Source organism: Melospiza georgiana, chromosome Z (assembly GCF_028018845.1).
Source record: "Melospiza georgiana isolate bMelGeo1 chromosome Z, bMelGeo1.pri, whole genome shotgun sequence".
NCBI classification, from domain to species: Eukaryota; Metazoa; Chordata; class Aves; order Passeriformes; family Passerellidae; genus Melospiza; species Melospiza georgiana.
The window spans coordinates 7,792,040-7,863,929 of NC_080465.1; the positions used below are offsets into that span (position 1 = coordinate 7,792,040).

The following is a 71,890-nucleotide window of genomic DNA, read 5'->3' on the forward strand; positions in this document are numbered from 1 at the left end:
AAAGAGGTGCTTTAGCATGTGGAACTTTACTTCTCCAACTGCTTTGGACTAGATGATCTGAAAGGTCTCTTCCAACCTAGAATTTCTGTGATTCTGTGATTCTGTGTGATTCTGTGGTTCAATATGTAAATTTTACAGTGCATAGATAGATAGGTAGATAGGTAGGTAGGTAGGTAGGTAGGTAGGTAGGTAGGTAGGTAGGTAGATAGATAGGTAGATAGATAGATAGATAGATAGATAGATAGATAGATAGATAGATAGATAGATAGATAGATAGATAAACAGATGCATCTAAATTTCTAAAATCTCTCTCTATTGTTGCTCTCTGTTGCTACACACATCAACACTCAGCAGCCAGTGCCCCGAACATGAGCAATCCTGAACTTGATCTCCTGTTGCTCAATAAACCACACTCTTGGGGAATCTGTAGGTCCTTATGGAAAGGGATCAGACTTAGAGCACTGCACTGGGAATTGCACTCTTTGTGCATCCATGCTCGGGCAACTTCTTCTCTTGGACTCGACCACACTGATGGTGCTAAAGCGGCTGGAATCAGAAATGCAGCCCAGCCCCTCCCAGCTCCTGTGACCTCGGAGGAGCAGCTGGAATGCAAGGGCATTGATTCCCTACTCAATTTCCAAACACAACACACACTGATTCCGTGGGCTACAAGAAGGCAGGGGCTGTGTTAGCCTGAAGGCTAAATCAAGGCCCTACTGGATGGGTGGAAACCAGAAGAGTTCCTTCTGCACCAAGGGCCCTATCACCAACCTATGTGTTCCCAGGCAAAAAAACTGCATCTTCTAGAAGTGACATCTTACAAAATACATGTAAAACAGAATTTCTGGGACACCTGGAAAAAGGCACAAACTATAAAGAAACCTTAATTCCAAACACAAGAGACAATGAAGAGATCAAGTCCTCAAAAAAAACCAACAAACCAGAAGACAGAAGTGTCACCCACAAATGTCTCTAAATCCCTTGGATAAAGTGCTAGAATATTTGGCACTGGAAAAGCCCTTAAGCTAAGCATTGTCATGCAGGGATTGATGGAAGCTTCGTGAAGGTGACTCAAGAGCCTCCCATAGTCCTGGCTAAAGCTCCCTCAGCACCGCTTCCATGGCCTTCTGCTGTACCCACTTACGCAGCTCCCCTGTCCTTCGGTGCACATGCTGAAGCCAGATGCTCTCCCAGAGGCACCAGCCCTTTGCTGCCCCAACATGACAGCTCAAGGGCCAAGTTCTGTGGTCGCTGGCTGGAGGAAATCCTTAGCTCCTGGCAGGACTCCAGCACCCAGCATCCTCAGTCTGCAACAGCAAAGTGCTGGCTGCTCCAAATCTTGCAGCTCTGCCTTGCACTAAAGACAGCACCACACACAACTGGCACTTACAGCTTCAGAATATCCAGGCCCTGGTGTGAGCACTGATGGAGGCTGGCGCTCATCCACCTCAATTTGCTCCACTTTGGCTTCTTCTTCAGGAGCAGCGGGAGCCAGCGGAGAGACGGCTCTTGGTTCTGTCATCTGTGAGAAGAGAGGAGCGTGAGGGAGAGGCCATTTCCTATCATGTAGAACCTCATTTCTTTCCACATCTACCACCACATCTTCGAAGGACAAATCAAAATATTTCATAGTGACATAGAGGGGTTCTAAGTCACAGCCACCAAATTAAAATGGGCCAATTGAACAGCACTCTAGATGGATATGAAGTTGATTTTCCTCCCTGGATGCTATCAGCAAGCAAGGTTGTTTTGGCAAAACCGAGCTTATAGTGCTTGAAAGCACTGAAATGGGAAAGAAGGAAAGCGACAGCAATGCCATTGCTACTGCAGACGTAGAAAACTCAGACTGGATCACAATCCCACCCAGTGCTGCAAAATGGCAGAAAACGTTGTACAGAAGCATCTTTGCTTGCTGGAAAAAGAGGAAAATGAACAGGCCTTCTCTTCCTAACAAAAAAACAAGCCAACAAGCCACAAGATGGAAGAAGCATCACCCACTCCACTGTGTAAAGGCTTTGGATGCAGTGAGGGCATGTTTGGTGGTGAAACAACCCTTGTGCTGCTGACCGCTGTCACGCAGGGATTGCTGAAAGTCTGTCGGAAGGTGCCTCAAGAGGCTCCCACTGTCCAGGCTAAAGCTCCCTCGGCACCTCCTCGCTGGCCTTGTGCTGCACCCCCTTGCCCAGCTCCCCTGTCCTTCTGTGCACACGCTGCAGCCCCTCCATGACTTTCTGCTCCCCAGGGCCCACAAGTGCACACAGCACTCCAGCTGTGGCCGCAGCGCTGCCCAGCACAGGGCCACGCTCACTGCCCTGCTCCTGCTGCCCCACTGCTGCTGGCACAGCCACCATGCCCTTGGCCTTCTTGGCCCCCTGGCCACACGCTGCCTCATCTTCAGCTGCTCAAAACCGCCAGCACCCCTGGCTCCTTTTGGGCCACGCAGCTCCTCAGCCACAAAGGCGCCCATTTCACTCCTGATAAAGCAGGCACCATTGCAAGATGGCCTTCCTCTTCCGAGCAACACAGCACAGCAGTCAAGCACTTGGAGATTCACCCCCACTCCAAGCTCCAAGGAACTTGCCAAAGCTGCAGACTGCACCAAAATATGCATCAAAAGAAACTGGCCGCTTCTGATTTTGCCCTGGCAAGAAGGCTTCGCAACTCCGCACTTTGTTTCTTTGGCCACATGGGACAGGAATGGCCCCCACAGCTGCATGGACCACATAATCCTCCCCTTGCACCTTATCAAAAGCCAAAAGACAGCAGGTCCAAAAGAGACTGTACAAGTGAAGAACCAGTCAAGGAAAGTGCAGACCGCTTTCACAAGCCAAACACACCTTTCCAAAAAGGGAAAACCAACAAAACAAGGCCTGGCACCTCCAGGATTACCGCCTTTGCCCTTGGCCATAGCACTGCAGAAGCCAAGAGATAGAGCTTCCCTGAGCCAAGCAGCCAGATGCTCTCCCAGAGGCACCAGCCCTTTGCTGCCCCAACATGACAGCTCAAGGGCCAAGTTCTGTGGTCGCTGGCTTGAGGGAATCCCGAGCTCCTGGCAGGACTCCAGCACCCAGCATCCTCAGCCTGCAACAGCAAAGTGCTGGCTGCTCCAAATCTTGCAGCTCTGCCTTGCACTAAAGACAGCACCACACACAACTGGCACTTACAGCTTCAGAATATCCAGGCCCTGGTGTGAGCACTGATGGAGGCTGGCGCTCATCCACCTCAATTTGCTCCACTTTGGCCGCTTCTCCAGGAGCAGGGGAGCCAGGGGAGAGATGGCTCTTGCTTCTGTCATCTGTGAGAAGAGAGGAGCGTGAGGGAGAGGCCATTTCCTATCATGTAGAACCTCATTTCTTTCCACATCTACCACCACATCTTCGAAGGACAAATCAAAATATTTCATAGTGACAGAGGGGTTCTAAGTCACAGCCACCAAATTAAAATGGGCCAATTGAACAGCACTCTAGATGGATATGAAGTTGATTTTCCTCCCTGGCTGCTATCACCAAGCAAGGTTGTTTTGGCAAAACCGAGCTTTTAGTGCTTGAAAGCACTGAAATGGAAAAGAAGGAAAGCGACAGCAATGCCATTGCTACTGCAGACGTAGAAAACTCAAACTGGATAACAATCCCATCCAGGGCTGCAAAATGGCAGAAAACGTTGCACAGAAGCATCTTTGCTTGCTGGAAAAAGAGGAAAATGAACAGGCCTTCTCTTCCTAACAAAACAACAAGCCAACAAGCCACAAGATGGAAGCATCACTCACTCCACTGTGTAAAGGCTTTGGATGCAGTGAGGGCATGTTTGGTGGTGAAACAACCCTTGTGCTGCTGACCGCTGTCACGCAGGGATTGCTGAAAGTCTGTCGGAAGGTGCCTCAAGAGCCTCCACTGTCGAGGCTAAAGCTCCCTCGGCACCTCCTCGCTGGCCTTGTGCTGCACCCCCTTGCCCAGCTCCCCTGTCCTTCTGTGCACACGCTGCAGCCCCTCCATGACTTTCTGCTCCCCAGGACCCACAAGTGCACACAGCACTCCAGCTGTGGCCGCAGCGCTGCCCAGCACAGGGCCACGCTCACTGCCCTGCTCCTGCTGCCCCACAGCTGCTGGCACAGCCACCATGCCCTTGGCCTTCTTGGCCCCCTGGCCACACGCTGCCGCATCTTCAGCTGCTCAAGGCCAGCAGTACCCCTGGCTCCTTTTGGGCCACGCAGCTCCACAGCCACAAAGGTGCCCATTTCACTTCAGATACAGCAGGCACCATTGCAAGATGGCCTTCCTCTTCCGAGCAACACAACACAGCAGTCAAGCACTTGCAGCTTCACCCCCACTCTGGGCTCCACTGCACTTGCCCGAGCTGCAGAACTTCGGCACAAAACTGATCAGCAGAAATTTGCCCCTACTGCTCCTTGCGCCTTCTGAAAAGCCAAAAGGCAGTTGGGCCAACAGTAACTCTACAAGTTAAAAATGACTCAAGTAAACTGCAGAACACTTCCACAAGTTAAGGCGTCTTTCCAAAAGGGAAAACAAACCAAGAAAACCTTTTGACCTCCAGAACTACCACTTGCGCCCTTGTAACTCCGCAGAAGCCCAGAGATGGAGCTTCCCTGAGCCAAGCAGCCAGAATCTCAGCCGCAGCCCCCAGCTCGGTGCTGCCTCAACAGGACAGGTCAAAGGCCAATTTCCAGCTGTCACTGCCTGCAGGAAAAGGCCACATCCTGCAGGACTCCAGCACTCAGCATCCTTGGCCAGACACAGCAAGTGCTGGCCGCTCGGAAACTTGCACCTCTGCCTTGCACTAAAGGCAGCACCCCCCACAATGGGAGCTTACTCTCTTGGAAAGATGAGCAGGCTTTGGTGTGACCATGACTGGACGCTTGCGGTGGTCATCTGGCTCATTTTCCTCCTCTCTGTCTTCTTCTGGAATAGGAGAAAGAGCCAGGGGAAAAATGGCTCTTGCTTTTGTCACCTGTGGCAAGACAGAAAGAAAGGGACAGGCCGTTGCCTAGCGCTTAGAACCTCATTTCTACTCGCATCCACAGACACATCTTCTAAGGAGAACTCATGATCTATGTGTAGCAATGGCATTCAAAGTCACTCCAACCAGACTGAAATGGGCACATTCAACAGAACAGTATAAGGCTATGAATTCGATATTCCTCTTTGTCTGCTATTTGCAGGCAAGGTTGTCTCTGCAAAAGGCAGCTTTTAGTTTTTGTAAACTCTGAAATGGAAAAGCAGGAAAGAGCCAGCAAGGCCTTTGTTACTGCTGCTGAAGACATGGAAAACCAGAAAGGGTTCAGAATCCCTTTCAGTGATTAAAGGAGCAGGGAAGTCTGTGCAGAAGCCTCCTTGCTTGCTGGAAAAAGAGAAAAGGAACAGGCCTTCTCCCCATTGGAAACCCATAAACCAAAGACAGAAGTGACAGTGACTGCAGTGTCTAAAGACCTTGGATGTAGTGAGGTGATGTTTCGGAGAGGAAAGGCCCTTGTGCTGAGCACTGTCATGCAGGGATTGATGGAAGCCTCGTGAAGGTCCCTCAAGAGCCTCCCATTGTCCAGGCTAAAGCTCCCTCGGCACCTCCTCGCTGGCCTTGTGCTGCACCCCCTTGCCCAGCTCCCCTGTCCTTCTGTGCACATGCTGCAGCCTCTCCATGACTTTCTGCTCCCCAGGGCCCACAAGTGCACACAGCACTCCAGCTGTGGCCGCAGCGCTGCCCAGCACAGGGCCACGCTCACTGCCCTGCTCCTGCTGCCCCACTGCTGCTGGCACAGCCACCATGCCCTTGGCCTTCTTGGCCACCTGGCCACACGCTGCCTCATATTCAGCTGCTCAAGGCCAGCAGTACCCCTGGCTCCTTTTGGTCCACGCAGCTCCTCAGCCACAAAGGTGCCCATTTCACTTCAGATACAGCAGGCACCATTGCAAGATGGCCTTCCTCTTCCAAGCAACACAACACAGCAGTCAAGCACTTGCAGCTTCACCCCACTCCAGGCTCCAATGCACTTGCCCAAGCTGCAGAACTTCTGCACAAAACTGATCAGCAGAAACTTGCCCCTACTGCTCTTTGCGCCTTCTGAAAAGCCAAAAGGCAGTTGGGCCAACAGTAACTCTACAAGTTAAAAATGACTCAAGTAAACTGCAGAACACTTCCACAAGTTAAGGCACCTTTCCAAAAGGGAAAACAAACCAAGAAAACCTTTTGACCTCCAGCACTACCACTTGTGCCCTTGTAACTCCGCAGAAGCCCAGAGATGGAGCTTCCCTGAGCTAAGCAGCAAGAATCTCAGCCGCAGCCCCCAGCTCGGTGCTGCCTCAACAGGACAGGTCAAAGGCCAATTTCCAGCTGTCACTGCCTGCTGGAAAAGGCCACATCCTGCAGGACTCCAGCACTCAGCATCCTTGGCCAGACACAGCAAGTGCTGGCCGCTCGGAAACTTGCACCTCTGCCTTGCACTAAAGGCAGCAGCCCCCACAATGAGAGCTTACTCTCTTGGAAAGATGAGCAGGCTTTGGTGTGACCATGACTGGACGCTTGCGGTGGTCATCTGGCTCATTTTCCTCCTCTCTGTCTTCTTCTGGAATAGGAGAAAGAGCCAGGGGAAAAATGGCTCTTGCTCTTGTCACCTGTGGCAAGACAGAAAGAAAGGGACAGGCCGTTACCTAGCGATTAGAACCTCATTTCTACTCACATCCACAGACACATCTTCTAAGGAGAACTCATGAACTTTGTGTAGCAATGGCATTCAAAGTCACTCCAACCAGACTGAAATGGGCACATTCAACAGAATAGTATAAGGCTATGAATTCGATATTGCTCCTTGTCTGCTATTTGCAGGCAAGGTTGTCTCTGCAAAAGGCAGCTTTTAGTTCTTGTAAACTCTGAAATGGAAAAGCAGGAAAGAGCCAGCAAGGCCTTTGTTACTGCTGCTGAAGACATGGAAAACCAGAAAGGGTTCAGAATCCCTTTCAGTGATTAAAGGAGCAGGGAAGGCTGAGCAGAAGCCTCCTTGCTTGCTGGAAAAAGAGAAAAGGAACAGGCCTTCTCCCCATTGGAAACCCATAAACCACAAGACAGAAGTGACAGTGACTGCAGTGTCTAAAGACCTTGGATGTAGTGAGGTGATGTTTCGGAGAGGAAAGGCCCTTGTGCTGAGCACTGTTATGCAGGGATTGATGGAAGCCTCGTGAAGGTCCCTCAAGAGCCTCCCATTGTCCAGGCTAAAGCTCCCTTGGCACCTCCTCCCTGGCCTTGTGCTGCACCCCCTTGCCCAGCTCCCCTGTCCTTCTGTGCACACGCTGCAGCCCCTCCATGACTTTCTGCTCCCCAGGGCCCACAAGTGCACACAGCACTCCAGCTGTGGCCGCAGCGCTGCCCAGCACAGGGCCACGCTCACTGCCCTGCTCCTGCTGCCCCACTGCTGCTGGCACAGCCACCATGCCCTTGGCCTTCTTGGCCCCCTGGCCACACGCTGCCTCATCTTCAGCTGCTCAAAACCGCCAGCACCCCTTGCTCCTTTTGGGCTACGCAGCTCCTCAGCCACAAAGGCGCCCATTTCACTCCTGATAAAGCAGGCACCATTGCAAGATGGCCTTCCTCTTCCGAGCAACACAGCACAGCAGTCAAGCACTTGGAGATTCACCCCCACTCCAAGCTCCAAGGAACTTGCCAAAGCTGCAGACTGCACCAAAATATGCATCAAAAGAAACTGGCCGCTTCCGATTTTGGCCTGGCAAGAAGGCTTCGCAACTCCGCACTTTGTTTCTTTGGCCACATGGGAGAGGAATGGCCCCCCACAGCTGCATGGACCACACAATCCTCCCCTTGCACCTTATCAAAAGCCAAAAGACAGCTGGTCCAAAAGAGACTGTACAAGTGAAGAACCAGTCAAGGAAAGTGCAGACCGCTTTCACAAGCCAAACATAGCTTTCCAAAAAGGGAAAACCAACAAAACAAGGCCTGGCACCTCCAGCATTACCGCCTTTGCCCTTGGCCATAACACTGCAGAAGCCAAAAGATAGAGCTTCCCTGAGCCAAGCAGCCAGATGCTCTCCCAGAGGCACCAGCCCTTTGCTGCCCCAACATGACAGCTCAAGGGCCAAGTTCTGTGGTCTCTGGCTTGAGGGAATCCCGAGCTCCTGGCAGGACTCCAGCACCCACCATCCTCAGCCTGCAACAGCAAAGTGCTGGCTGCTCCAAATCTTGCAGCTCTGCCTTGCACTAAAGACAGCACCACACACAACTGGCACTTACAGCTTCAGAATGTCCAGGCCCTGGTGTGAGCACTGATGGAGGCTGGCTCTCATCCACCTCAATTTCCTCCACTTTGGCTTCTTCTCCAGGAGCAGCGGGAGCCAGGGGAGAGACGGCTCTTGGTTGTGTTGTATGTGAGAAGAAAAGAGCGTGAGGGAGAGGCCATTTCCTATCATGTAGAACCTCATTTCTTTTCACATCTACCACCACATCTTTTGAGGATTAATCACAACATTTCATACTGATAGAGGGGTTCCAAGTCACAGCCACCAAATTAAAATGGGCCAATTCAACAGCACTCTAGATGGATATGAAGTTGATTTTCTTCCCTGGCTGCTGTCAGGAAGCAAGGTTGTTTTGGCCAAACCGAGCTTTTAGTGCTTGAAAGCAATGAAATGTAAAAGTAGGAAAGAGACAGCAACGCCTTTTCTACTGCTGCTGCAGACGTAGAAAACTCAAACTGGATCACAATCCCATCCAGGGCTGCAATAAAGCAGTGAAACGTTCTGCAGAAGCATCTTTGCTTGCAGGAAAAAAGGAAAATCAATAGGTATTGCCACTCTAGAAAAGCAACAACCCCACAAGTAACAAGAGGAAAATATAAACCAAATCAGTTTTAAAAGCCCAATGATGCAGTGAGGGGATGTATGACAGTGAAACAGCACTTGTGCTGAGCACTGTCATGCAGGGATTGATGAAAGTCTGTCGGAAGGTGCCTCAAGAGACTCCCACTGTCCAGGCTAAAGCTCCCTCGGCACCTCCTCGCTGGCCTTGTGCTGTACCCCCTTGCCCAGCTCCCCTGTCCTTCTGTGCACACGCTGCAGCCCCTCCATGACTTTCTGCTCCCCAGGGCCCACAAGTGCACACAGCACTCCAGCTGTGGCCGCAGCATTGCCCAGCACAGGGCCACGCTCACTGCCCTGCTCCTGCTGCCCCACTGCTGCTGGCACAGCCACCATGCCCTTGGCCTTCTTGGCCCCCTGGCCACACGCTGCCTCATCTTCAGCTGCTCAAAACCGCCAGCACCCCTGGCTCCTTTTGGGCCACGCAGCTCCCCAGCCACAAAGGTGCCCATTTCGCTTCAGATACTGCACCATTGCAAGATGGCCTTCGTGTTCTATAACGACATCTTCTAATTAGATATCATAAATTTTTATAAGAACAGTATTCTAAGGCACTCTGACTAAATTAAAATGGTCTAATTCAACTGTAATTGAAATTGCTCTTAAGTAAATATTACACCCTATCTGTTGTCAGCAAGCAAGATTCTCTCTGTAAAAGTAGGTTTCTAGTTCTTCAAAGCTCTGTGATGGAAATTTATATATATCCATCTCTGGCTTTGGTATTTTTGTTGCACACATGAAAATGGATTTTCGTTCAGCCTTCCTAGCTGGCTCTGTACACTCTGTTGCCACTGGGCAAGCTCTCAGCTTCCTCTACAATTCTTAAACACCAGGAACATGAAATGTCCTTTTCTCACTCACCTCACGATCAGCTCTGCTTAATACACGCCTCAGGTAACCTGTAGTGGGCAGGGAAAATGAATCAGATGCTGTGAGAAAACTGCCTGGGCTGCTGAATCCAACAGAACAAGTCAATCCAAGCAGAGATGATTTCTCATTTCATAACATCCCTCCCAGAGACACATTTCATTCACACAGCCAGCAAGAGATCAGGTCAATATTCTTGGTTGTGCCTACACTTTGGCCTCTTTTGCCAGTAAATGACTACAAACACGAGCAAGACAATGCAAATTGTTCTTTAAGACTCAATGCTCCTGTTCTAGAAAACACATAAAATGGCTTTTAAAATCCTCTTCTTCAGGTCTTTTCCTTTTTTTAATCAGTTGCATGCACTAATCCTCATTTACTTGCTGGAAACAGTTGCCCAGAAAAGCTTCCACAAAATCCCCCTGAGCTTTGGCAGACACTCACTGCTTTAGAGTTTGCATTTCCTTGCAAAGGGAATCACTATTTAAGCACTTGGTAACAGGTCAAGTTACACAGTCAAGTTCTTTCATGACTGTCCTGGGGTGACGTTATGATGCTTGTATCCCCATTCATATGTTCTGTGCCTTTAAGACTGTCCCTGAAGAGTGAAAGTTTTCTTTTGCTTTCTCTTATCAGAGATGGGCAGTACGTAGGGCTGTTTTGGCTTTTTGCTTTTGGCTTTCTGCTTTGCTCTCTCTCTCTCTCTCTCTCACTGCTCTCGCTTCTGCTTGCTTTTGCTTCTGCTCACTAGCTCGTTCTAGCTAAACAGTCCAAATTCCTTCCTGGACTGTTTCTCCTCTCCTTTTTTTTCGACCATCTCAAACCTGCTCTGGACTGGGGCCTGGGAACACCGAGGATTTGCACCGTTTGGCTGCAGCAGCTGCCCCAGCGCCGGAGGGACAAACAGAGCAACCACCCCTGAAAGAGACTTTCTGATTTTGTCATCTTTTTCATAGTAGTGTCATCCGGTATTTTCCACTTCTTTCCACATCAGGTTCTTTCCACTTCTCTCTGAGGAATTCTTCCCAAACCGGTTGGGGGGAGGGGTTGTGTGGGTTTGCTTTCTGGAGGGGCCCTCCTTTGGAGACTCTCTACCAAATTTGCCCTAAACTAGGACATTAAGGAAGGAGGTTGATATTCCAGGGTTGTGACTGCTGAAAGCAGGTGGTCTCTGGAGGTGTCCAGAACTGGGAGTGGCTTCTTTTTTCACTTCTCTGCAGAAAAGGAAGTTGCAAAGTGGGAATTTCATTTGTGGAGATGGCTGCCAGGGGTGTTTGCCAAGAGATGGGCTGGCAGAGAGGCAGGTCTCGTGCTAAACTGGCTGTGTGTTTGTTTTGATGGTGGGGAGGATCAGAGACGCAGACACAGACACCAGCTGAAGGAACAGTGTAATTTACTGTCATGCAAAAGTGTGAAAAAGAGTCAGGAAAGAATAGGCTAAGCAATGCACTCAGCATTATTACAAAAGGGTGCCTCTGGTTATTAAGGAAGATGCATCACCAGGTACCCCAGTGCTTTCCCCTCCATCCAGAGCTGCACATCAGCTGGGGGAAGCTGTCCCAGCCAAGCCCTGCAGAGCCACGGCCAGGAACTGGGAAATGCTGCAGTGCCTCCACCTTTGCTGGCCACGAGGCTCCCGAGTGCGCTGTGAGAGTAGCCTGGCTCTGACAGTGCTGGACGAGCAATGTGCCAGAGCTTCTGCTGGGGCACAGCTGGTTTCATTCTCCTCTTGGTTTTCTCCTTGAGCCTGCCCAGGGCTCAAGGAGGAACCAAGGCCAGGTGTGGCCGTGTCCATTTTCCTCATGCAGAAAGATGCAGACGTGTTTCACCAGTGAATGGAAGCAATAATATTTTTGAAACTAATACTTGGTTAAGGAGGAGATACGTGGAACATTGGGTTGGAAAGATCATCTAGAGGGCAGCTTTGGCTCAGGTCCTGTTGTGGAGGCTTCAGTCAGGGTCTGTTATTCAGACCTTAGTCCTTTGGTACTTTGCGGTGCAAATCAATGCTGTGAAGAGCTGGAAACAAACAAGTCTGTCTTTAGCACATTTGAGACAGGGAACAGGATTAGCCCTGCAAGGCCAGGCTAGGGCCAAGAGCAGAAGGCCAGCACCCTGCTTTTGCCCACAGGCAGCCCTGCAGAGCAAGCAGCCACTCCTGCCCGGGGCTGAGGTGCCCGAAGCTGCCTCCCCGCTGTGCAGCTCTGCAGAGCCCGCGGGGCGCAGGGTCCTGGGCAGCCAGGGCAGCCCGGCTGCCTTGGAGCACAAGGAGTGGCCCAGAGAGAAGCTGCTGCCCTTTGCTTTGGAACTGTTCCTCAGAGCCTTGTCATTAATCCACAGTGTCTGATGTGTTTTCTTTTCCTCTCCCAAATTTAACACAGCTTTTTGAGGAAATTGACTGAAGTAGCTTCTGCTGCTGCTGGTGGTGCTTTTGTCTGCAGGTGAGGGCAGGTGATTTGAACCAAGGACGGAGTCCATTGTTAACACCCCAGCTTTGCCAAGTTAGGAAAACCATTCACAATTGGGCTGCCAGTGCTGAGCAGTTTTCCTACTTTTTGGAAAGCTATGACCTTTAGAAACCCAAGAGATTTTCCTCCAGGAGGATACCAGCAGTACCATGATGCCAGTGTTTTCCACCCCGTTTTCTGTGTCTTTGGTGCTTTTAAGACTTCCTCAATGCCCAGCAGGAATGAAATGACCTGTGATCATGTGATTTGAGAGCTCTGTGTTGTTCGTTGCCACATGAGTGTTCATGACAAGCTGGACACCCCAGTCGTGGCTCTGTTGAGTTAAATTCATCCCAATTTTGTGCAAACAGCAGCCCTGAGATGCTGAGAAGAGCAAGCGCAGTGCGTGGGTGTGCATGGACATGCCTGGGGGCTGACTGCTGTGTGGGCAGAAGGTTTTGCACTTTTGTAATTCTTCACTCTCCCAAGCTGGAGGAAGAAACGAAATCCATATGAAATGAAAATATATAAATCTCTATGAAATTAAAAGATATGAAAATGTATGAAATAATACCTATTAATTTAGCATAGCTGTAATTTAACTTCTATACACTATTGCCAGCCGGGGGTCCCTGTATGAATCACGAACGGGACGGGACTGCTGAGGAAAGTGCCTCGAGCTGTTTGTTTTCCAGCATCAGTCTCATTACTTGGGTCTGACTATGGGAAGATGCCAGCAGCTCACATCTGTGGCAGCAGGCAAAGAACTTAATGGCACAACTTCCTTGAAAAGTTTTTTGACCAATCACACAAAGCAGAAGCATACTGACAGTAGTTCTATCCAACCACTATAAGCACACGTACCTTTTGTTAAAACAGTGCTTGCTTCTTTTGAATACAATACCTGCTTGTAAGCCTTAAACCACAATGCACTGAACTCCATTATTATAAGCTGAGAAGTTCTTAATATCTTCCTAGAGATACTTTTTTGAAGCTTAGGGAAGTTATTCTAGCCAAGCACTAATACACAGACCATTGTTCGTTTTGTCCTTAGTTTTCTACTTCTAAAACTTTTCTGCTGACAAATCTTATGGCTGCTGCTTAGCTCTAATGCAGTTCTGCTGTCTCTGATGCTTGCCTTTTGCAGCTTTCCCAAAACCCTCTGATTTGAAGGATTCCCACATTCCCCCTCTCTGTACCAGTGAAAAGAAACCTTTGTATCCGTGTCGTTTATTAACTACCTTGCATTTCATAGCTTTACTGTAGTATACCTGCTTATTACTTGCTTAAAGCATCCTTTTTGCTCACATTAAGCCTTGCTATATTCCAACATAGCAATTTTAATGCTGTGAAAGTCCAGCCAGTTCAAAGGGCTAAGTCAAGTCTGACAGCAATGACAAGTCATTGTTCCAAAAAAGTCTCGTCTGTTCCAAGGTCTTAGTTCAAAACCTTCCTCCATATCTATACCTTCATTCACCTTCTGTGTGAGATTTCAAGAACTCTCTGTGAATCCATTTCCTACCTCTCTCTCTTGTGTGATAAAAATTTCTTTGATAGTTTTACCCATCATTTGTCACACACACCAATGTATGCAAGGTATTACTACTACTATCACTGCCAAAACACCCAATGCATAGAGACCTATTCTGCAAAGATGTATTCTACAAAGTTGGGTATTGGGCATTCCTTGGCTGGCATTGGCACACTGATCAAACAGGTCACAAAGGGTTTGTCTGGGCTTGAATTGGGCAAACATATGGTGTCTGAACCTGCTGACTTGGCTAAAGCAAGGCAAACATTCATTTTTGGTTGATCTACAGGCATATATGCACAGCAAAACCAAGCAAGCAAAACCAACAAATGCCAGTATATCATTTGATCAAGCTTCATGTTCCTGTTCAGCTGCTTTTTGCCAAAAGCTTCCCTGTCTATTTCAGTTCTCATGGCAAAAGCTTCCCTGTCTATTTCAGTTCTCAAGCAAATCTTTTAGCACTTGTTCAGGGACTGGCCAACTATACGGAACTAAACTGTCCCTCTAACCTTCAATTTCTACAAATTTGGATACCTTAGAATTCTTTTGAACACAATGGACACCACACTTTTGCTGAAAGAGCTCTATGACCTAAATCATTTTCACAGTCCAAAAATCAACAATCAAACTCAAGATTTGTAGCTTTCAAAGGTTGAGCAGGGAACGTCTGGCATGAACTGTAGTTTCTCGGTGCGGCTCACGTCTGTGTGCTCATTTCCCTGCTGGTGGAATTGTCGGTGTGCTCTTGTGAATGAGACGGTTTCACATCCTTCACGGGGACCCACTTAGGTCTGGCACCTGTGCAAATAAATACAAGCATACCCTTTGCCCCAAGTGATTAGTGCAAATAGTCCTTCAATTTGTCCTAACTCAAGGTTTCTGATCAAAATGGCAGGATTTTCTTTCAATTTTGCCTGTGTGCTGTTTGAAAAGTGCCTAAGAATTGGAGGATTAGGTCCTGCAAATGAGCTATTGAAAACATAAAGACATCTAAAGCTTTGCTCAACCTTATCAGAGGTGTTGCTTGGGCCATTCCCCTTTTGTTTATCTAGAATGGGTTTTAGAGTGTGGTGCGTCCTTTCAAAAATTGCCTGACTCTGTGGGAATAGGGAATTCCAAAAGTGTGGCAAACACTCCAGTCCATCAGAAATGTGGCCAATTTTTGAGCTCTGCATGAGGGGCCATTTGTCGGTTTTTGCCTCGTGGGGGATCAGTTTGGTGAGCTCTGTGTTTTGTGGAGAAAAGAAGAAACCTCATAATTTCATAAAAGTTGTAAAGCTTGGCATGTTTTTATTATGGCACGCGTCGGACGCATGCAGAGGAAATCGTCCTCAAAAGGCATGCGTACCCCTGAAGACCTCAGGTCTCCTTTTATTCCCCCTTCCAAATGCATATGCATACAGTTTCACAATAGATTCATAAATATTCATTCAGCGTGACATTTATCGCCAGTTCTTCATTATCAAAGGAATTCCTAGGTCGGGGGCAAATTGACTTCGTGGTCTTTTCTGTTTTTCTTTCTCTGTCTCCTCACTGTCTCCGGCATGTGAGTTTTTCTTTCAGCTTTGGCCTCACAGACTTTTCATCTCTCCTAGAAAATTCACCTAATTCAGAATGGATCTCTACTCTGTCTCAATTTGGACCCCAGTGACACTGACAAGGACAAAGCAAAAGACGAGAGGCGCTCTTTCTTCTCAGGACCAAAGTCCCACAGCTTTAATGGAGAACAACTCCAGGAGAGAAAGGGAGCATCCAGGAGAGGAAAGAGGATGTCCAGGAGAGGAAGGAGAGCATCCACCTTATGGCAGGAGATTTGTAACCCTGGGGGAGGGGGATGGTAGAAAGGAACTACCATAGGTCAACATACCTAAATCACCACACTGTAGTTTTCTGCCTAAATTGCTGCACTTGTTGCAAACAAAATCCTAAAATCTCCCCAAACACAACCATTCAGGCCCAAATGACCACAATGTGGGGAAAAAACACTCAACCCCCCTATATACCCAGGCACCAGGAGTCACAGGGAGTACCAACCCCTGTAATTACAAAGTCCACACACACAAGCTCACCGGGAAAGGAGTATCTCTTTATGAGGGGACAGAGTGCTCGCTTTTCTCAACACAACGCACACCATAAATCACAACAGCATCCACCCACATCATCATCTCCCTCAAACATTCACACACTGAAAACACAACCACAATTACGACACACAGGAAAAATTGCACCAATAAAACAGCATTTGCTCAATTCACCCCCAGAATTGCTAGCAGGTCCTTACTGACACAGCAAATCCTTTCTGCCGGCAGCCAGACCCAAACCCAAACTGTACAGGCGTACGTTGTGCGCAGGACATCTCTGTGTGACTTAGGAACAGCCCTTCCCCTGCGTTCGCCTTACGGGTTACTTTATACAGGGTTAAACACTCCCTTTCTCCACAGTCCCAGCAGTCTTGTCTGTCCCCCACGAGGAACAGCCCAGAGCGGAGGTGCCTCCAGGAAAGGAATGTCCTGGCAGTGCCCAGAGACGTCCACAGCACGGTTGTTCTCACTGGAGCAGGGAAGCGTTCCTGCCGCAGTCACCAAATGAGGTGTGGAATAGAACTCACCACAGCTGAAGTTAGAAGGTGGTGTGTTTATTACAGCGCCAGGCACAGGAGGAGTTGTCTCCTAAAGACATGTGTGAAGAATCACTGGCTCTCTACTCATCTAAAATGAGTACACGTTCATATAATTCCCAAAAAACCTAACACGTATTCATTAGGTAACACTGCCTACCCCCCTCCGTACTAAAATGTATTATAATTGAGTCCAAAGTTCCTTCACATTTCTGCAGTCTTTCACTTCACATGGGTTGGTGGGTTTTAAAGTGGGGAATGGTGTCCTTCTGATGAAGGCCAAGACGTCTTCCTCAACTTGACCTCTTTACTTATGACCAGTTGGCAGGCTTTTGCACTTCTTGCCTATAGCTGAAGTTTCGGGGCCCAGGTGCAGGCTCTGGTCCTCTTCTTTGTCACAAAGAAATCTGCATCCCATCCTACTTCTTTAAACATAGTAAAGACAGGCAAGGGATATATTACCCTAGCCTTAACCACCTTACCTGCACAACATTAACTATTCTTATTATTTCTACTCTTCTTGTTATACTCTTTCCCCCTAACTAAATCTTGCTGAAATTTTAACTCTTCCAGTTCTTTCAAATCCTTGATTCATTGGCCTCATCTCACATGCCAACCATGTGTGAGCCAATGCCATAACTGGGAAATTCCACTCCTGAGCAGGAGATATAGGGCCTGGTTCTGAGCTGGAAGGGTGAGAAGGATGAAATGCACACCATTTTCATCCAGGGGATGTCCTGAAAGTGCACTGCCTACCTTCCTCTGCTGCCGAGCACCATGCTCCATCCCCTTCTCCTGCTCCGCAGATTTTTGGGAATCCAGGGGTTGCTGTGCATTATTTGCTATTGCAACTAATAGAATGACTTTGCTTTGCAAGCCCCGTTTTGTCCTGGGTTCTTTTGGGCATGGGGCTCCTCCTGAACTTGTGACAAAAGCCAGCAGGGACCTACAGGACACTCCTATACTCATGTCAGTAGATTCTGAGAAGTGATAAAGGTATCAATAAGTCAAAAGGTATCAATCAGTAAATCAAATAATTTGAGGTAATGTTTAGCCTGTGAGTTTCAGCAAAGTATTGAAAATGTCTTAGATCCATGGATCCAAACTAGTAAGTGAGATTGCTGGGTGTGCATGTATCAGGGAAGTGATTCCCCACACACCCCGTGCTGAGATCAAGTATTGCCTCTCTTCTTACCCTGAGCTGTCAGCAGGGATCAGGCCCTGTTTGGCAACATTTATTTTGAAGACTTCTATTGAGCAGATAAGAATGGTCCAAATGAAATCTTTTCCAGCTGTTTCCCTCTGGCTCACCTGTTTGAGGGTTAAGATTCTGTGCTGCAGGTGTCCTGGGTGTGTGCAGAGCAGAGCAGCCCCAGAAAGCCCTTGGCTTGCCCACCAGTTGTCATGCCTTGCTGCCAGGTGTGCCCAGCTCTGGCAGGAGAAAGAGCCCGCAGCGCAGTGGGCACCGTGCCCTGCCCAGCCGGGGCTCTCTGGCACAGAGCAGCAGCAGCGCCAGCACCGTTCAGCCCGCTCCTGCCTTGGCTTCCCCTGGCACACAGAAGCCTCTGGAAATCAGCACCGCCAGCGGGGTTCCCAGCTTGGAGCAGCTGCTGCTGGCGGGCAGATGCTGCCAGTTTGACTGCTTCCAGAGGGGAAGAAAGGCAGAGATGTACATGCACCTGAGCCCTGGGCATGTCCAAGAAAGGGGCAAATAGGTGGGGAGATTTGTTAGGAAAGATTTCAGCTCTGATGCCAACAGTGCCTTCTCTCCTGGTTCTGTGTGTTCTAGATGAGTAGTGCCATGGTTGGCACTGACAATTAAGAAGCAGATGTAATGTGGATGCTCAAATGTGTAGTGATGATATTGTAATATATCCTCCCACTCCCTTTCTCCTCCCCTTTGTAATTGCCTTGGTAGTCAGGGCATTTGGGGAGGGCTGGCTTGTGACCAGCAGGCAGGGGGAAACAAGACCTGACCTCCAGTCAAGGTGCAAGAAAGTAATCTCCACCAATGGACAGCAGAGAAAGAGTTGACTGACAAAACTTTCGGAGGAGCTAAGGGTATAAAAGGCAGAGTATCTCTTTTGTAAATGACCAGGTAGCTAATAGTCATGGAGACTCTCAATGCTGCAATTTTTCCTTATTCATTCCTTTGTTAAGGTTTAATATACCTTTAAAATGTTAAAAATGAGAGTCATTTCTCACATGTGCAGTACAGTGGGCCATTTTCTTGGTCTGGTTTCCTTTGCTTGCTTCCCATCTGAGTGCTCAGTTGGGGTACAGGCTGTAGGTGCTTGGGGCACTCCTGGAGTTCCTCTTGAATGCCCTGAACAACAGGGTTTGGTCCATGAGGGGAATTTCTGCTGCTCTGTGATAGATGAGAACTTCCCGGGCTCTTTTGTGTTTGCTGTAGGGAAGGTTGGTTAGTGCTTTGCATAAACTCACAGACCAACATGGAGCGTTTGCTTTGTCGTGTCCGGGCATGGTTATCACATTGTCGTAGTGGCATCAGAAGGTTGCCTTGGTGCACAGAAGGCCTGAGTGTCAGAGCAGCCCTAGCGCTTGCTCCGTTCAGGAGAACCTTCCTGGTCAATGCATCTGTCTGTAGGCAGCTGCCCACTGACAAGAGGCTTGTTTTGTAGCTTTTAGAAAAGTTGCAGAAATGCCAATAATGAACCATCTGGCCACTGCCGCTTTTGCTGCATATTGCATTACATATTCCATTTATTACTTTACGAATTTTGCCCATAAGTAGAACTTTCCCTTCTACTTAGGTTAGGGTGTATCCTAACCTGGCTTTTGTATGTCTTCCCACTCTTCATTTGTGACTGAGTGCCTGATTTTGAAACAGAAAGAGCATTAGGATGCCATTGCTTTGGTTAAGCTTCTGTCAAGTCGTTCATCTAAAAAGGGAGTGAACTGTAGCCACAGGGGCAGCATTTGCAAGGGAACCTGCAGGGGTTCTGTTCCCTCCACGGGAGAGTCTGTGGCAGCAGAGTCTGTCATTTCCTCAGTTTGCTGGGACAAGCAAGACACCTTTGAAAATGTGGACTGGCAGACCTTCTTGGAAGGCCTTCTTAAAACTCTGCAATTTGCCCCAGAATTCAGGGAAAGCTTCTTTCTTTCAACAGTTTCTCTTGAAAGGATCTGACTGTCTAACTTGACCCTTTACAGAGTGCCAAAATTGTGATCTTTCCTTTGCAATGAAATGCAAACCCCAAAGCAGTGAGTGTCTGCTATTGAACCCTGGAGCTGCTGCTCTGCTGTTTCACAAAGAAGTGCCAGAGCTCAGGGGGATTTTCGGGAAGCTTTTCTGGGCAAGAATTTCCAGCAAGTTAATGAGAATTGGTGCATGCAACTGATTTTTTTAAAAAAAGTACCTGAAGGAGACGATTTCAGAAGCTGTTAATGTGTTTAGTAGAACAGGAGCATTGAGTGTTAAAGAAAAATCTGCATTTTCTTGGTCATGTTTGTAGTCATTTACTGGCAAAACAGGCCAAAGTGTAAGCAAAACCAAGGATATTGACCTGATCTCTTGCTGGCTGTGTGAATGAAATGTGTCTCCTGGAGGGATGTTATGAAATGGGAAATCATCTCTGTTTGGGTTGACTTGTTCTGTGGGATTCAGCAGCCCAGGCAGTTTTCTCACAGCATGTGGTTCATTTTCCCTTCCCACTACAGGTCACCTGAGGCGTGTATTCAGCGGAACTGATCCTGAGCTGAGTGAGAAAAGAACATTTCATGCTCCTGGTGTTTAAGCATTGTAGAGGAAGCTGAGAGCTTGGCCAGTGGCAGTAGAATATAGAGGGCCAGCTAGGAAAGTTGAAAGAAAATCCATTTTCATGCAAGAAAAAAATCAAAGGCAGAAATGGTAATTTATTAATTTCCATCCCAGAGCTTGGAAGAACTACAAATCCAGTTTTGCAGAGAGAACGTTGTTTCCTACAGCAATATAGGGTGGAATATTTCCCTAAGGGCTTGGTTGCCACGTTGTCTTAACTTGCATTTAACTAAAAAAAAATTCCTGTATAGCTGAATTACACCGTTGAAGTTAAGTCAGAGTACCTTAGAATTCTATTCCTACCAAATCTTTTAATATCTTTTAATAAGATGTGGTTGCAGAAGAGGAAGAAGCTCTTGAAATGGTGGATGCTGCAATTGAAGCTGCAACCTTTGTGGCTGGGGAGCTGCGTGGGCCAAAAGGAGCCAGGGGTTCTGGCGGTTTTGAGCAGCTGAAGATGAGGCAGTGTATGGCCAGGGGCCAAGAAGGCCAAGTGCATGGTGGCTGTGCCAGCAGCAGTGGGGCAGCAGGAGCAGGGCAGTGAGCGTGGCCCTGTGCTGGGCAGCGCTGCGGCCACAGCTGGAGTGCTGTGTGCACTTGTGGGCCCTGGGGAGCAGAAAGTCATGGAGGGGCTGCAGCGTGTGCACAGAAGGACAGGGGAGCTGGGCAAGGGGGTGCAGCACAAGGCCAGGGAGGAGGTGCTGAGGGAGCTTTAGCCTGGACAGTGGGAGGCTCTTGAGGCACCTTCAGCATCTCTGCAATGCAGTGAAATATTTATCTACTTTTGGACTGGACTTCCCCTCCCTTTTTTGTTGTTATTTTTTGCTTTACTTGGAGGAGAAGACCCAATTCATTTTCTCTTTTTCCCAATGCAGGTTCTTTTTGCAATTATTTCCTGCCCTTACACAGCACTGGGAATGGTTCTGCTTGAAGTTTTTATTCCAAGGTGTCACTACTGGGGAACGCAGTATTTTTGCATGAGAACACATCATTCTGTGCAGGGACCTTGGTGCAGAAGGAGCTGTTGTGGTTCTAGGCCAGCCACTATGGCCTTACAGATCACCTTAAAATTAGCAGTGCCCGTGCCTTTCTGCAGCCCAGGCAATCAGTGTGTGTTGTGTTAGGGAATTGAGCAGGAGATCAATGCTTTGCATTCCAGCTGGTCCTCAGAAATCACGGGAGCTGGGAGGGGCTGGGCTGCACTTTGGATTCCAGGCACTTTAGCACCATCAGTGTGGTCGTGTCCAAGAGAAGAACTCGGCCGAGCACAGATGAACAAAGAGTGCAGTTCCCAGTGCAGTGCCCTGGGTCTGATTGCATTCCATAAGGATCTACACGCACCACATTCTCCAAGAGTGTGGTTTATTGAGCAACAGGAAAGCAATCTCAGGATTGCTGCTGATCATGGCAATGGCCACCAAGTGTTGATGTGGGGCAGCAACAGAGAGGACAATAAAGACAGATCATAGTAGTGACATCTATCTTTCTTCCTGTCTATCTATCAATCATCTATCTATCTATCTATCTATCTATCTATCTATCTATCTATCTATCTATCTATCTATCTATCTAACATTTACATAACTGAATCTTCCTGGCTCTGGTCCAAGGCAGTTGGAAGTGCAAAGGTCACCTAAAGCAGCATCCCTTACAGGAGAGGATTAGAGACATGTTCCCTCGACCGATTCTGAGCAGGAAGAGATGTTTCCCCCTCTGTGGTATTTCCCACAGAGTTGTTTTCATCCTCCAGCCTCTTGTGCCCTGAAGTCCCCAGTTAATTCTTTAAATTTCCGCCTCTCCTAGAGAGGTGGAACAATTCCATGTTTAGGTGGTGTTTGGTGACTCTGCTCATATGTGCCATGCATTACATGACGCATGGTTTCCTTCACTGGCATCCCCAGGGCTGTGTAAGCGCATTCGTTCATGGGGCCTTAGGGGAGTCTCTGTTTCTGCTGATCAGAATTCTCACTTGACAAAAGAGGGAGAAGAAACACCTTGGTCCTCCTCCATATATTGTGGTGGCCATAGAGACTCTGTGATCTCCATCAGAGATCTTTACATGCATCCTCATCTCCTGAATGACCAAGTTTTCTAACAAGAGTGTGGATTTCAGAAAGGCAGGAATGCTGGTGGAGGCCTGAGGAGAACTCCAGAAGTTTCACTCACAAGGAGTGAGCTCACCCAGGAAGCCACCTGAAGAGCCAGGATGGAGCTGTGGGACAGGGCAGGGTGTCACTCACTACTGAAAGACAAACAGGACATGGCAGAAGCAGAGGGAGGCCCTCACCAGACCCTTGAGAAATGCCACACCTTCCCTGTCAGCTGCCTGAGAGGCTCTTGCAGCTTCAGTCCCAGATGGCCCCTGATTGTAGGGCCAGGGTCACTTTGGAATCTGCCTCCCCTCAAACAGAGAATGACCTAGCAGAGCAGCAGCACAGTGCTTTGGGAACGTGTGAGCCCAGCAGTCTTGGAGTCTTGGCCCACAAAGGTCCTATGGGAAGCTGAAACCCATCTTCTCTTGCTTTCTATGCAGGTGCTTCTAGAGAGAGAGCAGGAGCAGACTGCTTCATCAGAGATGCCATGCCAGACTCAGGGAGAGCTGTTCCCAGCCCGAGAGCAGGAAGAGCAGCTCAGGCAGCAGGTGGAGAAAGGAGAAAGACCAGGTAAGCCTGACTGGCCAGGAGAAAGAGGGAAGGGCAGGAAGAAGGGCATAAACCACAGCCCTTGGGGCTGAGGAGGCCAGGAATCCCACAGGCACTGGAAGCACAGAGCCTTGGAATCTGCAGAGATCAGCCCTGGGACAGAAGGTTTGAAATGGAGGCAGAGGTGGGGAGGGAAGCAGAGAGAAGGAGCTGAATCAATGTGATTCTGAGGCTGCAAGAGGAAAAAAGCTGAGCCTGGTGGCAGCTCCCAGTCACTTGCTCTGCATTTGTGTGCACAGAACATCAAGGCAGAGCCACAAACAGAGCTGCTTGAAGCTCAGAGTGCCATCATGGCACTGAAGGGGAGGAACAAGGAAGACATGGGAAGAATTCAAGAGGAGAATCTCCATCAGCAGAGGGGCGAACAACACAACCAGGTGAGTGAAAGAATGGCAGCCACTCCACTCACAAGGCGTCCTCTTCCTCCCTGGTTACAGAACATCAAGGAATACCTGCAGGCAGAGCTGCAGAAAACTGATGCCAGGATCAAGGCATTGGAGAAGAGGCTTGAGGAAGACATGAAAATCATCAGAGAGGAAGCTATCTGCCTCCCTCAGGCTCCAGAAAAGCAAGTGAGTAAAAGAGGGATTCAGTCACTGCAGTCACCAAACTGGGGGTTTCTGCCCTCCTTGCCTTTCCAGTGCAAAGCAGCAGGGAGTGAGGCCATGCCTCTGAGTGCCATCCTGCTGTGGTGTGTATCACAGTCACTCTGAGGGACATTTCCTGGTGTGCTGAATCTCAACTGCTGCCCTGGACAGTGAAACTTGTCCTTTGGCCTTTGGGCCAGCAGTCATCCAAATTGATTCCTGTTGGCCTGTTCCTGCTCTCCTTGTTTCTGGAGGTGTTTCCACAGTGGAACGCGGTGATCCAGATGGAAGACTGAAACAAGCTGTCCGTATCCCCTGTCAATCTGTTCTTTCCCTTTCCTCACAGTTGGTGACTCCTGGCTGACAGGGACAAGCTGTAGTGTCTGACTGCTTTGTTCTGTTTGACTTGAGCTGCAAGTGCTGACATCTCACCGGGCAGCCTGTGAAGACTTCCAGCAAATGTCTGGCAGTGAAGGACCCCAAGGTTGGCATGAGGCACAGGAACAGTGCCCACCAGAAATGCTCCAGGTCCAGCACATCACGGGCTCTGAACCTGCTGCCGCAGCAGCATCACCTCAAGGAAGCTCTTCTGTGACACCGGGGAACTCGAGCTCGGGCAGTTTGTTCATCTCCCTGGAACAGCAGACTGAGGAGAAGTACCTGGAGATGCTGGGTACGTCCAGGCTGTTTCTTGTCTGAGGGACAGTGTGTTGTGTGCAGGTTTTAGCAGAGCTGTACCAAATGTTCCCCGAGTTTGGTGCCACAGGGCCATTTAGGACTCCCCAGAGGAAGCGCTGTGCTCCGAGGCAGCGAGAGAGCGCTCTGGGTGTTCCTGCTGCCTCTCAGGGTACCTCGGACTGGCTTGGGTTTGCCTGAGCTTCCCTCTCTGCTAAAGACTGAAGCAGGGATTGTTCTTGCATCAGCAGAAGGATGTGACCTTGCAAATGATCTAGGCGACTCCTGCATGCTCGTGGCCAAACTGAACAGAATTTTTAGCTTCCTAAATTCTCCTTAGACTCCTGACTTCCAAACAGTCATCAGAGAAAAATACCTTCACAGAAATGGACTGGCTTTGGACTTTTGTCTTTTTGGTTGGGGATTTTTTATTGGGTTTTTTTTGGGTTGTTTTTGTTTGGTTTTTTGGTTGGGGTTTTTTTTTTTTTTGAGGGGGGGTTGTGTTTGGTTTTCTTTCTGCATTTTTTTTTCTGTTGTTTTGTGGGGTATTTTTGGTGGAGTTTGTTTGTCTCCATCTTGAAGGGAGCCCTTCTGCCTCACATGTCTTGCTGCTGTCATTTTTATGACTGGTCCTGGTACCACTACTATATTTGCAGTTTATTTCCATGAGAATGCTATATTTTGTCAATAAGAGAATGCTATCTTTTTGCCAATAAGAACTCCTTTGAAAGTACATCAGGTTAAAGGACAAATAGAGAGCATGAGGTGTTTTCCATGTGCTCCCAAAGAAAAAAGCAGTATCTTTATAACAACTTTTATTTAATCTTCTAGTTTTGTGCATATCAAGATGTGTCCAAGAGACACATCCAAGTGGCACGATCAGATAAAACTGTACTGCAGGCGTTTCTCAGGAGAGAGCCTCCAGCCCAGCCATGGTATATTCCTCAGATCCATGGCGCTTTTCCATACCCGATTCCCACTCTTTCCCATGAATGTTAGAATCCTAGCCATTGGCCCAAGCCCTGCTCAGACCAGTCTCTAGGAAAACACATCAAGTCCTTTGTGATTCTGCAGCACAACCCAATGAATCTGCTTCTTGCCCATAACAGCTGCCAGTGCTGTGCTCTCAGATAAGACCTGGTGGGGCTGAGACCAGAGCTCAGGGGATTCTGTGTCTACCATCACCTGTTGGGACAAAAAGGGCACTGATCCACACCTCGGTGGGGCTGATCTCAAGGCCCATCCTGTTGTGTCCTGAATGGGGGCAAATACTTGTACGGGGCTCAGGCTCACTCTGGCTTCTTCCCATCAGTGCCTGTCAGTGCTCATGCTTGGCCTTTGCCAGCCTGGTTGTGGTCGCTGCCCTGTCCCTGAGGGCTGCAGAGACTGCAGAGGCTGGAGCCTTCCTTAGCTGGGAGAGGGGCATCTTGGAGCTCAGCCTGCTCATAAACAGGTCAGGGTCCTGCTGCTGAAAGTCCCTTTAGGGATTGGTTATAGGATTGAGCTTCTCTGGTTTACAAATGGGAAGGAATTCTTTTGTCAAACTGCTGAAAGGTGGGGAAGATGTCCTCTCCTGGAAATGCATCTCCCCGTGCTTTGTTTCCTGTCAAGAGAACTCTTCAAAGGATTGTACTAAATCATTCTCTGTGCCAGTCATCTGCCCAGCAAAGTAGCCATGCATGTTCATCTCCATGCCCTTGTTTCCTTCTTTCAGCTACTTTCGGGGGGAGGAACTCTGGCTGGTGCTGGAGTACATGGACGGAGGCGCCCTGAGCGATATCATCAGCAGGACCTCCCTGTGTGAAGATGAGGCAGCAGCCATCAGTCGGGAGGTCAGCAATCCCATCTGTGTTTCCAAGGGCTTGGGCAGGATTGTCTGGGAAACAGGGGCTCAGACCTGCAGTGATTTCCTGTGCCAAGCTTTGGTTCTGTGTGGCTGGTATGCTATGGGCAAGAAAAAGCATCTCAAGTGCAAGGCCTGCCAGTGCCCCTGCACTCCCTGTACTCAGTGCCAGTACTCTTCTCTCCTGCTGTTGTATTCTCACTCTGGCTCATGTATTTGTATTTGCTGTTCTCCACCTTGCCTCTCTAAATGTTTGCCTGGAGTCTGTCTTCACTGCATTCCTTGCCTGTGAAAGCAAAGGTGCTGGTGGCAGGATTTGAAATGATCAGCAAAGAAAAAAGACAGAGACTCGTTTCTCTCAGTCCTCGCATACAAGGACAGGAGTGTAGCCAAAAGGCTCTTTCCTTCTGAGCACATGCACTGCAGCAGCCGTCATCCTGGCTGGTTTGCAGGGGACAGTCTATAACAGCAGGTGCTGTTGCTCTTTCAGAAGCTGACATGCCTTTCCTCAGAAAGGTCCTGCTCTGCAACTGTTGGAGCAGCAAGCTCTTCCTCTCAGTGGCCATTACTGTTCTGCCATTACTGCCCATTCCCCTGGAGAGGGAATCTTTTAGATTCTTTGTTGTCTTTCTTGTGGGATGAAATCACATCACTCATTTTTGCCCTCCTCTTTCTGTTTTCTCTCTCAGTGTTGGCAAGGACTGCATTTTCTTCACTCAAACCATGTGATCCATCGAGATGTGAAGAATGACAACATCCTTCTCAGAACCGACGGTTCTGTCAAGCTGGGTCAGTGTATTCTTGGTCAGGAGCAGCATTCCAGGGATGTGGGTGTGGGGCTGCTTGGAGTGACAGCCAGCTCCCCTAAATGGTGCTGGTGGCAGTGCAGGGACACCCGCTGTGAGCTGCGGGCACAGTTGCAACGTGCACAGAGGTAGGACAAGGAACAAGCAGTCAAGAGTGGCCTTGCTCTGTGTGTGTCCCTTCCAGACAGAGGGAGCTACAATCTAAAGCTTCCAAAGAACAAAAGCCACCACGGAGAGAGTGTAAAAAACGGGGGGATTTTTTAAGTCGCCAATGCCAGGAAATTCAACAGCACATTTTCAAAATTGTACTGTGGAACTCTTTTGCTTGCTTTCCTAATTGCACAGAATTCAAATAGAAACAGAGTTTTGCTTTCTCCTCAGGTGATTTTGGCCTCTCTACTCAGCTCAGCCCTGAGCAGAGCAGACTCTACTCAGCTCAGCCCTGAGCTGCTCGGTAGTCGGGACTCCTTGGTGGCTGGCGCCAGAAGTGCTGACAGGTCAACCATATGGTCTCAAAGTGGACATATGGTCTTTTGGAATTGTGGGGATTGAAATGATCAAACAAGAACCTCCCTACTGGAACCAAAGTCCCATCATGGTAAGGAGCAAATACTCACTGATCCCACAGTGTTTCTCACCTGTCCCTTGTCCTGCATGCCATTGGACAAAAGCCCATTGCCATCTGCTGGAACTATTTCCACCAAGGTGTCCTCCTAAAAATATCCCTGCAGCACATCAGCATCTGCTGTAGTTTTGGTTGCCTCAGTACGGGAACTCAAGCCTTACCACATGCAAACAAACTTCAAACAAACTCTATTCTCAGGCAACACTTTCCTTTGGCTTTTAAGTGGTTCCAGTTCTTTTTTCTGTGGAGATGGCCTTAATAGCAGGAAACAAGAATCTGAGAACTGCTGTTATCTTTCCAGAAAAGAAGGAAGGAGACCCAAACCCAACAAAGTTTCTAAACTGTGGTCATTAGAGATGAGCCTAACTCCCTGTTCAGTTTCTTCTCACTGGGAAACATGCCTGAAACCTGGGCATGAGGGTGTAAAGGCCACTGAGTCTCTTCTGCTTCTTGCGCAGTGTTGCTGAAACACTCAGTCACCGTGTTTCCTTCATAGCCCAGGCCACATTGTCCATGTGACCAAGCCAGAGCCTGGTGATGTGGACAGCCTGCCAAAACCTCCCATTTGTTTCCTGGCTCTTTCTGGGATGCGCCTACCCTTCATGCATTGACTTGAGTAGCCAAATGAGCAGAGGGTGACCACAGGGATGGCACCTCTCCTTCTTCTGACCATGACAATTTTTTTTGCTGCAAAACAGGAAGTTGCAATTTTCAGACTGCTGAGAGACAAAGCTGCAGGTGGCTCCTGTGTGCCCAAGCAGGCATTTTCATCCCAATACATTTGCGCAGGCATCTTAATGTGTCTGTGTTGAAGCTGAGATTGTAAATGTTTATTTCCTTACCTGGGGATTAACTGATGGATTTCCTTCCCTTCCTTCCAATTCCCATTGTTTTCAAGAACAGCAAAAAAAGCTTGTTCAGTCTTGTGCTAGGGCACGTGCACTTAAAGGACCAACAAGCACTGCAGACACGCCTTTCATGCACTAACCCTTGAAATTAGTTTGTATAGCACAGTCCCTCTTCCAAAAAGCCTCTCAAGCTGGTGTGAACCCTCAGAGAAGCAAATGTGCTTTTCCTGACGTAGCTCCCACTAACTAGGTCAGTCAATGAAATCAGCTGCCAAGGCAAGATCTGCGGGATGGTGGAAAAGCTGTGGCTGCATCGGGGTTTGGGTTTTCTGGTTGGTAAAGGAAAATGATCTCTGGGTCTCTGCCAGGGCAGAAACTGCCACTGAAGAACAGAGGTTAAACAAAGGGAGGTGGGAGAGCACTTAAGAGATGTGAAAGCAGCAAGTGGAGCCTGGTGTCTCCTTTTTCTCCAGGCTACACAACTGATAGCCACAGTAGGGACCCCACGGCTGCAGCAGCCCAACCGATTCTCGCCTTGCCTGCGTGACTTCCTGAGCTGCTGCCTGCAGAGAGACAAGGAGCAGCGCTGGTCTGCCAGGGAGCTCCTGCAGGTAAAATGTGACGGGAACTGTGCCAGGGTTAGTGCCGGATTGTGTGGCAGAGAGGGAACTGCAGGGCCCAGTGCCACTGGGCTGGCCCGGCTGGGAAGGAAGGTGCCATCCAGCACACGAGGGGCAGGGCATGGAAAGGCAGACACTGCTCTGTCTCCCTGTGGAAATCAGCACAGTGCCTGTCTTGTAAAGGCAGGGACCTATGTGAGCTATTGGAGTTTCCTGAAAGGAAGAAACCCCAGGGACAGAAAGCACCATTTCTACAGCACTGGCAGGGCAAAAATCCCAGCAACATGAAGACATCACAATAAACAGATGAGCGGGACTCTGGGCCACATTTGCCTGGGATGGCAAGGTTCTGCACATGACAATTGAGGAACAGATGGCCCATTGTTCTAATTTCTGGGTCTTTCTAGGAACTAGAGGAATCCTCATCAAGCCTGTGAAGCATTGAGCTTGGAAAGTCATGGTTCACTGTTCTTTGTTGTTTTCTTTTTCTTTTTTTTCCTGTGGACAGCATCCATTTGTAACAACAGCCAGGTCAGCATCCATCCTGGCACCACTCATCAACTCAGTCCAGAAGAAGTAGGAGACAAGAACATATCATGTCAAGATGTTATCTCCATAGCCAATTTTGAGTAGAATTGTAGAACAGGATTCTAGAGTAGGATAGTTGAAGGGGTTTTTAGAATAGGATTATAGAGTAGGATTAATTAAATGAAGTAATTAAATAAAGCTTCTGAATCATCAATTCATTTGGAAGATGATTTGAAAGATCCACTTCTTACTCTTTCAGAAAACTCAACATTTCCTCCTGAATTAGCAGTTGTTTTCTACTGGTGCTAAGACATGCTTATGGCTTCTTTTGTATGGTTCAGAAGTAGGGAAGGTTCTTCTTCATTCATCCTCTCCAAAGCACACTACCTTTAGAATACCATCCACTGGCTGGTTTTGGCACAGCTGTGGTATTTCTAGCTGAGGCAGAAAAGGCAGTGGCATTTGCAAAAGAGGAGTGGGGCAGCCCAGACATTCTATGTGGATTCAGGCCTGCAGCTGTGACTCAAGAGCATTTGGGTTCCTGCCACTTGGATTTGGATCCCTAAATACAATCTCTTTGGCAGAAGGAGAGCCTTGCTCAAGTGAGAAAGCAGAAAGATCAGAGAGGGTGCTCGGGAAGGTCTCCTGTGGTGCAGAGCTGTCAGCGCCTGTGAGGTGAGAGTGGGCCCGGCCTTGGGCAGGGTGGAGCCCCAGCAGAACCCCGGCAGAGGCCGGAGCAGCCTGAGCTGGCTGGGAGAGAGGGAGTCGGGGATATGTCTGAGGGTTTTGCTTAAGGAGTGAACTGATTTGGAAGAGAGCAGAATAATCTCAGTAGGCAATCTGTGTTTTCTTCATTAGTTTTTGAAAGAAGGTCACAATGCATTGAACACAGGTAGGGGGATTAGGAAAGAAAGGACTTATAAAATCAGGCCTTGCTTTGCTAAATTCCCAGCTGGCTGTTACATCTTCCACATGCAGCCAGCTAACTTCCCATGGCAAAAGTCCTAAGAATACAGTTAGCACAACAAGCTGTTGTGCTAAGAAAATTGTTTGCATCTGGAATAAACAAGAAATATGTCCCATGAGCGTCCATGAAAGAAAAATGTAATCACCTGAGTAAGAGCGAGTCCTAGCATGTACACACCAAAACACCTTCTAAGCAATAAATTGTATGGCAAGGAAACTAGCAGCCAGCTGGAGTTGAACACGCGGTCTGTGAAAACAGTATAAAAATGAGGTATGTGAATAAAGAATGGGCTTTCCCTGCATGAAGAAACTGAGTCCCAGCTGCTTTATTGACACAGCAATGTGGCTTCACTCAGCAAGAGCACTTGCAGGGTGTATTGATGAAACCCATGTGTTTTGTTCCCAGAATAGGAAGGAGAGGCATTAAGTGTAACAAACAGGGCTTAGTCTTGTGAGTTCCTTTACCTTTAACAGGAGTGCTGAACCCTGTATTCCCCCACTGCAGTGCTTATTGTGTGCAAGTGGCTATGCTGCCCTAGAGAATAAGGAGAGTGGTCCTGCTAAGAAGGTAGCTGGAATGCATTCAAAGAGAAGAAAATGTTTTTAGGAGGCTCTTGATCACCAAAGGAGAGTTTGAGCAAGGGAATATTTCCCAAATGACTGTGTCAGGAACCACAGTCGTGTCCCAGGCACTGCCATACTTGATCCATGTTTGAGCAGGTTGACAGGACAATGAAGAAAAGTGTCTTGTTTAACAGGTGGGACCTTGACCCTTGAAAGAGAATCAATGTATTGCTCAATCAGTGGGCAGTCAAGCCCATTGAAAGGGGAACAGTGCATAATGAAGCCCTTGGTGGCAGGGAGTCATGGAGTCATCCTGAGCCATCATCTCACAGCCAGCCATGTGTGAGCTGATGCTGCAACTGGGAAAATTCCACTCCTGAGCAGGAGATACAAGGCCTGGTTCCAAGCTGGAAGGGTGAGAAGGATGAGATGCACACTGTTTTGATCCAGGGCATGTCCTGGGAGTGCACTGCCTACCTGCCCCTTCTGCCGAGTACCACGCTCCATCGCCTTCTTCTCAGCAGATTTTTGGGACTCCAGGGGTTGGTATGTATTACTTACTACTGAAACTAATGGAATAAATTTGCTTTGCAAGTCCAGTTGCATCTTAGGCTCGTTTGTGCATGGATATTCCCCCAAACCTCTGGCAATGACCACCAGGGACCTACAGGACACTCCTACTCTGATGTCAATAAATTCTGAGAAGTGACTGAAATATGTCAATAAATTTGGGGTAATGTTTAGCCTGTGAGTTTCAGCAAAGTATTGAATATGTCTTAGGTCCATGGATACAAACTGGTAGGTGAGATTGTTGGCTGTGCAGGGCTATAGGAAGTGATTCCCTATGCACCCAGCACTGAAATAAAGTAATGCCTCCTTTCTAACCCTCAGCTCTCAGCAGGGATCAGGCCCTGCTTGGTAACTTTCATTTTGGCAACTTCTGTTAGCAGGTAAGAAAGGTCAAAATGAAACCTTTTCTAGCTGGTTGATCTTTTTAGGCACCAAAGCACTGTGCCATGGGTGGCCTGGGTGTGTGCAGAGCAATGCAGCCCCCACAAAGCCCCTGGTTTCCCCACGAGTTGCCAGTTTGACTGCTTCCAAAGGGGAAGAAAGGCAGAGATGTACATCCACAGGAGTCCTGGCCATGTCCAAGAAAGGTGCAAATATGTGGGGACATTTGTTAGGAAGCATTTCAGCTGTGATGCCAACAGTGCCTTCTCTCCTGGTTCTGTGCACTATAGGTGAGTAATGTAATAGCTGGCTCTCACAATTAAGAGACAGTTATTATGTGGATAGGTATTATGTTAAAATGTAAAGTGCTGTTATTGTAGTATGGCCTCTCATAGTCCTCTTCCTTAAGCCCCTTGTAATCGCCTGTAGTCAGGGCATTTGGGGAGGGCTGGCTTGTGACCAGCAGGCAGGGTGTAACAACACCTGACCTCCAGTCAAGATGCAAGAAAGTAATCTCCACCAATGGACAGTAGAGAAAGAGTTGACTAACAAAACTTTCAGAGGGGCTAAGGGTATAAAATGCAGAGCATCCCTTTTGTAGATGAGCATGTGGCTGCTAATCATGGAAACTCCCAGTGCTGCAAGCTTTCCTTATTCAGTCCTTTCTTAAGGTTTAAAACACCTTTAAAAAGTTAAAGGCAGGGTTGTTTCTCACATGTGCAATGCTGTGGGCTATTTTCTTGGTCTAGTTTCCTTTGCTTGTGTCCCATCTGAGTGCTCAGTTGGGGTACAGGCTGTAGGTGCTTGGGGCACTCCTGGAGTTCCTCTTGAATGCCCTGAACAACAGGGTTTGGTCCATGAGGGGAATTTGTGCTGCTCTGTGACAGAGGAGAACTTCCCTGGCTATTTTGTGTTTGCTGTAGGGAAGGTTGGTTAGTGCTTTGAATAAACTCACAGACCAACATGGAGCATTTGCTTTGTCATGTCCGGGCATGGTTGTCAAATTGTGGTAGTGACATCAGAAAGTTGCCTTGGTGCACGAAGGCCTGAGTGTCAGAGCAGCCCTAGCGCTTGCTCCGTTTCAGGAGAATCCTCCTGGGCGAGGCCATTCTCAGTGGGCTGTGGTGCACTCAAAGCAGCCTTGCTTTTTCTACAAGGCGTCCTCTTCCTCCTTGTTTGCAGAACATCAAGGCAGAGCTGCAGAAAACTGACGCTAGGATCAAGGCATTGGAGAAGAGGCTTCAGGAAGACATGAAAATCATCAGAGAGGAAGCTATCTGCCTCCCTCAGGCTCAGGCTCCAGAAAAGCAAGTGAGTGAAAGAGGGATGCAGTCACTGCAGTCACCAAACTGGTGGTTTCTGCCCTCCTTGCCTTTCCAGTGCAAAGCAGCAGGGAGTGAGGCCATGCCTCTGAGTGCCATCCTGCTGTGGTGTGTATCACAGTCACTCTGAGGGACATTTCCTGGTGTGCTGAATCTCAACAGCTGCCCTGGACAGTGAAACTTGTCCTTTGGCCTTTGGGCCAGCAGTCATCCAAATTGATTCCTGCTGGCCTGTTCCTGCTCTCCTTGTTTCTGCAGGTGTTTCCACAGTGGAACATGGTGACCCAGATGGAAGACTGAAACAAGCTGTCTGTATCCTCTGTCAATCTGTTCTTTCCCTTTCCTCACAGTCGATGACTCCTGGCTGACAGGGACAAGCTGTAGTGTCTGACTGCTTTGTTCTGTTTCACTTGAGCTGCAAGTGCTGACTTCTAACCGGGCAGCCTGCACAGACTTCCAGAGGACGTCTGGCAATGAAGAACCCCAAGGTTGGCATGAGGCACAGGAACAGTGCCCACCACAAGTGCTGCAGGTTGAGCACATCTACGCGGGCTCTGGCACTAAAGCTGCTGCCGCAGCATCAGCTCAAGGAACCCATACTGTCAAACCTGGGAACTCGAGCTCGGGCAGTTTGTTCATCTCCAATGCTGCCAGCAGCATGGCTGCTCCAAAACAGGAGACTGAGGAGAAGTACCTGGAGATGCTGGGTACGTCTGGGCTGTTTCTTCTCTGAGGGACAGTGTGTTGCGTGCAGGTGTCAGCAGAGCTGTACCAAATGCTCCTCCTGAGTTTGGTGTCACAGGGCCACTTAGGACTCCCCAGATGAATCGCTGTGCTCTGAAGCACCGAGAGAGCACTCTGGGTGAAATGGACTGGCTATGGAGTTTTGTCTTTTTGGGAGGGGGTTTTTTTTAATGGGCTTGTTTTGTTTTCGTTTGGTTTTTTAGTTGTTTTGTGGGGTATTTTTGGTGGAGTTTGTTTTTCTCCATCCTGAAGGAGCCCTTCTGCCTCACATGTCTTGCTGATGTCATTTTTATGACTGTTACTGTTACCATAATGAAAATGCTATCTTTTTGTCAATAAGAACTCCTTTGAAAGTACATCAGGTTACAGGACAAACAGAGAGCACGAGGTGTTTTCCATGTGCCCCCAAAGAAAAAAAAAAACTGCTGAAAGGTAGGGAAGGTGTCCTTCTCTCCTGGAAATGAATCGCCCCGTGCTTTGTTTCCTGTCAAGAGAACTCTTCAAAGGACTGTACAAAATCAGTCTCTGTGCCAGCCATCTGCACTGCAAGGCTGCCTGTATGGTTACGAAGATGAAAGAAGAAGCTGTCTTTAGGAGCTGAGGCACTAAACTCCAGCACTTCAGGGACAGGCCTGGTGCCATGCACTTGAGAGGAAAATGCATCATCCACCTTCTGGCAGAGCCCTCCTGCATCCTGCAGGTTTTAGGCATTTTCAGCACAGATCTCCTGTGTGGGCTGGCTTTCAATGCAAGATCTAAATGGCTTCTCCTTTCTCTGCTTCTCTTTTGTTTCTAGGAGTTTGGGAGATGTTTGCAGAGCACTTACCAATGCCACAGGGAGAGAGGTAAATGTCAACAGCCCCTGCAGACTCTGCTGCTCTTGAGGGGCTTTCCCCGCTGGTGTGAGCTGTGGCTGGAGCTTTGGCTAGAGCTGTTGTGGTGTGCTGTGATGTCCCATTTTGGCCTTCCAGGTCACTTTCCCAGGTGTGCCTGTATGTCTATCCCTTCCCCCTTGCCCCCATGCTGAGTGAGTCCTGTCAATCAGGCTAAACATTCCAGCAAGGCGTCATGTGGTTGGTCAAGTTCAAAGGATGCCCCTATGCCCAGGGGTCATTGGCCTGTCTGGGTGTCATCTTCCTCTGAGACCTTGCCCCTCTTTTCAATTTATTGAAAGGGGGAGAGGTCTTTATTAGTCAGACCGAGCCATGGTCTTACCCAATTCAAAGACCCACACAACCTGTGGACATCCGCAAGGGTCTTGATCTTTGGATTGATTTCTAATTTTTGAGGAACAATGGTCCTATTTCCAATTTCTAAGCCCAAATACTTCCAAGGTGGCATCTTTTGAATTTTCTTTTCCTGGAGCTCAAACCCTGCAACAATCAATGCATCGATCGTTAGGTCAAGCGCATGCGTGAGTAAATCATCATTGGGGGCACACACAAGGATATCATCCATATAATGATAGATGATGGCCTTCTCTGCGTAGAGCCGTGCTGAAAAGGCACAAGAAGCACAGACTGGTGCCAGCCTGCAAAATACATTTTGCACTTTGTCCTCCTCAGCTGCCGGAAGGAAGGCACGCAGGGCAGCGCTTCCTTTCAGAGAAGGACGCGCTCACTCGCTCTCCATTGCTAAAACAAAGGTGGTGCCTTAGAGCACCTCCCTGCTCTTTGGGGCTACAGCTTCAGAGTCCTGAATTCTCGATTCTGGCAGCCAGCAAATCCATCAGAAAGTTACTGCTAGTTCCTTGGCCACCTGCAGTGCTGCACTTGGCAATTGCACATAGGGGGAGATCTGCAAGTGCCCTAAAAGCCCTAAGCCCTGCCCATTGCCCAAGATGTATCCACAAAATATTAGGGCATGGATTACTTCTTCTGAATCCTAGAAAGAGCAGCAGAGACTTGTGGTCAGAGGTTTGTGGGTGATAGTTGAGACACCACTGTTACCAAGTGGACAAGACAAAATGTCAGTGGCCCCACATGTCCTGTAACTGGCCCCCAAGGGAGCAGAGAAATGGGCTGTTGGAATGTCAGCTCCTAATTACTGCAGTGCCTAATCACAAGGCAGTTTGGCACAGCTCAGCTGTGCCATTGCAAAAATCATTTCCTCCATGTGCATTGTTGTCCCTTGCCACCAACTGCTCAAGGCGTCTTTGAAAGGCAGGGACCTATGTGAGTCATTGGAGTTTCCTGAAAGGAAGAAACCCCAGGGACAGAAAGCACCATTTCTACAGCACTGGCAGGGCAAAAATCCCAGTAACATGAAGACATCACAATAAACAGATGAGCGGGAGTCTGGGCCACATTTGCCTGTGATGGCAAGGTCCTCATAACAATTGGGGAACAGATGGTCCCATTGTTCTAATTTCTGGGTCTTTCTAGGAACTAGAGAAATCCTCATGGAGCCTGTGAAGCACTGAGCTTGGAAAGTCATGGTTCATTGCTCTTGTTTTCTTTTCTTTTTTTTCTTTTTTTTTTACCTGTGGACAGCATCCATTTGTAACAACAGCCAAGCCAGCATCCATCCTGGCACCACTCATCAACTCAGTCCAGAAGTAGGAGACAAGAACATATCATGTCAAGATGTTATCTCCATAGCCAATTTTGAGTAGAATTGTAGAACAGGATTCTCGAGTAGGATGGTTGAAGAGTTTTGTAGAATAGGGTTATAGAGTAGGATTAATTAAATGAAGTAATTAAATAAAGCTTCTGAAACATCAACTCATTTGGAAGATGATTTGAAAGATCCCCTTCTTACTCCTTCAGAAAACTCAACATTTCCTCCTGAATTAGCAGTTGTTTTCTACTGGTGCTAAGACATGCTTATGGCTTCTTTCGTATGGTTCAAAAGTGGGGAAGGTTCTTCTTCATTCATCCTCTCCAAAGCACACTGCCTTTAGAATACCATCCACTGGCTGGTTTTGGCACAGCTGGGGTATTTCTAGTTGATACAGAAAAGGCAGAGGCATTTGCAGGAAAAACCAAAGGAGGAATGGGCAGCCCAGACCTCCTGTGTGGATTCAGGCCTGCAGCTGTGACTCAAGAGCATTTGGGTTCCTGCCACTTGGATTTGGATCCCTAAATGCAATTTCTTTGGCAGAAGGAGAGGCAGGAACCCAACATGACAGGTCAGAGGCCAAGTTCTAGCTGTCGTTGCCTGCAGGAAAAGGCTCCATCCTGCAGGACTCCAGCACTCAGCATCCTCAACCAGACACAGCAAGTGCTGGCAACTCAGAAACTTGCACCTCTGCCTTGCACTAAAGACAGCACCTCCCACAACGGGCGCTTACAGCTACAGAGTTTTGTGGTGTGACCCCTCCATGGAGCTGGTGGACTCACCATCCCTGCAAGCCTTTGAGAAAAGACTGAATGTGGCACTGGGTGCCATGCTTTAGTTGAGGAGTTAAGGCATGGCTTGGACTCGATCATCTTAAAAGCATCTGTCTTCCAAGCCACTGATTCTGTGATTCTGTCACTGAGCAAGCTTTTCCTGCAGCCCTGGAAAGGGCTGTGGGGGCCCTTGGCTGAGGATGGGGTGATCAGGGCTCATGGAAAAGAAGCAAAGGGATCAAGGCGAAGGCCGAGAGGGCAGAGCTGCCCCACCGCGGCCCAGAGCCAGCCTCATGTCCTCCTCCTCAACCTGCGCCCTCGGCGCTGTCCTTTGCGGCGCCGGCGGCTCCTCTCGCTGCGGGGCTCCAGGCCGTGCTGGGGGCCGGGCCCCTCGTCTTCGAGAAGCGCCGGAGCCTCGGAGGAAAGCGGCTGCTGCTGTGGCCAGCAGGGGAGAGCTGCGGCAGCGGCCCCGGGCACGGCGAGCTGCCGCTATGGCCGGCTCCTGCCACGGCTCCTGCCTCTGCTCCTGCCCTGTGCGCACAGACACGGCCGAGGGCTGCCCGGCAGCTCCGTGCCGCTCCGCAGCGGGCCCGGCCGGGCTGCTGCTCTCTGCGGCCTCTGCCCGCCGCTGCCGGCCCCGCCGCGCTCCCGCCTGCCTCTGCCGCAGCCGGGCCCACACCGGAGGCAGCACATTGCGGCCGGCTCGGAAAAGCCCTGCCCGCAAAGCGCCCGCCACCGCCTCGGCCTCAGGGCACAGGCTGTCGGCGTCCTCGCAGCTGCGAGCCGGCCCGGGCCGCCTGCCGGCCTCGGCCACAGCTCCCGCCAGTGTCTCCACGGCCGCGGCTGCTCGGCACAGCGGGCTGAGCACAGCCAGCGCCAGCAGCAGCTCCTCACGGGCCCAGGCCCCGCGCGCTCCGAGCCCGCCCAACCCTGAATTCCAGCCCTGAGGGGCTTGGCGTCCCAATGCATCCCCTGGGGACAGCAGAGTCGGCCGCTGAGCTCAGCCCATGGTGACACCACCAAGTGACCCATGGAAAATTCACCAAATCCTCATCAGAGACAAGAAAAAACTCCCATGGTGCCTGACAGCCTGAAGTAACTGCCAATTACAGGTAATTCCATCCACGTGGGAAAAGAGCCTTTTGCATTAAAGCAGAAAAGAGTTATCTAAATGGAGGCCAGGAGCCAACAACTAAGTTATTTGGACTCATGCTTCTTCTGGTTGTTAAAAGGACCAAGAAATTGCAATCTTGCTCTTCTGACACAGCCCTCTGTTCATGATGTGGGACAGTGAGTGCTGATGTGCAGGAGCTGATGCAAGGAACAGGGACCAAGATGCAGCAGGCACAGTGCCAACCTGACAGAGGGATGATCCCTGGCACTGGAAGTGAAGGAGAGGAGTTTGCAGGCAGGACAGAAAATGGCTCTTTGTTTCACTTCTTCTTTCAGTGCTGCTAAGAATGCAGCCTGGAGCAAGCTGGGAACACCAGAGCATGGAGCCCTTTCCAGGCAGGGCTGCATTTGTTAAAGGGGCAGAGGGAGCCCAGCAGGGATCAGACACAAAGCAGCAGGGGACTGAGGAGCCCCTGTGGTGGCAGTGAGCAGCCTCGAGCTCTGCTCACTGCTGGTGGCATTTTCTATTGAACCATCTCCATGGACTTCTACTGGGCCCTGTATTTTTAAGTGTTATACCCCTTGGGTTTTTTGTTGTGGGTTTTTTTCTCCTTCTTCTTGTTGTTTCCTGCACCTTTACTTCTCCAAATTTTCCTACCCTGTCAACAGCAGCCCCTGTTCTGAACTGGCTCTAAAATATTAGCAAAGCAGCTGACAACAACAATGGGTAGAATCCTGTGGCTCAGGAATACTTATGCCAGAGCCCTGCCTGTGCCTTATGCTTTGTCATGATCTCCTTTTCTAGGCAAAAACTGGTGAGCAGTGGAGGTTTTTTGCCTAAGAGCTCCTGAAAAGCAAATGTTGTGCTGGGATTTTCATGAGTGTACCCGTTAACTTCGTTGCAGCAAAAGAGAAAGTAATGCCAGGGCAGCAGAGCAACTGGGAGCTGGTGACCCCTGCAAAGGGCTGGTGTAGGATGTGAGAACACCACATTCCAGGATGGGCCAGAAGGGTAAATGTGCTCAAGGCGCTGCAGGTGAGGTTTGGGCTCACTCAGAGGGCAGCCAGGGCTGGTGAGCACTGGAAGATCCAGCTGCAGTCCCCATCCATGTTCCTTTCAGTGCCGGCTTTAGGGTGCCTGCAGCCTGGATCCAGAGCGCCCTGGGAGGCTCCTGTGGCTGCCTTTGCACCCAGGCTGAGGATGCCCAGGAGCCGCTGAGGCCGGCAGTGGGGACCAGGGCTGGGGCTTGTGGCCTGGCAGGTGTGGCTCTGGGGGCTGTGACAGGCCAGAGCGTGGGTCACTGTCACTGCCCTCCGGAGCCCTGGCTAGCTCTGTGATGTTCCAGGGACAGTGGCAAGAATGAGGAACAGGTTAGGTTGGGATTTTGCTTGAGCCAGAACCTCTAGGCCAGCTGCCCAGCAATAAAGACCCCTGGAGGACTGAGTGAAGGAGGCAGAGACAGCTCTTCTACGGTGTAAAGTGCAGCTAATTTATCAGGAGAGGCAGGCGAAAGGTTGCCAGGAGAAATTTGCCAAAGGGGAACAAAGATTAAAAGCACCTCCAGCGCCCTTCTCCACGGCTTTTAAAATCTTTCAAAATGGGGGGTGGACACCATATAGTAACCAATAAGCGACTCTCGGGGTGTGGATTCGAGGGCTACAACAAATCAGAACAAGGGGAGGAGAGAGGGTTGGGATAGGGATTGGATCTTGGTGTGGGGGACAGGGAACTTTCTGGAACAAAGGGTAGGCTTTGGGCTGATGGATGGGCCCAAGGGGCCGGGTTGTCTTGAGAGACAGGGAAAAATCCGGTGAGGAGGGAGGGAATTGCTTGAGGGACACTTGGGTAGGAGGGCATAACACAGGGGAGAAACTAACTGCAGTAAGTCGGGGAACACTTGAACATACCGCAAGCTAACAGATCATTTGACTCAGAAACTAATGCACTGCAACACAGAAATTCAGGGTTTCAGCAGCTGAGAGGTGGCACTGTTAGAACCCACAGCAGCTGGTGAAAGCCATCTCTGTCCTTCAGGTTCCTGCTGTGTGGGAAGGAGCTGCGAGTTGTGGTGGCTGCACTCCCCCTTTGCTGGGAGGATGATCTGTACCAGGGGAGAGCAGAAAGCTGCCGTGGTGAGCAGAACATGCTCAGAGCATTCCAGTTCAGAGAATGGCACTGCCCCTGAAGGGCAAAAAGCTTGAAAGCATAGAATTCTGTGCAGAACCGTTGCAAAAAATTTCTTTTCTAGAACGTTCCCATTTTTGTATACTGTAGATGAATACTCTGGGTTTTATAGAATGCATGGGGTTTTTTCTTAAGGCTTTTGGGAGATCTTCCAAGTTTATTTTTATTTGCATTTTACATCCAGCAGGTATTCAGATTTTTTTTTTTTTTACTGTTCTTTTGTAAATCTAACAGGCAAAAACAACTAAGCATTTTTTAATCTTTTGGGATATTGTGATTAATATCCTTAGAAAGAAAACCTTGTTAAACATGTGTGAAAACACAAAGAGAGGGAAAATAGCATAAAAGTCTTTTAGAACAGGGCGTGTAATAAGGACTGCAGAACTGAGAAATTCCTCCAAAGGCAGAATTAGCAAGATTTATCACCAAGAATACCTGTCAAGATATTCCTTAAATCAAGGGAAATGTGACCTGCAGCCATACGAAGTACAGCCAAAGCAAATGAAAACATTTGGAAAAGAAGGAATTTTGCCAGTGACATATGAGTCTGTCTGGATAATTGAGGGATGCCCATCACCCTTGCACTGTATTCCTCAAGATTTGCAATATTTTTTCTCCGAATTTCTGTGAAGTGAATAAGCTGCAGTTGTTTAACCATTAACTTAGGCTCTTTGGGGAATTACTAAGCACCATGTATGTTCTTTTGTAGCTGAGCAGGACTTGAGTTTCCCAAATCTTCTGCAAAGCAGAGGGGAACCACACAGCTGCTTGTGCTAATTAATGTTAATGAAGGGTTTCATGAAAGCAGGTGAATGAGAGCATTGCATTATAGAACTTCCACATTCAAGAAAACAGGAGTCCACTTAGAATAAAACCTATAAGGCTAGCATAACATCAGAACAGGATGCAGTGAAACTACTAGACAGGAAATGATGCATCAGAAATTAAATTATGCATTTCTGATACATCTGCACGCATGTGCAAGCTAAAGCAGAAAAAGAAGGGCAGAGATACTGGAACGAAGGTTTTAAAGAAGATTAAATGAAGATTTTAAAATTGCACTGTGCAGAGGAGACACACGAACCACCAGTGTGAACACAGCTGGGAGATTCATCTTGGAGATGGATTAGAGTGGAACCCATTCACTGAATGTTTCTGGTGCACATGAGTGCAAAGAGAAGAAAAAAGAAGAAAAGTTTAATTTCTGAAATCTATTTTGATTCCTGGAAGCATTGTCTAGAGATGTAAAAATCTAAAGCCTCAGAGAATCTGAACCTAAAACTTCCCCAAATGGATTGATCAGGTTTTATGGGCGCATCTCTGCTGTTTTCAGGGTCAATGAAATTGACAATGAGTTTCTGGAAATTAGGAATGCCCACCCATTTTATATATACATATTATATATTCTATTTATTACAGTACATATATTAAAATATATATTATGTAGTGTATTGTAGGAATCCCTAAAATCAGAGGGTTTTGGGAAAGCTGCTCCTCAGTGAAGAGGATTTCTAGGCTAGAGGAATATAAAATAAAAAGAAGACCATGGACAGTGCCATTGCCAGAGGCCCAGGCTGTTAAACGGAGGAATGGATCGTCCCCTTCGCTGCCTGTAGCTGATAGCCCTGTCAGTAATAAGTAGCAACTCCGGGAGCAACGAGATGAGAAACCATCTCTCTAAACCAGAATGGGATGTCTTTTACCAGCTTGAGGCAATTTTACAGGGTCAAGGACATTCGGACATGTCAAAATGTGAACTAAAAGACTTATTAATCTGGGAAAAACTCAAGATATAGACTTGAAGTCTGATTTTACCTTTGATTTCTGGCACCAGATAAAGTGGAAAATTCACAATTTGTCTCTCTCAAAAAGGAAGAGTCTTTGGTCAAACTTACACCTGTCTCCAGAGCTTCAATGGAGAGCTTTGATCAGAATGATTGTAACAGAGACTTTCTCAAACATTAGAACAGAACACCTGGCTCTGAGACTTTAATTCTGAGTGGTGCTGGACCTTCATCCTTCTCTGGGGGAATCTCGGATTTTATTCAGGGTGTCCTGGCATGTCCAGGGTTTCTCCAGGCAGTGTGGACAGCACCCCGAAGCCCAGAAAAGGGGAATCAGATCAGCTTCCAGCTTTGGTCGTGTTCTCTGCTTTTTCCAGGATTCCCTGAGTCATTGATGCTGCAACCAGGCATCGTCCCAACTCCTCCAGGAAATCATCCACCCCCAGAATTCCCAGAGAAGTGTTTGGGATTTTTCTTGCATTCCAAGAGTTTGGGGGATCATGGGACATGTTCTATGGAGGCTGGGAATCAAACGGGTCCAGGAGATTAATGTTTGGGGAGGCTTTGCCAAAGAGGAGCTGCTGTTTCTGTGCTCTGCTGCTCTTCTGAAAAAGATGCGGCCGGATCTTATTCTGAAGTTGTGCAGGTGGGGTCAGCCAAGGGGAGCCTGGATCCGCTCTGCCTGGCCGAGGGGCTGCAGGGTCGCTCCTGTCACTGTTTGCCCTTCCCGGGAAGTCACCCCCTCGGATTGGGCTCAGGCTGGCAGTTTGCTTTGGAGCTCTGAGGACTCTTTTCATACAGATTCCTCTGCCAAAACTTTCCGGGATTTTCACCACTTTTGGCTCCCAAGCCTCCGGTTACAGCGGGTGGGGGGGCTTTGGATTTGGCTCTGCCTGCAGGGGAGTGGGCAGGGGAGAGGACAGAGGGGGCAGGGGGCAGCCAGGGCTTGAGCAGGGCAGGGATGGCTCTGCCCAGAGAGGTGGATGGGGTGGAGGTGGGAGAGCTCAGGAAAGTTGCTGTGGAGGCACAGACAGTTCATTCAGAAGCCTTGAAGCCTGTCTCATTGGCTGCTGGGGTCAGGGGGGGGAAAGCATGCTGAGATTGCTCTTGGACCAGAGAGTTTTCCAGCTGTATCCCTGTGGGCAGGAATATGGTGTGGTACCTGTAACAGTTCATTTCAAAGTGTCGCAAATACAAAGTCAGGGTCTACAGCTGGAGAGCAGCCCGATTTGTAGGAATCTAGAAAGATCCAGTTTAGTGAATCCAGATGTGAGTTAGCAGGCTCTGGCTTTCTTCCTGTCGCCAAGAACTTGGAGCTCTCCTCCCCAGCCCTTCCTAGCAGGATTCCCAGGAAAGTTGCTGCGGCAACACTACTGCCAAGTGACGCCGGCTGGGGGCTATTTACAGACTTGGAACAAGACAGAGCTGCTATGGAAAGTGCCTAGAGCTGTTTATTTTTCAGCATCAGTCTCATTACATGATTATGATAATGGGAAGATGCTAGCAGCACAATCCAGGCAGCAGGCCAAAAAACTTAATGTTACAACATACTTTATAAGTTTCTTAACCAATCACACAAAGCAAAAGCATATTGACAGTAGTTCTAGCCAATCACCATAAGCACATGTAGCTTTGGTTAAAACAATGCTTGCTCATTTGGAATACACTACCTGTGTTTAATACACAATGCAAGGAGCTCCATTTCTAAGCTTCAACCTTCCTAATATCTTGCTAGATAAATTTTCTGCAGTTTAGAGAGCTATTCAGACAAGCATTAATACACAGGCTTATTGTTTGATTTGCCCTTGCTTTTTCTAGAGTTTGAATAATTTTTCAGCTGACCTATCTCATGACTGTTGCTTTAGCTCTATTCACAATTCTGCTGTATCTGAGGCCTGCCTTTTGCAGCTTTCCAAAATCCTCTGATTTTATGGATTCCCACAATTCCTCCTCTCTGTTCACCTCAAAAGAAACCTTCATAATCGTGTCATTTATTACTTGTGTTTTGTATCCATGCTATAATATTTTTGCTTATTATCTGCTTAAAGCATGTTCTTGCTGGCACTAAGCATTGCTGTATTACAACACAGCAAGTTAATGCTGTGAAGGTCCAGTCAGTGGAAAGGGCATAAATTATGCCTGACAATAGTTATAAGTCATTGTTCAAAAAACTCTTGTCGATTCCAGGGTCTTAACTCAAAACCTTCCTCCATTTCTATACCTTCATCCACCATCTCTGTGAGATTTCAAGAACTCTCTGTGAATCCATTTCCTACCTCTCTCTCTTGTATGATAAAAACTTCTTGGACAGTTTTGTTCATCATTCGTCACACACACTGAAGTATGCAAGGCATTACTATTAATATCACTACCAAAACACCCAATACTTGGAGACCTATCTTGCAAAGTTCCGTTAGCCAAGGTGCAAAGCTCTATTCTTGCAACAAATCATCTAACCAGGACCCACCATCTTCTTTAATTTGGGCTGTCAGATCTTTCAATTTTTTTATGCTTTTGTGGATGGATTCAGAATGATCAGACAGGGTCATACAATACAATCTTTGAAATTCCTCACAACCATGTTGTCGTGCCAGTAAAAGAAACCAATTGCTGCTCTATTTGGAAGGGTAGCATGGAAAAGCTTGAAAAGGCCTTGAAGCACACACAAACGTTTTGAAAAAATCTGTTGGTACTGTATACAGTTGGACTCTGATAAAAAGGCTTGTGGCTTTGCTTGTGGTAAAGCAGGCATGAAAAGAGATTGTCCTACAACAACAATCAAACCTAAACCACTTTCTATTTGCTCTCAGTGTCAGAAAGGGAAGCATCTTGCTAAGTACTGTCGTTCTCAATTGGACATTGATTGCAAAGCTTTGTTGTTAAACTGAAAAAAGAGCGCAGATTATCACTGCACCACGACACAAAAAGTGACCTCCTTACAGTCAATTACCCAGTCAAATGGCATTGGTACCTCAGTCATTTATCCCTCAGTCAACCATCCCTCAAATGGTCCCAGGTCAATACCCTCACGTACAAGGTTTGAATTGGCCCCCTCAAAAATTGATACACCTTTTAAATAATTTCTGATATGAAAGTATTTCTACTGGAATTATCGGGTTTTTTCAGCAAAGACAAGAGCTTTTGATTCTAGGCAGAGCTAGCACCAAAATGTTCAGACTTGCAGTCCTTCCAGCGGTTGTTTCAATAGATTTAAACAATAAACCAATGTATTTAAATCTTGCATGTAATGTTCCTATAGCGACTCCACCAAAAAAACCTATAGGTATCGCATTTCTTCTACCCATGAGTACAGCCAAGCAAAACAACTTACCAGATAATTCAATGCCGTCTGTGCCATTTGGAAGCTCAGGTCCTGAGGTCTTTTGGGTACAATTTTTGGACCGCAAGCAAGCAAAATTGACTTGCTGCCTGACTCACTGTGGTAAAACAATTTACATTACAGGCATGCCGGATACTGGTGCAGATGTCACTGTAATCTCTCACATGTTTTGTCCCAGCCATTGGGATTTAGTAGCTCCTGCAGCTTCCCTCACAGGGACTGGAGATGCTACTGTGTGTTTGCAAAGTGCATCCATGATTAACATTACAGGTCCTGAAGGAAAGACAGCAATGGTGTGTCCTTTTCTTGTTCAGAAGCTTCTCACTGTCTGGGGGAGAGACGTCCTGTCCCAATGTGGAGCAGAACTGGAGGTGGGCCTGTAATGGAAACCACGTCAAAACGTGCCACTTGAAAGCTGAACTGGAAAACTGATCCTCCTATATGGATTGATCAATGGCCTTTAACAGAGAAAATATTAAATAGCCTTAAATGATTGGTAAAGGAGCAATTACAAGAAGGTCACATCACACCCACAAAGAGTCCCTGGAGTTTACCAGTATCCGTCATCCACAGGAAGGCATTGGACTCCTGGAGGTTGTTTCACGACCTGAAGATCAATGAAGTGACTGAAGACATGGGACTTGTTCAACCTGGACTTCCTTCTTTATCAATGATCCCAAAACACTGGCCTCTCATTGTCATTGATTTAAAGAATTGCATTTTCCACATCCCACTTCATCTCAATGATGCTCCAAGATTTGCCTTTTCAGTTCTAGTCATCAATCAATGAGAATCCATGCAGAGATAGCACTGGAAAATATTGCCTCTAGAAATGAAGAATTCGGCTATAATTTGGCAATATTTTGTAGCACAAATTTTGTCTCCAGTTCAACAGAAATATCCAAGATCTGTGATTTCACACTACAGGGATGATTTGCTCATCACAGCTCCAACGAAGCCAGAGATGGAGCAAGCTTGTCCTAGTGTTGTTACTGAAATCCAAAATGCTGGACTTAAAATTTCTATAGCCAAAATTTGAGAAGTTCCACCCTGGAAGTATCTTCGATGGAAGATGACTGTAAAAACTGTTTTGCGGAGAAAAGATGAAACCTCACAACTTCATAAAAGTTGTAAAGTTCGGTATGCTTTATTACGACACGTGCCGGACGCAAGCCTCCCCAATAGGCAAGCGTACCTCTGAAGACCTCGGGTCTTCTTTTATCCCCCTCCCAAATGCATATGCATACAGTTTCACAATAAGTTCATACATATTCATTCCGCGTGACATTTAGCACTAGTTCTTCTTTATCAGAGGAATTCCTAGGTCTGGGGCAGATCGACCTTGTGGTAATTTCTGTTTTCCTTTCTCTGTCTCCTTGCTGTCTCTGGAATGCGGCCTTTCCTTCAGCTTTGGCCCCAGAGACCTCTCACCTCTTCCTGGCACTTCACCTAATTCAGAATGGATCCCCACTTCGTCTCATTCCCCCCTTTCCTAGGAAATAAGTAAATTCTTTTACTTAAGGAAAACCCCTACGACGATAATTGTCTTTTAACGCTTCACCATGCACGTTTGACAAAGATGTTAGTACAGCTATTCGTTGTAGCATCCTACAGTTCCAAATTAACAATGTAATAGATAGTCCTAAACTTATCCCAACTAATATTAGTAAAACTACAATGGGGTGACACAACTTATTAAAGATTCCATTCGCAGTTGGTGACCACCCAAAGATCACATCCCACCAGTGATGATCCATATTTTGTTTTATTCTTTGTAGAACCCTGGTTATCTCCTTTATATCGTGTTGGACAGTAATTAAGGTTTTCTTTCCACTTTCTTGGATTTCCTTCAGGATTTCCAATAAGTCTTGGTGCTCAATTAATTGTTTCACTAATGTAAGGTTCATCCCAATAGGGGTAGGTGGTAGTCTGTGATACATTGTGTAATTAGCTTTAATTAGCTGGTGAGATGTCACCGGGGCCAAGTACGAAAAATCACACCCGATAATCTTAACAAAATTACAAATACAGAAGTTAGAATGATTTTTACTAGACAGAATAACATCATTGCTATCAATATTTACTGCAGCATAGGCAGTCCTTAGACACACACACCCTTTTCCAGTATATACGAGCACAGTTCTCTGGTCAGTGACTGGATAAATTTCAAAGTGACAAATACTCTGTTTAGTGTCCAAACACACATCCTGAGCATTAATAGTATTGCTTTCGCAAATGAATCCCATCTGTTCTCTAGTAATGCAGGATTCTAAGTTTACTGTCTGCCACTTTCCATTCATCTTTCGTGCCCATACTCTATGTTCTGAGGGATAGAGTATGGTTTTTTCATGGTTTAATCCTAGGGTGATGATGGGATGGATAACATAAACAGTGGCATTATGTATGGTAAGCACAAAGGCAGTGGCAGCATTAGAACCAGGATCATAGGTGAAATTCACCATAGTCCACCAGGACTGAAATTTCCTTTCAAAATCAATTGCATTATCCCACACAACCTTCCAAATTTCAGCTGGAAAATTACCTTCACCCCCTTCGTGTATGATCAGAGCTGCTGTTGCCTGCATCCATAACTGTGCTTGTATACAACTGAAAGCTATGGATACATTATCTTGAACTGTACCAAGTGCTTCTACTATCAGCTTGTGGTCTTGGTCCCCGGCTGTTTCCCATTTTGACAGAACTTTCGAAATCTGCCACTGGCTAGTAGTTCCTAATGCCAATAGAGATGACTGCAAGGGTTGCTTCAATTTTGTTAGGCTAACTGCTGCAGTGGCCAGTCTATTCATCAGTATTTCTGAATCAATTCCATTTAAAACTCCTAATCCTGTCCCTAATATGCCAGTTAGATCCCTTCTTGTTCTGTTCCTGAGGTATGCCTGTTTTTGTAACCATGTTGTCCAGCCCCCAAATGAAGTTTTTAGGAAGGAGGAGCAGGCTGGTTGGATTTTTGAGATGTTAATTTGCATTATCAACTCCACACGTTTGAGAGACCATTCTGGATTGAATAATAGTTGCTGCTCACCCACATTCCTTACTACATAGGGGCCTACCCCATACACCTCAGGTTCAAGTTTGGGTTGAGTCTGAACTATTTGAGTCTTGGTGTGGGCTGTATAGGGTTCTGCTGTGGTAAAAGCTGTAGTATCTATTTTGAATTTAAATGAAAGCCCGATATCTTCCTGTGCCCAAAGGCAAGTTATTTCTACAGGCTGTATTAAGGTGAAATTACACCAGCAGTCTGATTCATTTAGGCTATCACAGATTTTCTGGCATTCATGTACACCAGGAGAGGTTGAGACACTAATCTCATTTGGTCTCTCGTAAGCTGTCCCATTTATCATCCAGCATCCTACCTTAATTTCTTCTCCTCTGATCCCTTGAAATGTCCACAGCCTCCGTTCCTGCCATTCCTGCTCCGCATATACCTGATCTCCATGAATTACCACAGTGGATAGGTTTAAATCCTTTATCTCAGAAGGTTTTCCCATGGATCCAGTATACTGATTAAACGCCTGGGACCAAGGCCATTCAGCATTGCTCTGAATAAAGGTACTTTCAAGTTCTAAAACCTTAGTTATGATTACATACAAAACAATTCTACAAAGTAAAATATGAGCTACTCCCGACCGCAATATACTCATTTTGCCCGAGTAAGTTTTAGTCTCAGTTCATCGTCTCCTGGCGTCACTCCTCAAGAGGTTTCTGGGCCTTCTTCACCCGAGAGTGATGAATCCAGGCGTTCTGCTCCTTGATTTTGATTGCAGTGAAGTAGGTGAGAAGCACTTGGAATGGTCCTTCCCACTGTGGTTCCAAGGTCTTTTCTGTAAGAGACTTAACATATACATAATCTCCAGGTTGTGTATTATGTACTGGCCCATCTAATTCCCTGCTCCGAGTTCCAGCCACATGTTTCTCAATTTCCTTGAGCTGTTTGTTTAAAGCCACCATGTAGGTGGCCAGTGTTACCTCTCCAATGTGGGTGGACATTCCCTTTTGTATTCCATATGGTCTTCCATAGAGTATTTCAAAAGGGCTCAACTTTTCTTTAGCTCGAGGCTTAGTTCGAATTCACAATAGTGCTAGTGGAAGAGCTTGGGGCCAGGGTAGATTAACTTCCTGCCCCAGTCTTATGATTTGCTGTTTAATCAAATGATTCATTTTCTCCACCTGGCCGCTTGATTGGGGGCGGTATGGAGTGTGGAGTTCCCAGTCTATGCCCAGGTGGCTACTAATCTGTTGTACTATTTTGGAAACGAAATGTGATCCTCTATCTGAGGATATTGTGGCTGGAACTCCGAAGCGTGGTATTATTTCTTGTAATAATACTCTGGTCACCTCTCGAGCTTTGACAGTTCTGGTGGGGAACACTTCTGGCCACCCTGAAATTGTATCTGTCAATACCAGCAAATACCGATACCCCCCTTTCCTTGGGAGTTCTGAAAAGTCAATTTGCCACTGCTGTCCAGGCCCATGGCCTCTCCCAATCTGACCGAGTTTCAGACTGGGGGTGTTTTTGGGGTTAGTCTGGAGGCAAAGATCACACTTTGTCGGGTCACCTGAGTAATAGTGGCATATAAATTCCTAGCAACAATTCTTTCAATCAGGTAGGTGTATAGGGCATCTATTCCCCAGTGCGTTTTCTGGTGTTCCTCCCTTACTAGTGACCACAATAGATGGGAAAGGATTACCAGCTTCTTTTCAATGGTAGCCCACCCTTCTTGGTTATACGTCCCTTTTTGATCTTCAATTAATTTCCTATCTCTCTTGTTGTATTCTGGCTTACCTTCAAGGGAGATTTGTCCATCTGGAATAAGGGCTCCTTCAGTAGCTACCTCACCTTTTGCTGCTTCTTTTGCCTCTCTATCCGCCAGCTCATTTCCTTCTTCCAATTCTGAGCTCACTTTTTGGTGTGCCTTAATATGCATAATTGCTACCTTTTCAGGCAGCTGAACTGCTTCCAGCAGCTGGATTATCTCTTGTGCATGTTTGATGTTTTTTCCCTGTGAGGTAGGCAGTCCTCTCTCCTTCCAGATGGCCCCATGTGCATGTACAACTCCGAATGCGTACCTCGAGTCTGTGTAGATGTTTATCCTCCTCCCTTTTGCCCTTTCCAAGGCACGGGTCAGGGCAATTATCTCAGCCTTCTGCACAGAGGTCCCTGTTGGTAAGGGTCCAGACTCGATTACCTCTCTGCAGGTGGTCACTGCATACCCAGCATGTCGCTTCCCATTGGCAACGTAGCTGCTCCCGTCAGTGAACCAGGTCTCTGTGTTGTCCAAAGGAGTGTCCTTTAAGTCTGGGCGGCTGGAGTAGGTCACTTCGATGGTCTCCAGGCAATCATGGTGTACTGCTTCTCCTTGGTTTCCACTGAGAAAGGAAGCTGGGTTGACAATATTAGTCACCACGATCTCTACATCATCTTGCTCTACCATGATGGCCTGGTATTTCAGAAATCTCTGTGGCGAAAGCCAGTGGCCACCCTTTACTTCCAGTACTGCAGATACAGTGTGGGACACTAGCACAGTCAATTTTTGTCCCAGGGTAAACTTGCGTGCCTCTTGAATGTTCAGCACAACTGCTGCTACAGCTCTGAGGCAACCTGGCCATCCTTTGGCTGTTGCATCTAGTTGTTTAGAGAGGTAGGCAACTGCCCTTCGGTATGGACCCAAGTCCTGAGCCAGTATTCCCAGGGCAATTCCCTGTTTCTCATGGGAAAATAGGAAGAATGGTTTACTCACATCTGGAAGTCCCAAAGCTGGAGCTGACATGAGAGCATTCTTCAGGTGGTGAAAGGCCCGTGTTGCTTCTTTTGTCCACTGGAGATCTCTGCTTCCATCGGCAATCAGAGCATAGAGGGGTCTGACAAGCAGTCCATAATTATAAACCCACAGCCGGCACCATCCTGCCATGCCTAAGAAGGTTCGGAGCTCTTTTATGGTCTGGGGTTTTGGGGTCTGACATATGGCTTCCTTGCGAGCCTGCCATAAAGTCCGTTGCCCAGCACTCACCTCGTACCCCAGGTAGATAACTTTCTGTTTTACTATCTGCGCCTTTTTCTTTGATACTCTGTATCCTTGGAGTCCTAGGAAATTCAAAAGGCTTACCGTCCAGGCCACACATGCTTCCCTCGTCTGAGTGGCCACTAGAAGGTCGTCCACATACTGCAAAAGCCTTCCTTCTTCCTGTGGAGCTTCCCAGGACTCCAGATCCTTTGCAAGTTGCTCCCCGAACAAAGTAGGGGAATTTTTCCAGCCTTGGGGTAGTCTGGTCCATGTGAGCTGGGTTTTGCGCCCACTCTTAGGGCTTTCCCATTCAAATGCAAAAATTTTTTGGCTGGCTTCATGGATGGGGAGGCAAAAGAAGGCATCCTTTAGATCTAAAACAGTAAACCAGGTTAGCTCAGGTGTTAGGCAAGTTAATAAAGTGTATGGATTGGCTACCACCGGATACAGATCTTCTGTTATTTTATTGACAGCCCTCAAATCCTGTACTACCGGTATGACCCATCAGGTTTCCGAACAGGTAAGATGGGGGTATTGAAATCAGATTGGCATTCTTTCAGTAATCCTAACGGCAGAAAATTTTCAATTATTGGGCTGATTCCTTCCCTATCCTCTTTCTTTAGGGGGTACTGCTTGATTCTCACTGGTTGTGCCCCCTCCTTGAGTTTGATTATTATGGGAGAGGCATTTTTCGCCCTCCCTGGCACATCAGAGGCCCACACCCCAGGAAATACCTGACTCAGTATTTCTTCATCAATTTCTTCCTTAATGCCAATAGCTGTCAGAGTTAAACTTAATAACTCTATGTATTTTTGATCATTTACCTCCAGAGTAATTTCCCCCTTTTTGAATGTAATGGTTGCTTGTAACTGCTCCAATAAATCTCTCCCTAAGTGTGCTCTTGGTGAGTTAGGCATGTACAAGAATTTATGAATACCCCATTGTTTTCCCAATTTATATCTCAAAGGTTTACAAAAATATGCTCTTTCAGACTGGCCAGTTGCCCCCTGCACTACAACATAATCATTTTCCACAGGTACTAAAGCCTTATTTAGTACTGAATATGTAGCCCCTGTGTCAACCAAAAATTCCACCCTTCTCCCTTCTTCCCCCAGCCTCATTGTTATAACCAGTGGATCCGCTGGGGTAGAATCCCCCGGTCCTCCTCAGTTGTCTTGTACGCGTGCAGCCATCTGCTGGTTACTCCTTCTTCGTTCTGGGCATTGGCCTTTCCAGTGACCAATTCTTTTGCAGATTGCACACTGGTTCCTGCTCACCTGAGGTGGTCCCTGTCTCGGCGGTCTCTGGTTGTATTTCCTCTGCCTTTCCTCCTGTACCACTGCCACCAACCTTTTCATTCCCTGTTTATATCCTTCCTCCCAGTTACTAAATACTCTCCAGGCTTCCTCTAACAAGGCTTCGAGATTCCTCCCATCTGGTCCCCGAATTTTCTGAAGTTTACATCTGATATCTCCAGCAGACTGCCCCAAAAATGAATTAACTAGTTGATTTATCCCTATCTCAGACTCCGGATCTAATGATGTATGACGATGCATAGCATCCCTCAAATGCTCTAGGAATTCAGATGGAGTCTCAGAAGGCCCCTGCTTAAGGGAATATAAGGCAGACCAGTTTATGGTTTTTGGAATAGCTCTTTCTACCCCTGTTGCTATCCACTCTTGATACTCTGTTAATTTCTTTACCTCTGCCGACACATTAGGATCCCATTCTGGATCTTGGAGGGGGAAATGTTCTTTTACATCCAGCTGTGTGGCCTTACAGTAATCCTCTGCCAAATTCCCTGCTGTCTTTAAGATCAGCTGTTTCTCAGTCTCAGTGAAAGCATCTAGTAGCAGCTGGATGTCAGCCCAGTCTGGATTGTGTTGTTTGATAACATATCGTAAGCGTTTGGCAGCGAGTATCGGGTCAACACGATAATTCCTTGCAATCCTTTCCCATGCTTCTAAATCAAGGGTGGTAAATGGCACTTTGATCATCAATTTGTTCCCTTCTGGTCCCACTGCCTGTCGCAGAGGGGCCTGTAGCACTACTTGCCTCCTAGTTCTAGATGCAATTGGACTCCCACGCGTAGGGTGGGTTCTAGTAGATGTGCCCTCCCCACCTGAGTCCTCCTCCTTTTTGGGGAAGTTCCCTTCCTCCTCATCCTCGGTTTCAGCCTCAACCTCCTCCGCCTCCTCCCCCCAGGGAGGAGCTGGAGGACCTTTCACCCACTCAAATGAGTCTCGTTCTTGCTCCTCAGAACGATAGACCTTATCCGATCTCATACACCGTTGTCCTATACTGCATGCTGAACAACAGTGTTTGATTTGCCCTCTCTTTGCCTTGTTATCTTTTTCGAGGGCCAAGACCAGTGGGTCTGAGGGTGATTTAATCCCGCAGTCCTTTTGCCACTCTTGGTGATTCCTTAAAACAAAAAACATACCAGCATATGAAACCTCATCCCATTTACCTTCCCGTCTTAAAAACAACATTAACTGCAGTAAAGTATTATATTCTAGGGTTCCAGTGGGTGGCCACCTTGCTCTGTCCCTTAACCTGTACAAGGGCCACCAGCGTGTGCAATACTGGATTAAATCCTTTTTATTCTCAGAGCCCCCCTGGCTAGTGATTTCCTTCCAGTGGGCCAAGATGCACCCTAAGGGGCTAGCCCGTGGAACTTCCTTGCTCTGGTTGGTTCCCATTATTTCCTTCTTGCCCTCTCTCGCTTCCACCCAAATCTCTTTTCACAGGACTTCACAGTAGCTTCCCAGTCCTCCTCCCACACACTCCAAGTGGCAGGTACCAGATGCGATTTTCCACACAGAAGCTTTAAGATCTTAGACTCTGAATCAGTTCGATGAGAAACCTCTAACTTACACTTGGGGCAAGTGCCCCGTCGCCTGCTGGAACAGCAATATCAGCGTTTCCCACAAACTATGCACTCTAATAATACCCACGCAGCGTGCCAGCCCCTTGATGCACCAAAGGCTACTGGAAATTTCCCGCAAAGGCAAGCTATTCCATTTATTACAGGGAGCTCTAAATCCTCTACGGCAAGCTCTTCCCAGTCCAGACTTACGAGAGTGCCAGCTGAAGTCCGGTAGAGCCCCTCTAAATGAACTCGTTCGTCTCCCCTATCTATCCAATAATTCACCGGATTCACAAACTCCCAGGGGTCGAGTCCAAACCACTGAGGCAGAGGAACCCCTCGGGTTCGTCTAGCCACGGTGAGAGTGTACACAACCTACACCACAATTACCACCTTTATTCAACAACCGTTCTCACCCACACTTTTCTACAGTTTACTCTGTTTTCCTCTGTTTTCTCTGTCGGGCGCTCCCCGCCCCCACAGCCTGCTCCGGCCGATGTTTACTCAGCCTCTCCAGCGGTGGGTAGGGCTTCCCCCTCCCGCGCAGCCTGCTTCGGCCGGCATTTACTCTGCCTCTCCGGCGGCGGGTAGGACTCCCCCCCCGCGCAGTAGAGCACTATGGATCTGCTCTCTTTTATACAACATACACTTTATACACTTGCACGATTACAAACACAGCGCGCTGATCACACAATGCAACACAGTCACACAGTGTCCGGACACCACTCACACACACAGGCAAAGAAAACATACGCGGGTCCAGCTCTGCCCAATCAGAACAATGGACCCCAATACACGCATACACGGGTTCACCCAGCCCACCCCCAGAGCTGCTAGCGGTTGCTCTCTATCAGAATCGATGAACCCCATCTCTAATACAGTTTTCAGCTGCTCTATCAGCTGAACTCAGCTGCTCTATCAGCTGATCCCAGACGTCTCTGGGTCTCTGGGTGATTTACTCTCTTGCTCTTCTTCCTCCCCCCCGGGGGCCCCTCAGTACATACCGTATCTTCCTCCGCAGGCCAGCAGGTCCTTGTCTGTCCCAGCAGGAGGCAAGCCGAGACGAGTGGAGCCCCACCAGGAAAATCCTGGGGCGCGCCTAGGAGTCCGTCGGTCCCCTCCCTGCCCCTGCGGGGACAGAGATGGAGACGAAAAGTATCTCCTTCTCCTGGCTGGCTCGCCAAGAATGTTTTGCGGAGAAAAGATGAAATCTCACAACTTTGTAAAAGTTGTAAAGTTCGGTATGCTTTATTACGACACGTGCCGGACGCAAGCCTCCCCAGTAGGCAAGCGTACCTCTGAAGACCTCGGGTCTTCTTTTATCCCCCTCCCAAATGCACATGCATACAGTTTCACAATAAGTTCATACATATTCATTCCGCGTGACATTTAGCACTAGTTCTTCTTTATCAGAGGAATTCCTAGGTCTGGGGCAGATCGACCTTGTGGTAATTTCTGTTTTCCTTTCTCTGTCTCCTTGCTGTCTCTGGAATGCGGCCTTTCCTTCAGCTTTGGCCCCAGAGACCTCTCACCTCTTCCCGGCACTTCACCTAATTCAGAATGGATCCCCACTTCGTCTCAAAACAATTACACCGCAGAAGATACATCTCTGGACCAATGTCAACACCTTGCAAGATTTACAACAGCTTCTAGAAGAAATCAATTGGGTCAGACCTGTTTTGGGAATCACCAATGATGAATTGGGTCCACTTTTTATTTTGTTGAGAAGATGCTGCGCCATCAACTCTCCTGAACTCTAATATCTGAAGCTCAGGCAGAGCGTGACAAGGTCATGGAGGCTCTCCAAAGACAACAAGCTCATCGCTGTATTCCAGAAAAGTCTTTATTTTCTGCAATTTTAGGAGGAATGATGCAACTTTGTGGTCTCATTTTTCAATGAGATAGAGATCCTTTCTTGTTAATGGGGTTTTCTTCCCTCAAGGTTTCCAAAGACTATTTTTACAGTCTTAAGAGGATAACACAGATTCTGATTAAGGCCAGAACAAGGTTGTTAAGTTTAGCAGGTGAAGAATTTGCAGTTCTCTATTTACCACTGAAAAAAGATGATCTTGATTGTCAATGCAAAATTCTGCAAATTCTGATGATTTGCAATGAGCATTGTTAAATTTTGCAGATATTGTTTCTGTTCATTACCCGGCTCACAAATTATTGCAGGCAAAATTGAGTTTTAGAGAGAAACCTTTGTTAAGTAAAGAACCTTTAAACATAATAACTCTCTTCACTGATGGATCTGGCAGAAGTCACAAATCAGTCATTACTTGGTTGAACCAAACCAAGTTCCCAACTAAAACTTGGGAATCAGATATTCAAATAGTAGAGGGATCTGCTCAGATTGTTGAGCTTGCTGCTGTGGTTCAGGCTTCTCAGTTCTTCCCACAACTTTTTAATTTATTCACACATCCTTCTTAAGTTACTAATGTGGTTAAAGAATAGAAGGATCAGTTCTAAATCCTAGTAATGACACTTGATATCATTGGCTTTCTTGGCTTTTTACAACTTTACAATAACCAACTAATCCACAGTTTGCTTCTCATATCAGGGCTCATTCTTCGCTTCCTAGATTTTTAGTGGAAGGAAACGTGAGAGCGGACAAACTGACAGTGCCTATTTCCAACACTTTGCCAAACATTTTGGAACAAGCAAAACTGAGTCATGCCTTTTTTCACCAAAACGCACAAGCACTTGTGCGAATGTTTCAAATTTCCAAAAGTCAAGCTAAAGCTATCATCAGTACTTGCCCTGACTGTCTCCTTGTGCAGCCTCCTGTTTCTAGAAAGAGTTGTTCAACCCATGGGGTTTGCAAAGCCTGCACTTATGGCAAATGGATGTCACTAAATAGCCTTCCTTTGGTAAATTTGCCAATACTCATGTTTCAGTGGACACATTCTCTGATGCAGTTTTTGCTTCTCTTCACACAGGGGAAGCAGGTAATCATGCCTGTCAACATTCTTTGCAGAGCTTTTGCTTCATTGGGTGTGCCCCAAGAAGTAAAAACCGACAATGATCCTGCATATATATCTCAAAAATTGGCCACATTTTTAAAGATTGGGGTGTTCATCATATCCTTGGTATTCCTCATTCTCCCACAAGTCAAGCACTTGCTGAGAGGACACATCAGACATTAAACCGCATTCTTGATCCACAGAAGGGGGGAAATGGTAACACCACAGATGAGGTTAAACAAAGATTTCCATGTTTTAATTTCTTAAACAGCTCTGTGTCAGAACCTAATAACACCAATTTTTAGGCATTTTTCAAATAACACACAGGCGAAAGTGAAAGAAAATCCCTCTGTTTTAATTAGAATCCCTGGGACAGTACCTATTGAAGGTCCTTCCTGATTAATCAGTTGGAACAAAGGGTATGCTTCTGTCTCTACAGGTGCAGGAATTAAGTGGGTCCCAGCCAAAAACGTCAAACCATATCGCACCAAAGAATGTGTTGATGAGTTCAAGCCTGTAGACGCAAGTACACAGACGTGAGCAGAACAGAGGGATCACAGGTCATACCTGATGTTCCCTCTTTATCAATGGGACCTGCAAACTCTGATTTGATGCTATTTATAAATGTGTCAAGTGTTGCTTTCATTGTTGTTAGTCTGGTGAAATTGACAGTGGGAGCAATCCTGTATTGCATGGGAACATTTGGGCCAAAGAACTTCCCAAAGCAGTATCTGAGCCCCAAGATTTAGAAATCCTTGGTCCTTTAACAATGGATTTCTGCCTTACATTTACAGCTAATGATGGGTGAGAAGGTGGTCCTCCAAGGTACAATGTTACTCCCCATTATTTTGCATACAGAATCTTTATTAGTGATTTAATAAATGACTTTTAACTTTTAAAATGTGTCTTGGTTTGAAAAGACAGATGTCTGCTAAGGAAGGCAGGAGCCTCCCCTGAAATGGAGAATGTAAACCTCCTCCCTTTGAATTGTTATCATTTTGAAATTAAGGGGGCCTCTCAGGCAAAGGTGTGGAGTAGGAATAACAGTTCTTTATTAGGGAAGAAAATAAAAGTAAAATAAACAATGCAGTAATATAAAACAACACTGACAGAGTCAGAATACCACATGACACCTGTCGGCGATGGAGAGAGATGGGGAAGACTGCCTTGGTGATCAGAATCCAATTTTATTGTGGGATACATGTGCCTATATACTATTTCAGGGGGTCTACCAATGAGTACTACAATGATTGGATTAAAATCACATACACAAAGTTATGCATATAACAACATCTCTTGCTTCCAGAGTTTAATGGGATTTTCTTTTTCCAATAAACCCATTTGATTTAATCTTCCTGCAATCTAGGTCTAATTTTCTGTTTGCTTTTGTGAAGTCATCCTGTTCTCAAATCTCTGATGTTAACCACGTCCAAAGTCCATTGTCTGTCTTGTGTCCTCCAACATTCCAACAGACACTCTGTTGGTCAGGGGATTGGTAGCTATCCAATTGAAATGGTGGCTGCTGTCCTCCTGGAGAGGGAGATGTGGTTCTGTTGAAGCAGTGATCCTGTAGAAGGGTGTGGTCTTCCTCTGAAGATCCAGTGGTGGTGTAGATGGGCCTGGTCTTCCTCTGGGAATCCAATGGAAAAGGCAGCTGCTTCTCTGGGAATCCAGGGGAAAAGGCTGTCCTGGTGTCCCAAAATCTCAGCTTCTATCCAGTTAGGAATGTTTGGCTCCTCCCTCGGGGCAGAGCTTCTAGCAATGTGGGATGATGTAATTTTATCAGTCATGCTGAGGCACTCAATGGCACATTAAGAGCAGATGTCTCCCCGGAGGGAGGACTGGTTTCTGGAAGAGATGAAGAAAACTGTCGACGGAAGCAGACCAGGACATCAATTAGATCATCACAGGCCCAATTTTATTGATCAGTACGGCGGGTTAAATACAGTTAATAATGAGCTTCATACATATTGCAAAAGTTGAGCTCAGGACTGGTCAGTTACATATCAGCACCTACGTCTACTTCTGCATTCCTATGGTTCTACTTTTGATACTTTCTACATATTCTCAGGATATATTCAGGAATAATCTCTACTCCCTATCCTCATGTTGCAGCAAGGTCACTGCTGACCTTTCCTTTCAACTTGCTGACTGCTGACTTTCTTCCTTCAGCTTAACCAGCGGCATTATGTCAGTATGGCCTTTCTCAGCTAACCAATTATGAATAAATCTCTCCACATTTCCCCCATTTTCTTCTTGAGCAAGGAGATTAGTTTGCCATGTTTTTGCTATTGTACGGCTGACCATGTTTTGAATACAGTTAAAGATACAAGGCAAAATAAGCAAAAACAGTAAAATTACACCCAGCAGTCCTATAGCATAGATCACAAGGTTCCTCAGCCACGGTCCAAGTCCTAAGCCTTTAAGCCATTCGTCAATTCCTAAACCTTCTTCTTCCTTAAGTTTGTGAAGTCCCTGTTGCAGTTCTTTTATCTTAGTGTGAATGGATACCAAATGATCAGACAGATTCATGCAACACATTCCCTCGAACTCTTCACATCCATGCCCTTGTGCTAAGAGCAAAAAATCTACAGCAGCTCTATTCTGCAAAACAGCATGGTTAACACTTTGCACATGTGCAGTTAGCATGTCTAGAATTTGTGATGTCTTGTTCAGCTCATCCTTTGCCCAGCATCCTAATTGTTTTGCTAAATTCATGGCTTTATTGGCAGATCCTCCTGGCAAGATAGTTGAAACCACCACTTGTTTGAATGTGCCCCAAAACCGTGGATCTCCTATCTGGCTGCAGTCTAAGTCATGTATGCTATGTTTTTTCCTGTTTGAACTTTGACTCAGCTGCATTAGTAAGGACACGTTAGGGTGAAACAATGACAATTTTCCCAAAAAACAGGGTCCACCCTGTGGTTTAGCTGGTATACCATTCCACGCCCTGTCTCCACAAATCAAAAATATTCCTGTGGGTAATTTCATTGGTGCTGTGATATTTGTGCCGTTACATTGACTGTAATGCTGTGGAGAGAATTCACTCACATTCAGGGATGAATCTAGGGTGGCCCATGTTTCTTTAGGTTGGTTTAAATTCTGAGCATCTGAAAGTTTGAAGCTAAACCATCCGCCAGCTGTAGTGTTAGATATACTGGCATTTGTACTTCCAAAAAGATCCAACTCTTCAGGAGGAGAATGCAAAGAGGTGTTAAGTGATTGGATTAGTAAGCATTGACGATAGCCATCACTCTGACCTGCAGTATACCCTTGTTGCACCGGCAATGTGATGTTTGACATGTTAGACATACATAAGGTTTGATTGTTTATCAAACTGCAAAATTCTCCAGGAGACCACACCGGAAATCCCACCAGGCATGTTCAAAATGGGTTAGTGACTCCTCCAAGACTAAGACAAAGTGATGATTGGTTAGTTTGATTAGCAAGTGTCACCCATAAATTTTCCCTTGGTTGACTAAAGTGTGTTACTCCAACTGCTTCACTTGCTACAGCATTGAGCAGTATAACAAAAACAAACCTCATTTTTCTTTCTTCTTGCTTTGCTTCTCCTTCCTTTCCTTCTGCTTGCTTTGTTTTTCCTTTCTTCACTGTCTTTTCCCTGGTTTGCTAGATTGTCTATTGTAAGGCTGAGTCAATTTTTGAATATACTGATCTAATTCTAAATCAGCATCCTTGCTCATAAGTAATTATGAGCAAAAATCATGAGGTAAGTTTGAAGGTAAATCAGCTTTACAGCGAGCTGCTATGATGCGTGAGGCTTTATTAATTTCAAATATTCTAAGTGTTTCCTGCAACTTACACCTAAGATATGCTATAACCACTTATTCTGCACTCTCAAAAAGCTGTAATCCTGTCCGTCCTGGCAGGCCAGTACTTTGTTCAAGAGCTCTAACCCAGATAAAATTTCGAATCCACCTTCCAGAACAAGGTGCACACCATAAATATCTTAGTGACCTCTGTGAATACCAATAAGCCTGATTACAGTCTGCACAATGCAAAGCTACCCATGCATAGCATTTATCTTTATCCTTTTTGCAAACATAACAAGGAAGTGAATATAAGTAAGGACCAGTATAAAAGTCTGTTTCTTCAATCCAAAGCAACCAATTCAATGGTGGTGATCACAAAGCCTCTTCAGCTTTTTTACTATATGAGGCTAACAGCTCAAGATCTTTCTTTAACACAAGGCGTATCTTATTTCGTAATCATAGTTCTTGTTCGTTATCCTCCTCAACAACTATATCCTCCCGAGGGTCCCACAACTGTAAAATTGTCCTAATCATAGAAAATTAATTAGCAATCACTGATATCCTTACTCAAATGAGATTGTTCCCTTTTTTGCTTTCTTTTTCTTATCCGTCTTCAATCTTGCTGCTCCTGATTTTACTGGTCCTGCCACTTGCAAACTCAGTTTTTGCAACTTGTCAATGCAGCAATCGAATGCCCTATCAGGATCCCCTTTGAAGGGTCCTACAATTGAATGCTATGTTAAAGGCACTAATTTCCTACACCTTATAGAAACTATACGTGATTTACTTTGAACCCTAATTCTATTTACAATACATTGTACTTCCCATCGATAATAAGCAAGAATTTTCTGTTCAGGAGACTCATAAAGATTTAAAGCTATATATGCATTTTGCCCTGTTTGTCTCCATAATTCATCTTGCCAGCTTTTGCCCCACGTGTGCTCGTGTTCACAAGTGTGACACCACAAATCCCACAATAATGATTGTTCTATCCAAAAAGTTCTTTCACAACCCCCACAACGTAGAGCTATCCAGGCAGCACAATGTGGATTGTGACAGTCAAGGCAATGTAGTTTCACTGGATTTGTTAAGCGAAAAGTTGATAATGAGTCAATAAAACCAATCAACTCCTGGGCGGTCCGATAGTGACGTGTCAGTGCTCTGTCCACCGCTTCCGAGTACCCCTTCAATTGAAACAGTAGTGGTCGTAGGACTAGAAGCAGTTTCTTCCCCAGTCGCTCCCTGTCCTCCTCTGTAAGGCGATCCACCAGAGGCTGCATCAAAAACAGGTTTAGTCCACTTAGCAGGCACCCACAAAGGCCCTGTAGGTGAGGAAACACAAAGATACCCCCGACCCCAATATAATACTTTTGCAGGTTTTTCCCATAATCCTGTACTCGGGTCCTTATACTTAACCCAGACCTCTGTTTCCTTAGTATTTTCCTGACCTGACCTTGGATGATGTTTAATTGCAGGAGGGGTATCATCTTCCCCAAAAATGCATAAATGATTAATCACATACAAAACCTTAGCCAAACATGCTTGTGTTTGATGATGGAAATAGAGGCCAATGTTGCAGCCACACTTCTGGAGAAATGATGCTGGTATCTGCTCCTGTATCTAATAATCCATAAAGGGTTATGCTTTGATGCCCATAGGTAATTTCAACTTTTTGCTTTGGTCTATTTTGTAAATCCACAGTCAAAAGTGTAACACCAGTAGAGCCAAAACCTTTTTCATCCCATGTTTGCCCAGTAAATGATTGTATTCCCGATGTCATTTGTGACAGTGGTATCAGTTGTGCAATGCGTTGTCCTTTTGTAATTTTAATCGGAGGATAAAGGGTGTAAATCATGATTTGTATTTCCCCTGTAAAGTCCGCATCAATAACACCAGGCAAAACAAATAATCCCAACATAGTTTAGAAGAACGTCCCAGCAATAATGCTCCACATGTTTGTCCTTTTAATATAAGAGGACCCTTTACTCCAGTGGGTATCCTCTCAGGCCGGTTCGTCATTAGTGTGATGTCTACTGCTGCTGATAAGTCCAAGCCGAAGCTCCCTGTTGTTGTGGGTTGCAGACAGGAGGTAGCAACGATGTCACGGCAGCAGCTGGTGTCTCCGATGTCACGGCGGCAACTTGTGTCTGTCCCTCATTGCCGCATCGGTAACACTTGATGAATGGTCTCGAAACTCCTTGCGTGACTGCCAGTGAGCCACTTTGGAGAGGAGCAAGAGCAGCTAACACCTGATTCTGAGTAGACTCTGCTTGCTTTTGCAACCCTAATCCTAATTCCTTTAAGGCTTCTGCTATAAATGCCTATGAAGCTGTTAGCATTAATGCCATTTGCTCTAATGCTTCCTCAAGAGTCCAATTTGCCCCCAAAGTAGCTAACACTCTTTGTGTTGCTGGATTGCTATTTTGCAAAGCACACTGCTTCAATAGCGCCCTGCAACACCAGCCCGATCTATAGCAGTAGCTGCTCTATCGATAAAATTTCCAAATGATTCTTCTCTACCTTGTTTAATACCCATATAAGCCAGTAACCCTCCTGGCTCTTTAACCATATCTATTGCAGCACGCACTAACCGCATAGACTCTCTAAGTTTATCTGCTCCTGATATCATCTGTGCCTCTGTACGTAAAAATGCCCCTAAGCCCATCAGCTCCTCTACTATTACTCCATGTAATGGGTCATGTGCATTAAACAATAACTGCTGATGCTGAGTAAATATCAACCGAACTATTCCTCTTAAATCATTAGGACATAAAACCTGAGTATTAAAAAGATAATCTAGCATTTGCCTAAGAGGTTCACTTTTTACTCCAAACTGACTAACCGTAGAACGTAGCTGAGTTAACAGCTTCCAATCTAAGGGAGTATATTCTGCTACATTATGCGTAAGGTTCCCCTGTGCATCATCCTGTGGTGTGTATGTGACTGGACATGCAAGACTAGAAGCTATTTCCACCGTCTCACCATCCCCCATTTGCATTACTTCTTTTGCCAAAGCAGCCCAAGCTTCCCTCCTCTGTTTAGCCATCTGCCCCCATGGATCACGGGGTGCCCCTGGGATGGGATCTGACTCTTTAAGGGTGCTATGCTGCTGGCGCTTCGGTATAGACACCGAGCTTTCGCACGGGGAAGGCAGTGGAGCAGAGGCTGGCTCGCGCGGAGGAAGCTGCCCCCCTGCTGGAGCTGGCAGTGAAACCGGAGCAGACTCGAGCGGAGCCGACTCGCGCGGAGGAATCGGCCCCCCCGCTGGAGCTGGCTCGCGCGGGGGAAACAGCAGAGGCAAAGCTGGCGGCGGAGGCGAAGCTGGCTTGCTCCCACCCCCACCATCCGACCCGCCTGAAGTTGGTGGCGGAGGCAAAGCTGGTTTGCTCTTACCTCCACCATCCGACTGCGCCTATAGGAAAATCCTCCACACCACTTTGCTGGGGACCCTTAGGCATAAGTATCTTAGTTACAGAAGGTGCCAGGGGATCATCCTCAAGACCATACCCTATATTCCTCTTATGAGCTTCTGTCACCCTTTCTGCTGCCTTTCTCTCAGAGACCCGCTGAAGTAACGTGTTATACACCATCCGCCATAACTTCCCGAATTTCTTTGCTGACTTATCATCGTCTAACACTGTATCCCACAGTATTTCCCCAAACTTCTTCCACTCTGCTAGCTCATGAACTGTATGGGGGTTAGAAAAGATACCTTTAGCATGGCCATAGGCTAATAACCCTGGTAATTCCTTTTTTAAATCTATCCCTTTTATTCCTCGCCGTTCTAAATACGCGGCGAATAAATCATATGCCGCTTGCCTATCCATACCTATTAATCAGCGCGCGCTGTTGCAGCTCTCCAGGCTCCGGCGGGCACGTATTGTCTTGAGTCACTGTTGTGAACCTCAAGGGTGCTTCATATTCTGGCACCGTCCCGGCTGCAAGGACCCAAACCCAACTTCCTCGACCGTGGCGTAATCCCCTTTTTCTTTTAATCCGAGAAAAAAGGGCAGAGATTCGGCTTTGCCCGCATTCTCCAACATTTGTCGACGGAAGGAGACCAGGACATCAATTAGATCATCACAGGCCCAATTTTATTGATCAGTACGGCGGGTTAAATACAGTTAATAATGAGCTTCATACATATTGCAAAAGTTGAGCTCAGGATTGGTCAGTTACATATCAGCACCTACACCTACTTCTACATTCCTATGGTTCTACTTTTGATACTTTCTACATATTCTCAGGATATATTCAGGAATAATCTCTACTCCCTATCCTCATGTTGCAGCAAGGTCACTGCTGACCTTTCCTTTCAGCTTGCTGACTGCTGACTTTCTTCCTTCAGCTTAACCAGCGGCATTATGTCAGTATGGCCTTTCTCAGCTAACCAATTATGAATAAATCTCTCCACAGAAAACTGCTCAATTAGCAGAAGATAACAGAGCCACGCCTCTAACAGATGGCAAATAGAATACACACATTACCTTGCAACCTAGGACAAAAGGATGACAAGTGGCAGAACTTCAATTACAGAACTTTGCAACGGAAATTTGGCTATGATAAATTGATTTTTTAAAAATGAGTATCTTAGTGGATATCCATTGGATCTTCATGATCCTTCTTGAAACAAGGCAATAATAATGAGTAGGAGTATTAGAAGACACTTCTTAATACACATACTAAGGCTTCCTAAGGCACAGCAGTAATTGCCTGAGACAGAAGTATAACATTTTCCAAATCATAGGCGTATTGATTTTGGTCCTAAGAATCGCACCACCCATAATGAGCATTGCACTATGAACTGTACGGCATATTTTAAGTTGTACATTTTTCTAACTTTTGTAGGAGAATCCTTCAGTGTGTTTATTAGAGTTTTTGGAACATGATAACCTTGATTTTTCAGGAGCTAAGGTGGTTGTGAGGTTTTGAAAAGGTTAATAGGGAAATGTTGGCAAATGGCTGTGGCATGTGGCCAGTACCATCTTCTCAGGATGGCTTGGTTGCTATTGCTGGCATGGCCCCACACCCTGGCAGGCTTCTTTCCTGTTTTTTGCTGGTTGGGCCCCCTGCAGGGGCTTTTCCCACACTCTGCTTCGCGGTTTGGTGTCTGCAGCTCTTCTCAGATCCGTCCTTGGAGGAAGGCTCCGGGGCAGGGCCGCTCCCGGTGCAGACACGGCGAGGCTCCACGGAGGTGTGACTTTGGAGCCAGCCCACTCGCTTTCCATGGTGATGGGAAGTGCGGGGAACCCGGTGCCAATGGCGGGGTCGATCTCAGCGGCCACGTGGCACGGTGCAATGGCTGCAGAATTGCCCTTTAACCCGGAGGGCTTGGAGTGGCTGCTTGGCGTGGTGTGCCCAGAGGGGCAGAAGTGCCCACCACGTGCTCTGCTCCCCCAGAGCAGGGCGGCGTGGTGTGCCCGCCTGGGTCAGCTGCGGGAGCTTTGCTGGCCGTCATGTCTCCACGTGTCTGGATTGTTCCATCGGTGCTGCCTGAGGGATGCAGGACTCCAGGTGGCTCTCCAAAATGCAGTTTATTCCATCCAAGAGGTTACAGCCATGCAGGGTCATGGGTGAAAGAGCCTGTGCCTACACCTGTCAGCTCCAGCTGCAGGCAGGCCTGGAGACCCTTTGGTTTTAGTTACATTGCATTATACAGTTTTCTTTGCTTAGCATCTTAATACAGTAGAACCAATCTATACCTTAGCTATTATCTGTAGCCTATCATAACTACTTTAATTACCACATTCATGTTACTATTCTCCAATCACTAAAAGTTAGTACATTACAGTTTAAGCTAGAAGTTGTTTATCAATTTTCTTGCAGTGGAAAATTCTGAGGCCTTTTTTCTACTTGCAACTTTGCTGACTTGTTGGCCTGTGCTATCTTTCTGCTTGGTAAAAACATCTTCTTGTTTGAGGTGGGTTTATCCTTTTCTCTAAGTCATAAAAACCTCTTCTAACCTACATACTCTTTGCCTTCCTGGTTATCCAGTAAGACTGGCTCAGCAATTCTTTTCTTCTGTATCAAAACTTGCTTCCATCTCTATTCCTTCATCAGACTCTACGTTTAAAAATCTTTCTGCTAAGCATACATATCTGTGTGACTTTCTTGACAGACTTTTATCCTTCCCAACAGTCTCTGGACATTGTCGGTGTCCTCGGCTCAGGCAGCCCCCAGATGGTCTCTGTTTTCCGAGATTCCCCCATTCCTTGGGGCTGTGCTGCTTCCCACGACCGCTCCACATCGCTCAGCCACAGCTCCATTGTAGTACGACACGTTTTCAAAGCGGCTGGGGCCCGCCAGGTCCCGTGGCAATGCCGCTCACGCCCAGGGTGGAACGAAGAGGCAGCTGCGCTGCTGCCCTTCCCCCTTTGCCCTTCATAATCTGATTTTTTAATAAGTCCAGAACAAGCATCCATGGCTTTATAATACCGATGGCTGCGTCATCACCAAATGACACTGCCTCAAATATATTTTGTCCAACCCTCTCCCAAAAGGGCAAATCTAAAATGTCCCCTTCTGATACGTGCAGCTCATGGCTGTCACACCACATGAATAAAGCTTTTAGAGATCGTTCATTGTGGTTTATCCCTCTTCTTTGAAAGAAGAAAATCAGTACCTTCATTATGGAGTTTTCTGGTCTGGACAGCCAAGCTCCCACACTCTCCTAAGTGGTTCCAGTCCACATAAACAAGGCTAGCAACCTCACTGCACTTTATGCTGCGTAGCAAAGTCCTGGCTTTTCACCATATTGGCTCTGCTACCGTTTCCAGCTCCCAGGCTATATTTCTATGCTTCCAAACACCAATCCAGGGTCTGATGCCCTTGTAATCTGGTTCCCACACTGTTTCCCAGCTCTCACATGGCTTGCAATCTGGTTCTACACCTTTATCCAGCTCTAACGCCGTGTGTCTCCTTTGCTCTGTGCTTCTGAGTTCTTACCACTTTGGGGTTCACCCCGTGTTAGGTCATGTGTGGGGGTTGCTGGTGCAGGAGACAGAGATTGCTCAGCCCTGATGTTTGTGTGGCACAGAGAGAGTTTATTTCCCAGGCTACCCCTAATACAGAGCATTTGAAAGACCCGGTCTGCATATGCTCATTGGTCTGAACTCCACGCCCCCTCGGGATCTGGCCAGTGAAATGCTTGCAGCTTCCTAAGAGACCTGACTGGGAGAAGCCCCTGGCAGTCAATCCAGGGGCTTGGTAGCAAGCTCATCCATGACATTTGGTAACACCAGCCCATGGGTGCCTTCTTTCTGCTCAGTTAGGTCTCAGTTTTGGTTCAGTTATGTCAGGTTGAGATTAAGGCATAAAAAGGGTGTGATTTTTACAATAAAAGGATCTCTTTTGGATGCAGGAGGGGGTCCCTGTCGCTTTGTTCCCCACTGCTACATGCAAATCTGCCTTTTGGGAGTGCTAATTTGATAAATAGTCACTATACATAAACAAAGCTAGGGCTATAATTCTCAAACAACTTAGAACTGTCTCAAGGTGTTTTGTTTTGTTTGACAGAATACCTTATGTGTGGGGTTGTGGTGGTGTTCACAGGGGTCCCATGACAAGGGAAGAGACAAGAATCTTGACTCCATGCTTGACTCCATGCTAAATCAGAAGGTGTATTTATTATTTTATGATACATATAGTATTAAAATGATATATTAGAACTATACTAAAAGAATAGAAGAAAGGATTTCATCAGCAGGCTTGAAAGGAAGGGAATGGAATGAATAACAAAAGCTCGTGACTCTCAGAGAGTCCAAGCCAGCTGACTGTGATTGGCCATTAATTAGAAACAACAACATGAGACCAAATCTAAGATCCACCTGTTGCATTCCACAGCAGCAGATAATTATTGTTTACATTTTGTTCCTGAGGCCTCTAGCTTCTCAGGAGAAAAATCCTGGCCAAAGAGTTTTTCAGAAAATATCATGGCTACATGGGGTAGAGAGTTACATCTTACAGGCTGCCTTAAAAGAAGAGATACTGCAATCCCACAAAATCAGATCAACCAAAGCACTCCCAATCTATTAGTAAGAATTAAGAAAGTCTGAACTGATATTTTCTATCTCAAAGCTTTGTAAGTACATCCATCCATACAATACCACTGTGATTTGTTGGAATCCATAAGGTTAGAGGATTTTAAAGAAATGGTTAAAAGAAGTGTGTAGGCCTCAGACTGAAGTTTTGTTAGCATTGCAAATACAGCAGAAAAGTTTCCCATGCAAGCAAAAAAGTTTCCCAAGCAGTAGATGTGACAAACCACAATAGGTCTCTGTGGAATTGGCTTTAGGATGGCAACAAGGTTATTTAATGTACATCTTTAGAAGGTTAGCATGAATAGAACTTTGTTCTTTGTCTCTTATGAACTAGTCTTTGTTTTAACTATCATTGCGTGTGCTTTGTGGGATTGGATAGAATGATTGTCAATACGTGTTTTCTGTGTCTGATTGGCTGAATTCTAGTCTGAGATGATTTTATGTATTTCTGTACCAGCGCTGCTGGAGGGGACATTTTTGGTGTGGATCAGTGAGCTGTCATGTCTCCATTTTGTATTTTGAGACTGATGTGCTGGAAATGAAAGCAAAAATCTCTTCACTGGTCTGGTTACAACGTTATCCATATTTGGATATTTTGCCACGGCCTAGTGGGTTCCTTTTTTAAGACGTGGGTTCCTGACACAATTGGACTTATATCTTCCCGTCCCCCGCATGATTAACTGCACTGACACACAGGTTTGCATAACTATTATTTTCTCAAATACACTGGAGTATGTTAGAGCAAAAGAAAATATTGATTGCAGTGTCTAAAGACACTGCATGTGGGTAAATATTCTCTTTGTATTCACAGCTTTAAATTATAATTTACCTTTCTAAATAAAGGTACTAAAGGTACTATCAATAAAGGTACTAGAGGTTCCCATTTACTCCACAGATCTCAGAGAAGTGTTTGAAGGCTAGGTCTGAAGAAAGAGAGGTGTTTCATTAGAAGGTTTTAGTTGCAGAGTTTTCTGCCTGAGTGTTTGACACCTGTCACCTCTGTTTACAGTTTCATGCTGATTTTCATGCTGAAAATCACTATCAACTACCTTCCATATTTATTTATGGTTAGGCACTCATGCCAACTCCTGCTGAAGTCAAGAGCAGGTTTCTGAATATAGCAGGAATAGGATTAAACCTAAAAGGTCTGCCAGTGCTATCACTGAAATACTAATTTGTGTGTTTTCTTATTTTTGAACTGAAATACAACCATGGCTTTTAATGTTGGGCTTTTGCAGCTGGTATGCAGATGCAATGATCATAGAACTGAAGTCATTTGAGATTACAGAAAGGTTAAAAACTATGCATGGGAAGGTAATATCAGGAATTTCTAACTAACAAAAAATGGTTTGTCCTGCAGCCTTGAGGTCATGTCCTTATACTTTTCTCAAAAGAAAACCTATCCATTGCACTTGCATCATCATCCCAAAAACATGTTTAAATGAATTGGAACTGTTGATCAGCCCATGTCAATTAGTACCTTCCTTTTTCTCTTTGCTGACTAACTCTGATTCAGTTTCAAATCATAAATCTTTCAAGGAAAAAATACACCATGCAGAGGAAACCCCAAGGCAAAGGCTTCTATATATGGTATTGCCAATCGCTGTGTGACAGCCTCCTGCTAGCTTTCTACATCAGACACAGGGCAGCTTCACTGGCTGCCACATAGACTTTCTTCATATTGGTGACATTTTAAAAATCCAAAGACACTGCTTGTTTTAAAAGTCCTAAAAAGAGCATTCTGAGTTCCTGATAGCAAACATAGAGGCACTAATTTGGTTTAGGAGAGAAGGTGTTTGTGCAGTTGGATAACAGCTTGCATGTTGACGTGTCTGGGGGGATTTTTATGTTTGCGCTCCCCTTGTTTGAGGCAATGAGCGCAATGTCACCTGTGCATAGCCAACACCACGGTTTAAGACTGTATGCCTTGAAGGTGCAATGCTTTATTTGTAATCAAAGGGGAAATGTATCTAAACTTGTTAGGATAAACAGTTCCTTTGCAAATAGACTGATCCAGAAGCTTTATAATTTAAGGAGTAAAATCCCAAGGTTATATGGATATTGCACCTATGCTTTTCATCGCCTTAAATAATTTTCTTGGACACGATTTCATTTTTCTGGAACTTGACTTGTACACCTGCAAATACATTCAAAGGGTCTTGTTAAATTTATTTCAAAGGTATTTCAGACAGCAGAAGTAGCAGTAACATCTTTAATTTCAACAATGCTTGGTTGGTTTCTTTTGTACAAAACCCCTAGGCTACTCATTTCCTTAAAATAGGATTTAATTTTTACAGAGATATGTTATTGCTTTAGTCTACAACTGTTACTGAAAATGGAGTTTTGCAAAATGAATGCTCACACCAGTGCTGATTTGACAATCTTAAGTACTGCAGCATTTTAAAGAGATAGCTATCTATTCCAATAGATGTGGAATAGAGACCCCATCACCTGTGACTTCCTTTCTCAGTTAAAAAGAAAAAGAATAGAGGAATAGCTGGGCTTTAGCTGTGTGTCTGGATATGAAGCCATGTGAGATTTTGAATGGCTCCACACAAGTTTTTCAAGTTTT

The 71,890-nt window shown here is 46.7% G+C and overlaps 1 protein-coding gene across 1 annotated transcript; it reads left to right on the top strand.

Annotated features, from left to right (window-relative positions):
- Nucleotides 1–23,924: 23,924 nt before the first annotated feature.
- LOC131095757 (serine/threonine-protein kinase PAK 1-like) lies at nt 23,925–33,453 on the top strand. Its single transcript, XM_058043837.1, is given in 9 exon segments — nt 23,925–24,078; nt 25,190–25,220; nt 25,795–25,912; nt 26,613–26,712; nt 27,111–27,154; nt 27,157–27,327; nt 28,676–28,813; nt 33,014–33,142; nt 33,412–33,453. Coding segments are annotated over 9 exon segments (927 nt in total).
- Nucleotides 33,454–71,890: the final 38,437 nt, after the last annotated feature.